The sequence below is a fragment of the Monodelphis domestica genome, chromosome 3 (assembly GCF_027887165.1).
Source record: "Monodelphis domestica isolate mMonDom1 chromosome 3, mMonDom1.pri, whole genome shotgun sequence".
Taxonomy (NCBI): Eukaryota; Metazoa; Chordata; class Mammalia; order Didelphimorphia; family Didelphidae; genus Monodelphis; species Monodelphis domestica.
This window is the reverse complement of record NC_077229.1, coordinates 60,905,269-60,966,216: the sequence shown is the minus strand read 5'-3', so window position 1 is coordinate 60,966,216 and position 60,948 is coordinate 60,905,269. Positions and strand designations below refer to the sequence as shown.

The following is a 60,948-nucleotide window of genomic DNA, read 5'->3' as shown; positions in this document are numbered from 1 at the left end:
GCTGAAGTAGAGTGAAATGGCATTGTTGTATTTTTCCCATCTCTGCATTTATTGTAAAAGTAATGGATGACATATCTGAAGTGATTTTTCACTTTTTAGTCCTCAGCTCCACATAAAAATGGGTGGGACATATTGGAGACAGTTCTATTACACTGTTACAATCTCACACCAAGAGGGAGGGAGGTGTCCAAGTGGCTTAGTTATCCTATGATGTGTTATAATCTCATCCAGGAGGTGGGAAAGATTTTTTTCTGTGTAGCTTCAAAATGGATTTCTTATATTTGTAATTTTTCATCACCAGTACATAGGTTTTTCTGGGTTTCTCTCCTCCAAATTTTGGAATGATGGTAATAGTAGACTTTGTTAAAAATATCTTTCCCAAGTTTGAAAGATTGGCTAAATCTGTAGAACTTGTGACAAATATTCATGATTTCAAATGTTTTTATATGCCACACAGCAACTCTGTGAATGCTAATGATAGTTGGTTTGTTTGCTATTGTCATTAATGGGCTCTTATAAGTTTGGGGATTTTGATACTTCTTAGAATCTGTATTAGTTGTACTATTTTTTTGTTTGCTTTTTAAATTTTTAAATTAATTTATTTAGTCAATTTAGAACATTATTCCTTGGTTACAAGAATCATATTATTTCCCTCCCCCCACCCTTCCCATTGCTGAAGTGCATTTTCACTGGGTATTACAGATGTCCTTGATCAAAACCTATTTCCATGTTGTTGGTGTTTGCATTAGGATGTTCATTTAGAGTCTACATCCCCAGCCCTATCCCCTCAACCCATGTATTCAAGCAGCTGTTTTTTCTTCTGTGTTTCTACTCCCATAGTTTTTCCTCTGAATGTGGATAGTGTTTTTTCTAGTAGATCCCTCCAACTTGTTCAGGATCACTGCATTGCCACTAATAGAGAAGTCCATTACATTTGATTGTACCACAGTGTATCAGAACCTGTATACAATGTTCTCCTGGTTCTGCTCCTTTGCTCTGCATCAATTCCTGGAGGTCATTCTATTCACATGTAATTCCTCCAGTTTATTATTCCTTTGAGTACAATAGTATGCCATCACTAACATATACCACAATTTGTTCAGCCATACCCCAATTGGAGGGCATCCCCTCATTTCCCAATTTTTTGCCACCACAAAGAGTGCAGCTCTGAAAATTCTTGTACAAGTCTTTTTCCTTATTATCTCTTTGGGGTACAAACCTAGCAGTGCTATGGCTGCATCTTTTAGGGCAAACAGTCTTTTACTGCCTTTTGACCATAGTTCCAGATTGCTCTCCAGAATGGTTGGATCAATTTACAACTCCACCAGCAATGCATTAATGTTCCAACTTTGCCACATCCCCTCCAGCATTAATTACTTTCCTTTGCTGTCATGTTAGTCAATCTGCTAGGTTTGAGGTGGCACCTCAGAATTGTTTTGATTTTCATCTCCCCCATTATAAGAGATTTAGAACACTTTTTCATGTGCTTATTAATAGTTTTGATTTCTTTAACTGAAAATTTCCTATTCTGTCCCTTGCCCATTTATCAATTGGAGAATGGCTTGATTTTTTGTATAATTGATTTAGTTCCTTATTAATTTGAGTGGTTAGACCTTTGTCAGAGGTTTTTGTTATGAAGATTGTTTCCCAATTTGTTGATTCCCTTCTAATTTTGATTGCATTGGTTTTATTTCTACAAAAACTTTTAAATTTAATGTAATCAAAATTATTTATTTTGCATTTTGTAATTTTTTCTAACTCTTGCTTGGTGTAACCAGGAAAATGTGGTTTGCCAAGACTGTGAATTGCCAAAACTGTAAAGGCTTTGGCCAAACTGTAAAGATAATTTTCAGTGTCTTGATTTAAAATCTAAAATTAAGTGGTCATCATGGGAAAATTCCCAAATATGAAAATACCCAAGTCAGCTGGGTTTTATGGAGATTTTAATTAATATAAATGAAGGAATTAAGGGAAGGAGAGAGAGAAAGATAAAATAGTAGAAAGGACCTAGGCCATATTTGGCCTAGGCCTGAGCCTAAGGGAGAGTGAGTCAGTCTTTATCACTCACCACAAGATTGTCTCAAGCAAGCTCCAGTCCTCCACTCAACTCCTGAACTCCTGAACTGAGTTCAAAGTTCCAATTCAGCTTCCAAACTGAACTAAAAACAAACTAAACTAAATTCTCCTTTTAAAGAAATTTTCTCTTATGTCACCTCCCCTAAATTTTCACATCTACTAATCACAGTAGATGCTTTTTCCCAGGACTGCCCATTCTTAGTTCTTACCACTCTTTAGTTCTCTGGGTAGATTATATCTTCTGAGTACTTCACACCTCTTTTGTTAAGCTTGTCTTTTGTAAGTTGCTTGACCTTTTAGTGATTAATTTAACCTTTTATAGATACTTAGCACCTTTTTGTATTAGATCTAAAAATAGACCACCTAGCTTAAGGTTTTGGCTTCACTATAAGTATGAGTTGAGGACTTTTAATTGTCCAATCAGGAGTTTGCAACTTTATCTTCCCCTAAGGTACTTGTCTGAGTAGGGTGGAGTAATTTTAAAAGTTCTCAATACATTCCTGACCAAGTACCTCCATTGTTAAAAATGGGGAATAGCTTAATCAAATCTTCTGAAGTAGAGTCTGAGCAGTTTTAAGATTCACATTGGTCTTAAAATCTTTCCTTTCCCAAAGATCTGACAAGTATATTCTTCTGTGTTCACCTAATTTACTTATAGTTTCTTTCTTTATACAAATTATTTGCCATAATAAGAAAAGAAGGAGTTCTACCAAATTCCTTTTATTACACAAATATGGTACTGATTCCAAAGCCAGGCAGGTCAAAAACAGAGAAAGAAAACTATAGACTAATCTCTTTAATGAACATAGATGCAAAAATCTTAAATAGAATACTAGCAAAAAGACTCCAGCAAGTGATCATGAGGGTTATTCATTATTATCAGGTGGGATTTATACCAGGAATGCAAGGATGGTTCAATATTAGGAAAACCATCCACATAATTGACCATATCAAAAAGCAAACCAACAAAAATCACATGATTATTTCAATAGATGCAGAAAAAGCCTTTGACAAAATACAACACTCATTCATATTAAAAACATCAGAAAGTATAGGAATAGAAGAGCCTTTCCTAAAAATAATAAACAGTATATATCTAAAACCATCAATCAACATTATCTGCAATGGGGATAAACTAGATGCATTCTCAATAAGATCAGGAGTGAAACAAGGATGCCCATTATCACCTCTACTATTTAACATTGTACTAGAAACACTAGCAGTAGCTATTAGAGAAGAGAAAGAAATTGAAGGTATTAAAATTGGCAATGAGGAGACCAAGCTATCACTCTTTGGGGATGATATGATGGTCTACTTAAGGAATCCTAGACAATCAACTAAAAAGCTAGTGGAAATAATCAACAACTTTAGCAAAGCTGCAACACACAAAATAAACCCACATAAGTCGTTAGCATTTCTAGTTATCTCCAACACATCTCAGCAGCAAGAATTAGAAAGAGAAATTCCATTTAAAATAGGTCACATCACCCTAGACAATATAAAATACTTAGGAATCTATCTGCCAAGACAAACACAGGAATTATATGAACACAACTACAAAACACTTTCCACACAATTCAAACTATATCTAAACAATTGGAAAAACATTAACTGCTCATGGGTAGGATAAACTAACATAATAGAAATGACCATCCTACCCAAACTTATTTACTTATTTAGTGCCATACCCACCGAACTACCAAAAAACTTTTTTTTTCTGAATTAGAAAAAAAAACATAACAAAGTTCATTTGGAAGAACAAAAGATCAAGGATAATCAGCGAAATCATGAAAAATAATTTTGAAGGAAGGGGTCCTTGTAGTACCAGATCTCAAACTTTACTATATAAAGCAGTGGTCATCAAAACAATATGGTACTGGCTAAGAGACAGAAAGGAGGATCAGTTGAATAGATTTTGGGTAAGTGACCTCAGCAAGACAGTCTGAGAAACCAAAAGATCCCAGCTTTTGGGACCAAAATCCACTATTTGATAAAAACTGCTGGGAAAATTGGAAGACAGTATGGGAGAGATTAGGTTTGGATCAACATCTCACACCCTACATCAAGATAAACTCAGAATGGGTGAATGACCTGAATATAAAGAAGGAAACTATAAGTAAATTAGGTGAACACAGAATAATATACATGTCAGATCTTTTGGGGAAAGGAAAGATTTTAAGACCAAGCAAGAGTTAGAAAAAAAATCACAAAATGTAAAATAAATAATTTTGATTACATTAAATTAAAAAGATTTTGTACAAACAAAAACAATGCAAGCAAAATTAGAAGGGAAACAATTGGGAAAAATGTTCATAACAAAAACCTCTGACAAAGGTTTTAATTTGAGTAATTAACTCAAATTTATAAAGAGCTAAATCAATTGTATAAAAAGGCAATTTAAAGGGGATGCAATAGCACAATTAGAACATTTTTCAAACACTACTGTCCTACATACAAATCTCTCTCTGTGCAAGAACTGAGATATTCAGCCACTTATCTCTATGAAATGAATTCAGAATAGCAAAGAGAAAAAGATGACCAGATCAAGGATCTTAGAGGAGGCTAAGGAGATGCAAAAAGAAAGAGATAGAGGAAGTTAAAAATTTGGCAAATGTGAGAACATTCTCCCAAATAAGACTTCAATACCAGCAATTGGGTCAAGGGACTGCAAGGAAATGCTTTTTGTGCAACCTAGTCAAAATCTGTCCTCTGAAGTCAAAATATGAGCAAAGAAATAACAGGAGATCAAATTACAATGACAATTTTAATCAAAACAGAAATAACTATAATAACTATAGGGGAAACAATTATACCAGCAATTACAAACCAAAAATGCTGTGACCATTGTGAGCTCAGAAATCAAAATACCCCAGAGTTAAAAACAATGTAGAAATTAATCAATGATGTAACTAAGCCTAGTTATTCAGATGTGGTTGCCAGAGGGAATGCACAGCATAGTTTATGAAGCCAGAAAAGGGCTGCACCTAGTTTAAAAACCGCACAGGGTATAATTCAAGAGCTACGGCACATAAAGTACTGAAGGAGTTCTTAGTGGAGGAAATAGAATCTGGGGAGGCAGAAGTAAAAAACAGAAACTTAAAACAGTGGGGCAGAGAAAAGGAAGAGAGTTACAAAAAGACATATCAGACATGAAAGATAAAATCTTTGAAACACACAGGGGCACACAAGAGAGTAATGGGATGACCAAGGAACAAAGAGATACTTAGAGAATTTTCTGACGTGCAAATATGGGTTGGGAGTAAGCAACATAAGGTTGCCTCACAAGTCCTCAGACCACATCCAGCACCACAATAGAGAAATTAGCAAAACCAAACCTTTTACTGATTCTGCAAACCCCAAAGAGAAGGGAATAGGCAAAGAGCAAGAGACAACCCAAGAAAGGTCCAGTGTTATAGATCCTAGCAGGCAAGAATGCATACCTCTGCATTCTGAAGAGTTAGGGCAAGTCTCTGTACAAGGAAAAACAAAAGATTGTGAACAAAAGTTCAACTTGGATCCAAATGCAAAAAACTTTTAGCCAAAATCAATGGTTAGGGTACATCTCTTAAGAAACAACAGAGGATTAATCAATGGTCTCAAACCCCAACAAGAGATCACTGAGGAAAAGAACTGGGAATTGGGGAGAAATGTTAAAACTTCAAATAAAAAATGCATGCTTTCCTATGAACTAGCTCTTTCCTTAAATTCTAGGGACATGAGTGAGGGAGGAAAGAAACAAAATCAAACAACTTTTCCTTGTCTAGATAACTTTAACACTGAGCTTCCACAAAAACAAGAAGCAGCTTTGTCACAACTCAACATTAGAAAACCATGAAGAACCAACACAGGACAATTGGCACATACATAAATCAACGATGGGTACAGACATGATTGGAAAAGATGATACACCTGTACTCGTATTACCTGATGCAACACCACTCTATACAAAGGTAAATCAAGTCATGACACCTACACAAAGCAGTGCAGGAGAATCAACATCTAAAAGAAGGGGAGCCTCCTTTACAAACTGAAGTCATGGATCTGGAGCAAGAAATCCTTGGGGAAGACTTAGTATAAGGTTTAGAAAACATTGGATTAAGATTAGAACAAAATGCAACTCTGTCAAATCCTGCATTATAAAACTACAAACAAAAAGATACATTTGCTAAAGTACAAAATGATGAGGCACTTAATACCTTGATGCTCCTATTTTTATCTCTCTTTTTCTAACTTAGAACTCTTCATAAGCCAAAAGGCAGCACCTATCTCTCACCCAACATACCATGCCTGGTACAAATTCTTTAGTACCAACTCCAGAGACTAAAACAGACTGGCCCAGTGTAGGAGTAAACAAAAAGATTTTAAAACTCAATCTCTAAAGAAGCCCAACCAAATAAGAGAAATTAGACAGTGAACAATACTGGAAAGTGACCAAACTCAGGTTCTACAGATTAACAGACTCAAAGAACTTTGCTGATCCAGCTAGTCTACTCTCAAGAGTTCTTTCTTCCTTCACAATCCTTCTCTTCAAATCAAGTCACCAAAGTTCTGAGAGACTCCAAACATGGCAGAGAAACCTATGCCAGTGACTACAACCCCAGAGTCTATGTTAACAAACCCTGACTGCCAAGATTAAGACATATCTTTAGACATCCAATAAGTCAACTATTTTTCAAACATTACAAGTGTGACCAGAAAGGGATAAGATTTACCTCTTTATTCCTCAAGCACTAAAGTCAAACAACACCAAAGATGCCATTGGAGCAAAAGTCAAACAATTTCACCTTACACAAACATGAAGATAGCAAAGTTTAACCTTTGTTTCTGTAAACAATATGATCTCTTCATTGCACTGTACCATTGATCTGAGAACCAGGGGAGGTCAACTAGAGATTATAGACTTGAACTGGGATAGAGGAACTAGTCTGGAGGGAAACCCTGTTGTCAGCAAAGAAATCATAGCACTTTAGTACCATCTAACCTCCACAGAGAAAAAAGATTTTCAATGTATGGTTAGGAAAAAGGAAAAGGCCAATTCCAGGCAAAAGATCAGAAAGAGACATTATTCTCAGTCCTTGACAATGCAACCTGATGTGCCTAGAAAGTTCCTTTCTAACTAGGAGCTTCCAGGCTCCAATCCAACATCCCTGCAGATACCTCTAACAGTCAAAGGGGCACTCTGCACAATTCATTCAAGGAAATAAAAAGAGAAACTGCAAAATGTCACTGATGTCCCTTACCCTCTACCCAGGGCAAGTTCTCCGCAGGGGGAAGAAGGATGGGATGGCACCACATTAAGATAGAGGCCCAGCAACCTACACACACACAAGACTGAGAGATTTCCCAAAAAAATCCAACTTGTAGCTGCTAACTGAGGTAGCCCAAGACTCCAGAGAAGGAGAAGTTCCATCCTAGAGAATAGCACTAGAAAGATCTCAAGCAAGAGTATAGATGATATCCAAAAAGTAGGAGTGCCAAAAACAAAAAAGCAGCTTAGAGCTTTCCTTGCAGTTTGTGGGTTTTCAAAAAATTGGATCCTTGGGTACACTCACAAATGCCAAATGCCTGACTGATCTAACAAAAAATGAAGTGAAAGAACCTTTAAAGCTTACAAAGGAACACCTAAATGCTCTGGCACAACTGAAGCAAGCCATTCTAACAGCCCCAGCCCTTGGAATCCCAGATTACAGCAAAGAATTCCACTTGTATGTTCCAGAAGCCAAGGGGATAGCTTCTGGAGTCAGTCTTAGCTCAGACTCAGTATTGACTCCAAGATGGAAGGTAAGGGTTTAAAAAAAAAAACCTCAAGGATCTATGAAAAAGAACACTATCCATATACAGAGGAAAAAGTGTGGGAGTCGAAAGACCAAAGAAAAACAACTGCTTGATTACATGGTCGAGGGGGATATGATTGGGGATATAGACTCTAAATGATCATCCTAGTGCAAATATCAACAACATGGAAATAGGTTCTGTTCAAAGACACATGTAATACCCAGTGGAATTGTGCATCGACTACAGGAAGGGTGGGTAGAGGGGAGGGAAGGAATATGAGTCTTGTAACCAAAGAATAATGTTCTAAATTGATGAAATAAAATTAAATAAAAAAATAAAATTCTGGAATTATTAGTTAGCTTTGCCACATATCAGTGTGGCATGATTTTATGTGCCCCTGAGGTATTTTCAGATGTATAGTGTTGCCTTGTGTTTCCCTTTCCATTGCCTTGGTATTCACCCCTACTGCTGTTCCCTTAGTTGCCTTAGTCCTTATCCATATCAGTATTTTCAGTCACATCTTCTTTAGTCACCTTCTCAGTCACCACATCCTTCCACTTTCCCATGTTCTCTTATTTCTTGATCATGCATTCTTGGCAAATTTCTGTCAGAATGGGTATTTGATTGAATAATGCCTCTAGTCTATTGTCAAGCATCAGTGTGTTGACTGCTTTCTTATACATAATAATGTTGCTCCAATCTTAGTATAATTCAATGCCTGTGTCACTGCATTTTGTTTATTTATAATATTTAGTTTATATTCTTCATTAATTTCTCTTACCCTACATTCATTAGTATTTTCTATTAAATTTATATTGCAATGTTCTTTCTCTGTACAATTATTTACACTAATTATATCCTCCTTTAATTACATTAATTTATTTATATCACCATGTATTTTATTTTCATTACTCCCAATTTCATTTATCCTCAACTCACTTTCATTTACACCATACTCATTTATTGATTCATTTTCATATGTCCCTAGGGGAAACCTTCATAAAGAGATAGTACTCTTACTCTGGTCACCCATTACTACTTGACTGTATTTAGGTATAGCTCCAGAATTTACCCAAGACTGCACAGTACTGAGATCTGGTACTTGTTGCCCTTGGCAATAGGCATTCTGGCATTGATTTGCATATCTATTTTGATTATTATTATTGTTCTATCTATTGTTATTATAATTATTATTGTTACTCCAGTTATTGTATTGCCTATTAAACCCATTATTTCTATTTAGTTGTCTTCTAACTTGATTTCTGAATCTGCAGTCCTGGTATAGATGACCAATCTGATCACAAAGGAAACAGCGCCTAGGACCTCATCTCCTCTCATTAGGCTTATAGTTATTATTATACCTTGGCTGCACAGATCTCAAAGCAGCCACAGCCTTTATTTCTTTAATTTCACTGTCTTTAGCTTTCATTTCAGCTTCCTTTAATTTCCTTTTCAAGTCCTTAATAATGGATTACCTATCATAAAATTTATCCGCTGGGTCATTTGTCAAATAAGTAGCTTTTCTCCTTAATTCTTTGAGATCTAATTCTTCCCAATTGGGGTAATTTGATTTAAAAAATTGTCTGACCTTTGGGACTGCATTCTTTACAAAGACCTGTTTGATGTGTGCAATAGTGTTTTCTTCCAGTGCATCCATCCCTAATAGAGTTTCAGCTGCCTCAGTTATCCTTTCCAGGAAAACCACAGAAGCTTCAGAGATCTTCTGCTTTATAGCCTCAAACTTTGACCATGCATTGGACCTTTAGTATATCTCTCCATAACCTCTAGGATTGCATCTCTTGCTTCAATCATCATATCATAAACCCCATCATCTGCTGTATCCAGCTTTAAGTCTGTTCTTGTTTCCTCTATAAACTTGTTCCTCTCTCTCTTTGTCAGGACCTCTTTCATTAAAAGGGCAAAATCATTAAAATCTGGATCATATAAATGAATTGCCCTATGCATTTCTTTAATCACTTTATTTGGATCATCATTAAAATTTGGGCTCCTCCTTTTGATAGATTCAAGGTCCTCCAGGGAAATTTTCTTGTGCATCTTAATCTTATTTACCTCATTTTGCTTAACCGCTGGCATATCTCTTAGTGGACATAAATTTACTATTCCTGATGCTTCTTCCTGTTCTAGTCTATTTAGTTTTTTCCCTTTATTGTTTAATTTGTTGTTGCCATTTACATAGCCTTGGTTCATATTAATGTTGTTTATAAATTGCTCCAGTGTATCCAATTGATGTTTCATATGTATAACCATGAGTTTTAAGTCAGAATCCCTTCTAAACCAAGCTACCAGATCTATAAGGCAAGTTACACAAAGGTACACAGAGGCACGAGATTTGTATACAATACAGCCACAGATAACAGTAAGGGGTACATATGCCATAACATCACACAGCTTTAGATCCATCAGTGGCTTCATACAATCCATTTCAAAAATAGAGTGACAGTAGCTAGGGAAGGATGCAAACACAAAATAGGGACTATATATAACATATTGGAATAACATCATTAGTATATTACTTGTGAATTTTTAAACTACTCCACCCTACTCAGATCATACTTTAGAAGATCTAATTTAGCTATCTCCTGATTAGTGAAAATGGAGATACTTGGTTTAACAGAACCAAGTCTTGGGAACTCTACATTTCTCCACCCCACTTAGTTTAACAAGGTCAGGAATGTCTGCACCATACTCAAGGATTAAGTATTTGAGAAAATGGCCTTCAACAGACATGTGCAGAAACAGCGGACAGACCCCTGGGTAAGAGGCTTTCGGGAACTGGAAGTTAAGATCCTAACTAGTCCCCCTTCTTCCTCCACTTCCAAAGATTTTCCTGCCTTGGCTCCTTAGCAGGCCATGGAACTTCCTAAATCCCCACCCCTGAAGCCTTGGTAATTATGAAGTGGTGGGGGACAGTTGGAAAAGGGGGCTGGAGTGGGGAGGGGTCAGAGGTAGAGGAGCCTGGCTCCTGCTGAGGAAGAGGGGAGGCCGAGAGGCCAAGAATACTACTGAGTTCTAATTCTCCCCTTTACTAGTCCCTGTGGGACAGACCACCTCCTGCTTGTTCCTCCTTGAGCCCTATTCCTGGATTCCCCCTATGCCGGGAGCCTCTCCCCTACCCCTCGTCCTGATACTCTGGAGCTGGGAGGGACTAGCTGAGTCTGGAAAGGACGTGGAGCCTATGTGAAGCCCTGCGGGTAGCACGAGGTTGCAAATTTCCTGCCAGGTACAGTGTATCCACAGGGCTGCTCTGTTGTCTGACAGTAGTCGACTTTGTGCTCTGGCTTCCTCTTTGGCATCTTCTTTCATGCTAAAGTGTGAGGCCTGGAGAGGGTGTCCTGGGGAGTGGGGGGGGGAAGTACCCAATGCAGTTTTACCGTGCCTTGTGAGGACCTAGGAGTCCTGCCTCCCAGCCTCTGGGCCTCAGACTCCCAAGCTCCTGCTCCCCTGACCCCTACCCCCCTCCCCTTCCCTTGGGCAGTCTCAGCTTCAGTCACCCCAAGCATGCTCTATTCAGGCTAAAGAGGCAATAATGACAAGAGAAGGAGAGTGGAAAGGAGTTCAGGAGGGCTTCCTGGAGTAGGTGATATTGTTGTTTGGACTGTAGGGAAGCCTGGGAGTGCTGTGGTGGTTCGAGCTGGGGAGGGAGAGCCTGCCAGTCACCCATGGGAGACAGCCAGAGAAGGTGTTCCTGGCCAGGAGCTGGAGGTGATGTTCATGGACTCCCAGGAGCCTGGTGTGATCCTAGGCTGAGGGTGTGGCAGGAATGAGGGGATGGGGTCATTAGGGCTGGGAGTGCCAAAGAGCATCATGGGGGATTTAATGGCGGGGAAGCTGGGCCAGAGGAAATTCACCTCAGGGGCTGAATGGAGGTTGGAGGGAAGGGTGAAGAGAGCCCAGAAGGCCAGCAGAGCCCCAGGAAGGCCCTGTAGTCAGGGATGCATGGCTGGGGAGGAGGAGGAGGGCCATCTGGCAAAGGGAGCCCCACCTGGGCCACTGGGGAGCACAGGGGAGGCTGCCAGGTGTAAACCTTAAAATTTCTTAGACTTATGAATGTTGGAAATTTCCCCATTGGGAAATTTCATACTTGAAAAAATTTCCTACTGATAGTAAGAACTCTACTGGAATATGAAACTCCTTGGCATGGGAGGATCCTTCTCCTCCCTACTTAAGACTACTTTAGGACAGAAACCTTTTGCTAAACAATGGAAAGGGCTTTGACCTATGCTTAAGCATAGAACAGGAAGTTCTTTGAGTCATGATTGATTTTAGAACTGATACAATAGAGATACTTGGAATGACAGAACCAGGTCTTGGAAACTACAATCTCCACCCTACTCAGAGTAACAGGATTTAGGAAGGGCTGCAGCAAAGATCAAGATTTAATTATTTGAGAATATGACCTTCAACAGACATGTGCAAAGGGGACAGACCTCTGGGCGGTCCTGGGTTAAGCTAGAGCCACCATTGGCACAGGGGAGACATCGACAGTGATTGGTAGATGTGAGAACTGAGGGGAGGGAACTTAGATTGTTGGCTTAAAGAGAGTGGGGTCTGAGGACTGAAAGGTGGATGCTCTGAAGGAGGTCTGAGAGGAGAGAGGTCCTGGAGGGAGAGCTCCTGGAGAGGTCTTGAAGGAGGCTGTGGAAGGAGAACTCAGGAGGAGTCAGGAGGAGAATTCTCTGGAAACATTTCTTGAAAGGAGGCTCTCTTGAAGGTGGAGCCTGAGGTTGGCATGAGAAGCCTTACCTAGAGAGATCTTGGGTGAGTGATAAAACCAACTGACTGATTTATCTCTTAGGACTGAGGTCTAGGCCTTATTGGCTTGAGACCCTTCATTCTTATTCCTTTCTTCCTTTCTCTCTTTTTCTATTGATTAATCAGTGTATTATAAAGCAAATTTCTCTATAAAACCCATTTGGCTTGGGCATGTTCATAAATTGGGAATATATTCCCTGGCGACCATCTTATATTTATATGAAACCAAGACACAGTAGAAAATATATTTCAGCGGTCATAATTGTAATATATTTCCCTTGCTCACAAACATTTTAATTATCACACAGGCCTGCAGTGAGGAGGGCCTAGGATCCAATATGGCCTCAGACCCTTCCTGTGCTATTGGCAGTTTCCCCTTTTGTCTTTGAACCCTGAGCCTGTCCTGGCTCCTTGGAAGGGCTTCATGGCTGGAGGATCTCCCCTTGGAGGCTATCTGGCCCCCCCCTGAAGCACATGGAAGGACCCCCATGGCCCTCCCCTAGCCCAAGGGGGCCTCCAGCCGGCTCATGAGGACTTCTGGGGTGGGAGACCTCCCAGATTGTCCCCCTACAGCCCCTTCCCCTGAAAGCATGGCTTTGGCTTTGGTCCAGTTTCTTCTCAGATTAGACCCACATTTGCATCTTGGCCACATCCAGTCCCTGTTCCTGGTTATCCCCATCCTCCTCCTCCCCTTCCCTCTCCCTTTTTTCTTCCTCCCTCAACCTCCACTGACCCCTCTTCATCTCCCTAATTCTCCTGAAATGATTCAATCCCCCCAACCTCATTATGGGCCTAACTTTTCCTCAGGCCCACCACCCCCTCTCAATGGGGGCCCTTGCTCTCCCCCAGGAGCTATCTACTGTCCCCACCTCCTGCTATACCTAGGCAGTCTGGGTGAAGGGTTGTGGGAGGGGGGCTCTTTCCTGCTTAGCCTGGTTGGTGGTGGTCTAGGGAGAATCCCAATCCTGGGGTGGGATCTAGAGGTTGGGGAGTTGTCTAGGGGGAGAGAGAAGCCATTCCAGGGGCCCAGGGATTCCTGACCCAGGTTTCCTGATCCCCATGTCCTGTTTAGAGATTCCCCTGTGATGCTCTGAGATCCAGCCCATTGTTAGGATGCCTGTGCTCTGCTTTCCTGCCCATGGATCCCCTAAGAAGTCAAAGTCATTTTTTGGCCCCTTGGCCCTTGGGATGGTCCCCATCAGGGTCCAAAACTTTTGACTCCCTGACTCCAGTTCCATTTAGGGATTCCCAGCCTCAGCTATGGTAGAGGGTCCCAGGTCCTCTCCCCAGCTCCTAGGGAGACTGCAGTATCCCTTTATCTTGTTTCCCCAGGCTCAGCCACCCCAGGGAATATTTAAGTCTCTCCAGGGTCCCTGCTCTCCTTGCCAGGAGCTCTGTTGGACCATGTGTCTTCCCAACCTCTCCCTTGGCTCCCCTTCCTCAAGCTTCCCTGCTCCCCCTTCTAGCAGAGCCTTCATGACCCTTCCCTTTGAGGGGGGTTTGGGTTCCCAGCCTCAGCCCTGGGGCTCTGCCTTGGTTCATCCCATGTGGGATCCCAAAGCCCTGCTGCCTCATGGGGATCTGGGAGGATGGGAGAAGGCAGGGGGCAGAAGAGGAGGAACAGAGGAAGGGGGCCCTTTTCTCTTCCCAAGCTGCCCCCCACCTCCCTCCACTGGTAGCAGGCTCTCCCCTGAGGGCAGGCCTTGCCTTTGGTGACTTGTAGATTCCTGTGGGGCAGCCTCGGGCCTGAGAAGGGAAAACCTCTGTCCCTATGGGTCCCTTCTCCCTCTCCACCTCAGGGTGCAGAGGCCAAGGGTCTGGCCCCAGGAGGGATGAGGATCCTGAGCTGGGAGGGAGATCAGGGCAGCTTTCTTCTCAGGTCCAACCAAGAACAATTGGCCCAGAGAGTGAGACCAAAGGCAGATGGGAAGATGGGCTTTTCTATACTGGGGAAAAGAGGGGAGGGACTGCCCTGGAAGGGTGGTTCCAGGCCTAGTTCCTGCTGCTCAGAAGGGCAGAAAAGTCAGACATTCCTTGGGCCAAGGGTGGCCTGTTGGGAAGAGCTTTGGCTGGAGCTCCATTCAGACATTTAGGGGGCCAGAAAGTGTGTGTGGGGGGGGCAGGAACCTGAGTGGAGAGATATAAAAAGGAATTCTTTATTCCTTTTTTAATTTAACAGGGGATCTGGAGGTCCTCCTAACATAGAGGGATTAACCAGCTCACAGTTAAAGGAAGCAGAAACCATAGAGACAGAAAGTGAGATAGAAAAGGGAGGGTGGGATAAGTTGGCCAGTTTGTCAGTTACTGACAGTTAGGGCTGGCAGTTGAGTCATTTGCTACCATTGGTTGGGTTGGTGGCTGGCCGTTACTATTGTGTTAAAAGGAATAATAAAGTGGAGGAATTCCACGGAGACTGGAACAACCTCCAGGAAGTGATGCAGAGTGAGAGGAGCAGAACCAGGAAAACATTGTACACAGAGACTGATACACTGTGGTACAACCGAACATAATGGACTTCTCCATTAGTGTCAATGCAATGTCCCTGAACAACCTGCAGGGATCTAGGAAAAAAAACACTATCCTCAATCAGAGGACAAACTGTGGGAGTAAAAACACCGAGGAAAGGCAACTGCTTGACTACAAGGGTTGAGGGAATATGATTGAGAGACTCTAAATGAACACCCTAATGCAAATACCAACAACATGGAAATGGGTTCAGATTAAGGACACATGTGATACCCAGTGGAATAGCGCATTGGCTATGGGAGGGGTGGCAGGGGAAAAGAAAATGATCTTTTTTCCGATGAATAATGTTTGAAAATGACCAAATAAGATAATGTTTAAAAGGAAAAAAAAAATAAATGCAGAGGTGAATATAATAAGCATTTCATTCCAGAAGGCCCTTTTCTGCATTTCTCCTCCTCCAGCTGCCTCCCTGCAACCTATGTTCAATGCCCAAAGCCTGGCACAGCTGTGCCAGCAAGGCACTCCCTCAGGACTAGTGCCCTTGCCTGTCCAGGGATTACAACCAGCTCTGGAGGCTCAGCATTGTAGGTGGGGGAGGGGTACTGGGATGTTCCATCTTCCTTCTCCTTAAACCTGAGTGTCCAAGAATTCAGGCTTTTTGGGAGGCATACCTTTTAAGTTGAGTCCAGCAGGAGGTTACCTAGCTCTGTCCTGTTGGTAGATTTGGTTTTCAGTCTCCTTGAAGTATTGTGTTTTTTATTGGTGAGGGTTTTGCAGAGGTCTGGACTTTTTCTGCCTTTAAGCCATCATCTTGACTCCACCCCCCTGCTCTTAGAATTCTAAGAGACTCAATGACAGTTCCCCTTAAAATTCAAATTTTTCCTGGCTCTAATTCTTTTGGCTCAGCCAACTGAAATAAAAACCCTCCTCCAAATGGAGGTGGATTGTTGAGGCCTAGATGGATGGGGGATGAGAAAAAACCCACCTAGAGACCTCCCCAGGGGCAATCAAGCACAACTCCTTGGGCTATAGAAAAAAACAAGTGTTGAGGGTAGGGAAATGGTAAATAAAATCCTAAATCTACATAAATTATAACTCCTCCCACCAATCTATGCTTCTTTTTGTGGGGTTTGCTCTTCTGGTCTTCTAAAGCCTTCCTATTCACTTCCTGATCTTATCTAGACCCCAAAAAGCTATCTGACTATCTATAATCTACAGATTGTCTTTAAAAGGCTGAGGATTCAAGACTCACAGATGTACTGAGTCCTTACCAAAAATCTGGGGTTGGCTTCCTAGGTAAACTCAGAGTCCTAGATGACAAAACCCTTGGGTTTACCTTTACCAAGTGGATTTCTGACAGATGGATCTCAGGCAGATGGTCTCTGTACTTCAGGGAAAGGCAGGTCTCCTCTGAGGCATATCTCCCACCCAGGTGTATCCTAATCTCTCCACAAGATCAGGATTTTCAATGGATGCCAGAGAAAAGGATCCTCCTTACCAGCTCAGTAGAAAGCTAGCTACTGAGTGGCCTTTAAACTAGGTAAAAATTCCTAAGACCCTTTTCTCTTGTCAGAATCTTCTCCCAGGGTTTGTGTCTTAATTCTTCTCCTTTCCTTTCTAAAGCCAATGCATACTTTCCCCTTATATTCCAACATGTGAAAGCTGGGATACTCGTGCACTGATGGTGAACTTGTCAATTAATTGATCTTTTGGGGAGGGGGCATTTGCAACTCTGCTCAAAAGGTTTTCAAACTGTGCATACCCTTTGATCTATCCCAGAGGGCTCCCCAAGAGGGGGAAAGAACCCATTTAAAGATATTTATATAGCAGATCTTTTTGTGGTAACAGAGATTTGGAAAAGTCAGAACATTCATTAATTGGAGAATGTCCCAACAAGCTGTGGTGTGTGATTTAGGAAAACCCTGTTGGGCTATAAGGAATAACAGGCAGGATAATTTCAGAGAAACCTGGGAAGACTTCCATGAACAAAAGTATGAATATTTTCTGTCACTGTCATCAGATTTCTTGGCATAAAAAAGGCTATTTCCTCAGATTTGCTGTCTCTGCTCTTGATTTTGAACAGGGTTCATCTTTATTGGCAGTCTGGCCTACTCCCAACAAATCTATTTAGCTAGCAGTTCTGTATTGTTGTGATGAATTTTTGCCACATATGTAGCAGACCTTAATGCAAGATAGGCTCAAGATTTGATATGTAAGTTATAGATACAGAAATAGTATAATAAATGTATTGGCATAAGTTATGTTACACAGCCTGAGTGCCATCAGTCCAGAGTGTCAATCTGATAGATGCATGGTGATTTTCTATGTAAGAAAATTATGATAATACATTCAATTGAATAGATCTCATTGCAATGTCAGTAATTTTATTTAATATTTGAAATCTATAGTTTCATGGGTTATTTTTAAATTTTTACTTATACAAAATTTTGGGGAAACCTTATATATGAAATGATGCTAATTACAAATGATTTCTATACAGCAAAGACATTATTTCCTTTCTAAAATCACTACTCTTTAGATCCAGATGCCATGAAATGATGAATTAAGGGATTTGCAAAAAGGGTTAGAATTTTTAAAAACAAGTATTTAATTGAACATATTGTTATAAAGCAAATAATAGTTCCTTTCCACTTCTAATCTTGATTATATTAATTTTATTTATACAAAATGTTTTGAATTTAATATAATAAAAACTATGTATTGTATACCTCATAATGTCATCTATTTCTTATTTGGTCATAAATTCTTCACTCATCAATAAATTGATCTGAAAGTTAAATTATTCTATGCTCCCTTAATTTTCTTATGGGATCATACTTTGTCTAAAACATATTCCCATTTGGCCCTAATCTTAGGAGGGCTTAAGACATAGTAGAGTGAGTTGTCTGATTTTGAGCAAGGGGAAAGCTCAGTGTGAATGTCTGTGGTTTCTGTGATGAATGGTATATGAGGGAAAATTATGAGACTGATCCTAAATTAATTTTATTTAATCAAAGGTAGTAGGGGAAAAGATGGGAAAATAGGAATGAGAAATACTTTCCTCACTGCTCCATTTAACTTGCACTATTAGGACCCCCTAGCCATGGGAAGTCCAGGCAGCAATAAAATTGAAGAGCTTAGATATCTGCTCTTGCCTCAGTTTATCAAACATTTTCTCTGCCCACTAACTCACAAATCTCATCTTAGGAGCCAACAGTGGCTTTCTATTCTGCCTGGACCTCCTGGGGGGGTGGGGTGGAGGCAGTCCAGAGGGCAGTCCAGGAGACTTCACCCTGCTCCCATTGTGATCTTTTGACTAGAGCTGCCTTTTCCTTGCTGCCATTTTATCCTCAATGGTTCCCATCACACAATCCTCTCCTCAGAGTCAAGTTCAGGCTCAAACCAGATTCCCCAGAAATGGGAAAGGGCAAATTTCCTTCACACAAGAGCAGACTGGGGGAGGCAGAGTCAAGATGGCCGCATAGAAGGAGCAGAAGTTCAGATCTCTGAATACCCTTCCTTAATAATCACAAACTGAATGCTCCTAGGGGACGGAAAATCAAACCTAACAACAAGACAGAGCCAAGGAACTCTCCTGCTGGACTCAACTCAAAAGGTATACCCCCCCCCCCCAAGCCAGAATCTGAGAAGGGAGGGAAAGGGTGGGGGGGTAGTTTTAGAAAGACTACAGGGAAAATAATGGGGGGGAACAAGAAGGGAGGGGGGTAGAAAGGGAAGTAAAATAAGGGTGGGAACTAGGGGGACTGATTAAAAACAAACATTGGTATAGAAGGAAATAGTGAAAGAAAAGGCAGGACCAGGAGTAGAAATCAAAATGCTGGGAAATACACAGCTAGTAATCATAACTCTGAATGTGAATGGAATGAACTCACCCATAAAATGCAAGAGAATAGCAGAGTGGATTAGAATCCAAAACCATACCATATGCTGTCTGCAAGAAACACATATGAGGAAGGTAGATATACATAGGGTGAAAGTAAGAGGATTGAGCCAAATCTATTGGGCATCAACTGATAAAAAGAAGGCAGGAGTCGCAATCATGATATCTGAAAAAGCCAAAGTAAAAATAAGTCTAGTTAAAAGTGATAGGAAAGGTAATTACATCCTGATTAAAGGGACTATAGACAATGAGGAAATATCACTAATCAACATGTAGGCACCAAATGGCATAGCATCAAAATTCCTAAAGGAGAAACTAGTGGAACTCAAGGATTAAATAGATAGAAAAACTATACTAGTGGGAGACATGAACCTTCCTCTATCTGAACTAGATAAATCAAACCAAAAAATAAATAAGAAAGAGGTAAGAGAAGTAAATGAAATCTTAGCAAAATTAGAGTTAGAAGACATGTGGAGAAAAATAAATAGGGACAAAAAGGAATACACCTTCTTTTCAGCAGCACATGGCACATTCACAAAAACTGACCATGTATTAGGGCATAAAAATATTGCAAACAAGTTCAAAAGAGCAGAAATAATAAATGCAACCTTCTCAGATCACAATGCAAAGGAAATAATAATTAGTAAAGGTACATGGAGAGGTAAATCAAAAATTAATTGAAAATTAAACAATACGATTCTCCAAAACCAATTAGTTAAAGAACAAATCATAGAAACAATAACTTCATTGAAGAAAATGACAATGATGAGACATCCTTCCAAAACCTATGGGATGTAGCTAAAGCAGTACTAAGGGGGAAATTCATATCCTTGAGTTCATATATTAACAAATTAAAAAGGGCAGAGGTCAATGAATTGGGCATGCAAATTAAAAAACTAGAAAGTGAACAAATTAAAAATCCTCAGATGAAGACTAAATTAGAGATCCTAAAAATCAAAGGAGAAATTAATAAAATTGAAAGTCAAAGAACTATTGATTTAATAAATAAGACTAGAAGCTGGTACTTTGAAAAAACAAATAAAATAGACAAAGTACTAGTCAGTCTAATTAAAAAAAGGAAAGAAAAAAAACCAAATCAACAATATACAAGATGGAAAAAGGAGACGTCACCTCTAATGAAGAGGAAATTAAGGCAATCATTAAAAACTATTATACCCAATTATATGGCAACAAATATGGCAATCTAGGTGATATGGATGAATACTTACAAAAATATAAATTGCCTAGACTAAAAGAGGAAGAAATAAATTACCTTAACAATCTCATATCAGAAAAAGAAATTGAACAAGCCATCAAAGAACTCCCCAAGAAAAAATCCCCAGATCCAGATGGATTCACAAATGAATCCTATCAAACTTTCAAAGAACAACTAATCCCAATATTATACAAACTATTTGAAAGAATAAGCAAAGAAGGAGTTCTACCAAACTCCTTTTATGACACAAGCATGGTACTGATTCCAAAGCCAGGCAGGTCAAAAACAGAGAAAGAAAACTCTAGACTAATCTCCTTAATGAATATAGATGCAAAAATCTTAAATAGGATACTAGCAAAAAGACTCCAGCAAGTCATCACAAGGGTTATTCACTATGACCAGGTAGAATTCATACCAGGAATGCAAGGATGATTCAATATTAGAAAAACCATCCACATAATTGACCATATTAATAAGCAAACCGACAAAAATCACATGATTATCTCAATAGATGCAGAAAAAGCCTTTGATAAAATACAACACCCATTCCTACTGAAAACACTAGAAAGTATAGGAATAGAAGGGCCTTTCCTAAAAATAATAAACAGTATATATCTAAAACCATCAGTCAACATTATCTGCAATGGGGATAAACTAGATGCATTCTCAATAAGATCAGGAGTGAAACAAGGATGCCCATTATCACCTCTACTATTTAACATTGTACTAGAAACACTAGCAGTAGCAATTAGAGAAGAGAAAGAAATTGAAGGTATTAAAATTGGCAATGAGGAGACCAAGCTATCACTCTTTGCAGATGATATGACGGTCTACTTAAAGAATCCTAGAGAATCAACTAAAAAGCTAGTGGAAATAATCAACCCCTTTAGCAAAGTTGCAGGATACAAAATAAACCCACATAAATCATCAGCATTTCTATATATATCCAACACATCACAGCAGCAGGAATTAGAAAGAGAAATTCCATTTAAAATCACCCTAGACGATATAAAATACTTAGGAATCTATCTGCCAAGACAAACACAGGAACTATATGAACACAACCACAAAACATTGCACACAATTAAAAGTATATCTAAACAATTGGAAAAACAATGATTCCTCATGTGTAGGATGAGCTAACATAATAAAAATGACAATCCTACCCAAATTAATTTACTTATTTAGTGCCATACCCATTGAACTACCAAAAATTTTTTTTTACTGAATTAGAAAAAACCATAAAGTTTATTTGGAAGAAGAAAAGATCAAGGATATCCAGGGCAATCATGAAAAAAAATACAAAGGAAGGAGGACTTGCAGTCCCAGATCTCAAACTATACTATAAAGCAGTGGTTATCAAAACAATTTCGTACTGGCTAAGAGACAGAAAGGAGGATCAGTGGAAAAGACTTGGGGTAAATGACCTCAGCAAGACAGTCTATGATAAGTCCAAAGATCCCAGTTTGTGGAACCATAACCCACTATTTGATAAAAACTGCTGGGAAAATTAGAAGACAGTATGGGAGATATTAGGTTTGGAGCAACATCTCACACCCTACATCAAAATAAACTCAGAATGGGTGAATGACCTGAATATAAAGAAGGAAACTATTATAAACAAATTAGGTGAATACAGAACAGTATACTTGTCAGATCTTTGGGAAAGGAAAGACTTTAAAACCAAGCAAGACCTAGAAAAAAAAATCACAAAATGTAAAATCAATAATTTTGATTACATCAAATTAAAAAGGTTTTATACAAACAAAACGAATGTATCCAAAATTAGAAGGGAAGCAACAAATTGGGAAACAATCTTCATTAGAAAAACCTCTGACAAAGGTCTAATTATTCATATTTATAAAGAGCTAAACCAGCTGTACAAAAAATCAAGCCATTCTCCAATTGAAAAATGGGCAAGGGACATGAATAGGCAATTTTCAGTTAAAGAAATCAAAACTATTAATAAGTACATGAAAAAGTGTTCTAAATCTCTTATAATCAGAGATGCAAATCAAAACAACTCTGAGGTATCACTTCACACCTAGCAGATTGGCTAACATGACAGCAATGGAAAATAATGAATGCTGGAGGGGATGTGGCAAAGTCAGGACATTAATGCATTGCTGATGGAGTTGTGAATTTACCCAACCATTCTGGAGGGCAATCTGGAACTATGGCCAAAGGGCACTAAAAAACTGTTTGCCCTTTGATGCAGCCATACCACTGCTGGGTTTGTACCCCAAAGGGATAATAATTGGGAAATGAGGGGATGGCCTCCAATTGGGGAATGGCTGAACAAATTGTGGTATATGTTGGTGATGGAATACTATTGTGCTCAAAGGAATAATAAAGTGGAGGAATTACATGTGAATTGGAATGACCTCCAGGAACTGATGCAGAGCAAAAGGAGCAGAACCAGGAGAACATTGTACACAGGTTCTGATATACTGTGTTACAATCAAATATAATGGACTTCTCTATTAGTGGCAATGAGGTGATCCTGAACAACCTGGAGCAATCTATGAGAAAAACTACTATCCACATCCAGAGGAAACACTGTGGGAGTAAAAACATCAAAGAAAACCAACTGCTTGAATACATGGGTCGAAGGGATATGGTTGAGGACGTAGACTCAAAATGAACATCCTAGAGTAAACAACAATATGGAAATAGGTTCTGATCAAGGACACATGTAATATCCAATGAAATTGCACGTTGGCTGCGGGAAGGGAGAGAAATAATGTGATTATTGTAACCACGGAATAATGTTCTAAATTGACTAAATAAAGTAATTCAAATAAATTAAAATAAAAAAGAGCAAGACTGGAACTGCATGTGAAAATCTTCACACATAGTTTGTATTCTTAAGATTCCTCCCCAGTGTGGATTCTCTGATGTGCAGCAAGATGAGCGCTCTGACTGAATGTCTTTCCACACTGCTTGCATTCATAAGGTTTTTCCCCAGTGTGGATTCTCTGATGTACAGCAACATAGGACTTATCTGTGAAAGTCTTTCCACATTGCTTGCATTCATAAGGTTTCTCTCCAGTGTGGATTCTCTGATGTACAGCAAGATGGGAGCTCTGATTGAATGCTTTTCCACATTGCTTGCATTCATAAGGTTTCTCCCCAGTGTGGATTCTCTGATGTGCAGCAAGGGTGGAGCTCCGACTGAATGTCTTTCCACATTGCTTGCATTCATAAGGTTTTTCCCCAGTGTGGATTCTCTTATGTGCAGCAAGATGGGAGATCCGCCTGAATGCCTTTCCACATTGCTTGCATTCATAAGGTTTCTCCCCAGTGTGGACTCTCTGATGTACAGCAAGAGAGGAGTAACCTCTGAATGTCTTTCCACATTGCTTGCATTCATAAGGTTTCTCCCCAGTGTGGATTCTCTGATGTCCAGCAAGATCTGAGCTCTGCCGGAATGTCTTTCCACATTGCTTGCATTCATAAGGTTTCTCCCCAGTGTGGATTCTCTGATGTACAACAAGACTGGAGTTCATTGTGAATGTCTTTCCACATTGTTTGCATTCATAAGGTTTCTCCCCAGTGTGGATTCTCTTATGTACACCTAGATAGGAGCTTTCTATGAATGTCTTTCCACATTGATTGCATTCATAAGGTCTCTCACCAGTGTGGATTCTCTGATGTACAGCAAGACGGGAACTCAAGCGGAATGTCTTTCCACATTGCTTACATTTATATGGTTTCTCCCCGGTGTGAATTCTCTGATGTAGAACAAGATTGGAATTATCTGTGAAAGTCTTTCCACATTGATTACATTCATAAGGTCTCTCACCAGTGTGGATTCTCTGATGTGTAGCAAGATTGGATCTCATTGTGAATGTCTTTCCACATTGTTTGCATTCATAAGGTCTCTCACCAGTGTGGACTCTCTGATGTATAGGAAGATAAGAGCTTGAATGGAATGTCTTTCCACATTGCGTGCATTCATAAGGTTTTTCCCCAGTGTGCATTCTCTGATATCCAGCAAGACTGGTGCTGTGCATGAATGTCTTTCTGCACTGATTACTTTCACTAGATTTTTCTTCAGTGTGCATTCTTTGATGTTCAACATGAGATGAATATTGAGGTGCAACACTGAGTTCTCTGAAATCAAAGTTATCGGTACCATCACTCATGAATTTTTGATGGTCTGTTTCTTCCACAGAAGGGCTCATCACTGTTGGATTCATCTTCATTTCAGGTCTGATCTCTCTTTCTAAAAGAAACAAACAGTAGGGTGCATGGAGACTAAATATTCCTATTATTTCATCTAACTTCTCTGTAAGCCTTATGTAATTACCTTCATCATTGCTTTCTACCTTATTTTTTGTTCCAGTATGTGAGAGCAGATAAAGAAATTTAGCACTCTTTTTTGCATTTATCCAAGGCATAAAAGATTTTGTTCTGTTCTCTCATCCTTAAGAGCAACCAACACTCTTACTTAAATGCCTCTTTTCAGTAAAATAAAATCCTTCTATTAAATAAAATAAAAAAAAACATGGCATTTCCCATGTTTAAAAATGTCTCCTACGGTAAGCTGAGTCCATGATCCTTTTATAAGGAAATGAGCAAGAAAACTCATACAATTCTATCCCTATTTCCCACCTTATATAGATACTCACATTTTCATATTGTTCTTAAAAACCCAATACAGGTGGTGGTGCATTCTCATTGTACCTCAGAAATTTGCTAGGACTTCTAACTCTGGGCAAGTAACAGGAGCTCTGTGGGTATCAGGTTCCTCAACTATAACATGGACATAGTAATATCAAGTGACTCCCAGGGTTCCTATGAGGATCTAACAAGACAATATTTGTAAAGTATATGACACATAATAGGGGCCATATGCAAATGGTGATGATTATTTTTATCATTAGAATATTGTTTATTTCCTCCTTTAGTTGCTTTTCTCCTCAAACTGTCATTCTCTTCACTCTTCTAGTTTCCCATTTCCCTGTTGAATTAAATGCATTTCCATTGTATAAATGGAGATTTTGATCCTTTGGACTTCATTCCCCAGAAGTCCTTCGTATTTACCAGAATTCCCTGTGATCTCTCCTGCGTGTTCATGTTTGCATCATCACTGATTCATATTTAAGGGCCTGTAACTACTCCATCTTCCTCTCTTTGACCTGAGACCAGTCTGAGTTGAGGCAGTTCTTTTGCATCACTTCCTGTGCCTTCCTTCCACCTTTACATGTGCCAATGGTGGCTTAAACTTGGCTTTGGACTACCCAGGGGGAAGTCATTTGTTTCTGATTTGTCACTCCTAGCACACATGGGTCATAGACCTTCCTCCTCCACACTTAATCCTTAAGTGGGGGTGTATGCATTCCTGGTGACTAAAAATCTAAAGAACAATTAGGGTGGAGTTAATCCCATTTTCACAATTTCCACTGATGATCATTGGGAGATTGGTCTCCCCAACTGATCATTTAACATAATCATCTTGTAAAATCTTCTAACTACAGATGCATACAACATTGCACCTTCTAAAAGGACACTAGAATAGTTAAGAGATAAGAGGGAAATAGAAGAGAGAAAAAGCAAAACCAATGTTTTGCTAAGTGCATTGACAAAAACCAATTTATGTATAAATGGAGATTTTGAACTTTTCGACTTCATTCCCCAGAAGTCCTTAGCATTTCCCAAATTTCCTTTTACTCTCCTGTGCCTCCATGTTTGTATCATCATTTATTGATATTTAAGTGGCTATATAACTCCTCTCTTTTCCTTTCTTTGACCTGCCACCAGGCTGAGTTCAGATAGTTCTTTTGACCTTGTGCTCCTAGGCACCATGCAGTTTCTCATCAAACCCACTGGGATTGGTGGGTCTCCTCGAAGTTGTGCTTGGCACTGTATGATGACTCTTTTGTTCCCTTCTCCTGGAATCAATCACAGTCATTAATCACAGTCCCATAACATTTATCAAGAAATGGCAGGGTTCAATAGGCTAAAGCTTTTGGGTTTGCAGTAATATTATAGCAAATATATATTTTAACATATTACTATATAATAAAAAATTAATATTGATTGTATATATTTTAAGTACAAGAAATGAGAAAAGGGGAAAAATCAAACATTCTAATCAAATAAAATAAAATGTTAGGAATTCAAATGTGTTACCCAAAACAGTATCCACTTGTCTGTGGACTATTATCTCCAATGCATGTGACAGGATACAGTCAATCAGTTTCAAAAGAAGATGCTCTCTTTACATGTCAGCAATGAATCCAAGAGTCCTTCTCTCCAATATTTATAGCTGTTGGAGTAGTTAACAATATTTAAAACAGCCTGTTCCAGAAAAGCCAAGTTGCTCTAGTGTGCTGGAAGTTCTATATAAATACCCTATCTCCCGAGTTCAGGTCATGAAATGAAAAGTCTATTGGTCCTAGTTGTATTGCAGCTCCGGATTCATGGAGTTCACGTAATTTGTACTGCAATTCCTGTATATAGGAAGCAATAGAAGTATCTCCCCACAATAGTGATGTACATGCAGGAGAAAAAGGCTTAGCCTGTAGAGTTGGATGTCCAAAAAAATATCTCAAATGATGAGATGCATAGATTTCCCCTGGTCCTGCTTCTAAGATAAAATAGGGCCAGAGGGAGAATTTCAGGCCATTTTAAATGTGTCTCAGTGCATAATTTGCCAATCATAGTTTTATGTTATCTGTTCATTCTTTCAACTTGGCCTGAGCTCTGGGGATGATTATGGTACATGGAATTTGGGAGTTATCCCCAAACAATAATATACCTGAGATAAAACAGAATCGGTAAAATGACCTTCCCTGTCTGAATCAATATGTGCTGGCAGGCCAAAGTGAGGAATAATTTATTTTAATAATTTCTTGGCAACAAAAGTCTCTGTGGCTTGAGCAGTAGGAAATGCTTCAGGCCATCTGGTCAGTTGATCCACTATGAATAGATAAAATTTATAATGTCCAGCCTTTGGAATTATTATAAAATCTATTTGCAGGTGCTCAAAAGGTATGTACACCAGAAGACAAAATCAAAAGCATTACCACAAAAGGCGTGTTGGTTATATGCTTGACAGGTAGAGCAAGCTGTACATACTTTAGAGACTATAGTAGTTACACAAGGGGCTATCCATACTCTTTTAACGGAGTCCATGATGCCATGGGTATGAAAGTGATGATTTTTATGAATAGATTGGCAAATTTGGTGATAAAAACTTCTAAGGAAAAGGGGTTTTCCTTCAGATGACACCCATACTCCATTGAAGTGTTTTGCTTTAAATTTTTGCTTCCATTTCTCCACTTCCTTTTCATTATAGGAAAGTGATCAATTTACGTCTTCAGGGGATATTAATGTTAGAATTAATTTAGGCCCTTCTATGGCTGCTAGCTTTGCTGCGTTATCTGCCTGGTCATTTCCCCTAGAGACAGGGTCAGAGCCACCTATATGGGCAGAGCAATGAACTACAGCTAGTGCTTTAGGCAGCTGTAGAAGAGAAAGAACTTCAGTAATAATTTTTGCATTAGCTAGATTTTCCAGCTGAGGTTAAAAATTTTCTCTGAAGCTATAACATATCCACTGAATGCCAAATGCCTATCTAGAATCTGTATAAATTGTTGCCTGTTTATCTTTGGCAAGTATACAGCCATGTTTCAGGGCTATAAATTCTGCACCTTGAGCACTTATTTTTGAGGGCAGTGAAGCTGACCACTCAGTGGCAAATTCTGGGACTATAGCAGCTCCAGTGTAGTGTCTGCCATCCCTCAAAAAGAAGAACCAGCTGTAAATAAGACTAGATCTGGGTTGTCTAAGGGAGTGTGTAAGAGATTATCCCGAGGCTTTTCTGCCATGGACACTAGTGTTTCAAAACGGTGTAAGGGTTCACCAAAAATTGGTAAATCTGGAATCAAGGTGGCAGGGTTAAGAGTTGTACAGTGTTTGAGAGTGATATTTTCATTGTCTAACAAGGTTATTTCATACCTTGTAATTCTCTGATAAGAAAATGGCTGTTCTAAGCCTTAGCAACAATGCTTCTACTTCATGTAGGCACATGAATGATAATGGGCATGCCAATAGTAGATCAACAGTTTTTGTTACTAATAAAGCTATGGCAGCTAAGCCTCTAAGGCAGTGGTTCTCAACTTTCTAATGCCGTGACCCCGCAATACAGATCCTCATGTTGCAGTGACCCCAAACCAAAAAATTATTTTGGTGGCTACTTCAAAACTGTAATTTTGCTACAGTTATGATTCGGGATGTAAATACCTGATATGCATTATGTATTCTCATTGCTACAAATTGAGAGTTTGAGAATCATTGCTCTAAGGCATGGTAGTGCTCCTGAAGCTATTGGGTCCAGGTGGGCCAAATAATAAGCAACTGGGTGCTGAGAAGGTCCCAAAGTTTGAGTTAAAACACCTGAACCTACCCCTTTCTGCTCATGTACATACAAAGAAAAAGGCTTGTTGTAGTCTGGGATGCCTAGAGCAGGGGCAGACAGAATAGCCTGTTTTAGATTTGACAGAGCTAACTGACAGGTGTTCTGGCTCTAATTTAAGTGGCTTAGGGATGGAATCTCTTGTTAGTACTATTAGGGGGCTAGTAATTTCCCCATAGTTAAGGAATCCATTGTCTACAAAAACCTGTTGCTCCTAAAATTGCTCTTAACTGTTTCTTAGAGATAGGAGCTCTCAATTTTTGAATATTTTCAATGAGTTTAGGAGAAATAGATCCAGCACCAGCAGTTAAAATGAACCGCAAATATTCTACTTTGGGAAGACACCGCTCAAATGTGAGGTTTAAAATTAATAATCAAAAACTAAGTATTACATTTCATAAAATTTTATTAATAATAACTAAAGCAAAAGAACTGCCTTAACTCAGCCTGGTCACAGGTGAAAGAGAGGAAGAGGGAGGAGTCACAGCTACTTAAATACCAATAACTGATGACACAAATGTGGAGGCACAGGAGAGATTAAAGGGAATTTTGGTAAATACTAAGGACTTCTGGGGGATGACGTCCGAAGTTTCAAAATCTCCATTTATACGACATTCCCCAACACTCCTTTCTCCCTGAATCATCTTAGAGTGAGATTCAGGATCTGTTACCTCTTTCTAAACTACCTCCGTGTCTAGATTCTAGATTGTGAGCTCCAGGACAGTTCAGATTGGTGTTTCCCTTCCTTTGCAGGTTCAGGGCTTTTCACTATTCCTAGAACATACTTATTATGTAATACATATTTACTGAGTGCGTCTAGGGCTTATGTCAGGCCCAAACATTACCAGGATCCTTGCATTCTGGTCTCTTTCCTAGAAGGCAAATGCATGCTCTGGCCTAAGCCATGTTTCTGTCTCTTTCACGCTTATTTCACAGCAGTCAACAGTAACTCTAATGGAACTAGAGCAGACTCAATCCTGAAGAATCCAGAGGTTTAACTACAGGCTCTCATCTCTAAAGTGAGGTGCTGTGGTCATCTCTAAAGCGAGGTGACTGTCCAAGAACAGGACAATCACTGAGCCCCAGAGATCAGGACATTGCCTGAGCTGATGATTTAGGGGAAACGTAGCCTTGGATTGGTTCCAAGTAAGGCAGCAGTCTTCATTCCTGCTCATGGGCTGCAGGTCAATGGAGAGAAGGAAAATCAGGAAACCAGATGCCTGGCTCTACTCTACATAGAGGCTCCCTGACCTCAGCTGGGTCCTCACCATGGCAAGGTCATCCTGTGACATCTCCCTCTTGGATTACCTTTGCCACCAATCACAGCAGCCTTTCCAAATATTTCTCTGATCTCTAGCTCTCCCTAATGGATAATTCCCACCCCCTGCTTCACCTTCTGGGCTATAAAAAAATATCATTATTTAAATTGCAAAGTTTAAATTCCTTTTGAGAAGAATTTTAGGTAAAGAAGATGCTACCTCTCTGAACCCAGAACTGAACTGTTGGAGAAGCCACCATGAAGAAGCCTCCAGACCACAAGTTGCACAAAATTGAACTCTGGGTGTGGTTGATTGAACATTTATTTGTATGTATACTTTTATGCCAAAGGGGACTGCCCCCTAACGGCTTTTTGTCAATGTGTTCAGCAATTATTGGTTTTATTCTTTTTTCTCTTATCCTCACACTATTGTAATCTTTTAAGTTTATTATGTTTTTATGATCCTTTTGGGGAAAAATTAATTTTTCCAAAAATGATAACACAAGGGTATGTAAAAAATAGACTCGAATACAGGACTACAATCCCCACGAGCCTTTGCTCCACTTCCCCAGAATGCCTTGTAATCTCACCTGGGCCGAGATCGAGAAGGTATTTAAGCTGATTCAAAGGCTTTTGAGAGGTCTCTCTCTTGGCTCTTGGACTTCCGTTTTGGGGCAGGCGTGGCTTTTTTTCATAATGTAGGTGAGGTTGTATCTAGGCCTCTCTATGGCCTGGACACGTGTCTCTTATCCTGTATTTTCTGTAATCCTTAATCTTCAATAAACCTCAAAAAAAATATAATACTCCTTGCAGAGAGAAACTAATTTCTACCTGCCTCAGATGCCTCAGTCTCCCCATCTTCCCTAAATTTTAATCTTTACAGAGCTGAGAACTTGGCCTCATATTTCACTGAACAAAAGCTGGACCTCTGCAGACCTCTTTTATCTCACTGCCTCCTTTTCCTCTCCCACCTAAGGATCAGAGGAAAAGGTCATTCTTCTCTTACCTAAAGAAAACCTCCTTTCATGAATGAAGAAGCCCATCCTATCCCTCATCTAAGTTCATCTAATCCACCATGCAGGACCCCCATTGTTCTTTCATCTTCAGCCTTTTCCATACTGATGAGCTAATAACTGTCTTCCACCGAGCACCAATAAACCATTTCTCCCCAATGCTCCAAACACTCTCACTTGATCTCTTCCTCCCCATGAGATACCATCCAACATCTGTCTTCCAGTTCAGGGTCAAACTACTTAGAGATGGCCATTCCAAGTGAGTTGTGCCACTGCCTTTTCCTTGTTTTCTCTGCTATACTTTCCCCTAGAATCTTTAGTCAGTCTCTCCTGAAGCCCCAGGCCACCTTCCCCCATTAGACCCCTCTAGTGCTCCTCTTCAGAGCCATCTCTCTCGTTTGCCCTGGAGCTGGGATCTAGAGGGCTTCGACAGAACTCTTGGCATGCTTCTATCTGCTCTAGCAGAGAGTGAGCTTCAGAAGGGCAGGGCATGTCCACTGGAGACTTTTATGTCCCATATAACTTAGCCCAGGCACAGAGCAATCACTCATACATGTTTCTGGTGGAAAAGGAAATTTTTGGTTCTCTTTGTCTATTCTGAGTTTACACTAGTGAAAAGGGAGTCCTTTATTCTCTTTGCTTAGTTGGAGTTAAAACTTTGGTTAACACTAACTTAAATACCTCACTAGATTGTGAACACTCTCCTTTGCCTACTTTTTGATTGAATCAACACAAACTTGAAGTAGGTGGAGGAGCTGAAAACCACTTAGTGAATACATAGCTTACTTAGTGCTAGGTGAGAAGCCAACAAGATACTTGGAGAGCTCCACCCTTTCTTCTAACTCAAACAGCCAGAAACTTTTGAATTTTTTTAAGAGTTCACACACTCACAAACTGTGAACCCTTTCAGTGAGTATGCACCTCTCCAGAAGGTGTAAACAGGTTCCCACAAACACTGCCCCCTGGGCACTGCTAGACTATTTGGAAGCTGTGATTAGCCCCTGTGAAGAGGTGAGGAGATAAGGAGTCACTATAAAGGGAAGCCCTATATTCAGTCTGAGGAGGAGGCCTTGGAGAAGACAGTCTGCCTTCTGGAGATAGTCTTATGACTGGGGAGAGTCTCCAAGGGAGCTTTGCTGGAGACTGTAACTTGGATCATGGGCTTAGAGCTCTGCTTAAACTTAGATTCTGACTCCTGGAGACTTTGTTGGGTGAGAGAAAAGGATTGACTCATTTCCTAGTTTCTTAAGAGACTAGCATCCATCTTGGAGTAGGCCTCATAGTTACTCACTACTGGCCCTCCTGGCTGAGGACTAGTATAGGTATTTCCTCTAACCTCTCTCACATTTCTCTACTTTATTGTTTCCCCTCTATTTTCATAAATAACTTTCTGACTTGAGATATAATAATTTCAGTGACTATATTATTTCATATAATTTAAGTCCAACCACTAAATTGAACCTTTACATTAGATTCTAAAGATCTCAGAGGGGACAGGCTCAGCCCTTCTGGCACCTACTTCCAGGCCCTTCAGTCCCAAACACTGACTTTACTTAGAGGGTCACAATCTGATTCCCTGAAGGGAGCTGACAGGAAATGGGAGTCCCAACAGCCACATCTTGCAGATGGGGAAACCGAGGCCTGAGAGTTCAGTGACTTTCCTGGGGAGCCCCTACTAAAACCTCTGAAAAAGAATTCCAAGTCAGGTCCTACTGCCACCAAATCTAGCCTTGGCTTCACCAGAACACACAGAAGCCTCTGGTCACCTTAGCTCTCCCACACCTCTTTTCCCTTCCCTCACCTGGGCAGCAGTTCCTCAGGCTTTCTTGATCCAGCATCCATGGGGTTTTCCTCTGCTCCAAATAAGACATCACATCTTTTGGGGGAGCTGGAAGCCCTGGGCAAGGCAGAATCAGTCGGGGGGAAGAATGGAAAGAAGCCCATCACTGAGTTCTCATTAGGGAAAGGTTGGGGAGTCCAATGACTCTACTCAGACATTCTGTCCATGGGGTTCTCACAGGAGTCTGCCCTCACCACTCAGTATCTATAATACAGGAGCCCAGGGTAGGATTTGCCAGTTACTCTGCTGAGGGGACTTCAAATGAGCAACACCATCCTTCCCCTATGCTGTTTTGGTTCATTCAGGCAGAACCTCCTAAACTCTGAAACGGGATTGAAGGGTCAGTCTGAAGACCTAGACACCTCAAGGGAATGGCTTTTCTCCCATCACTCTGCCTACTCCTCCCTCCCTGATCTCTGAGCCTCGTGAATTCTGCTCCCAGGGAGTCTCTGCCTCCTCTCCTGAGGAACTCGAAAATCCTCCGTGGGCCCAATGCTGTCTCTCAAACAGTTCATTCATCTTGACAATCACAGAGGAGGACAAGCAGGGCCTGTGGGAGGCTTAAGGGGCCTCCTATAGGACAGTCTCCCCAGCATTTAGGGTAGGGAGAAGAGAGGGATGATCAGGGACCAATCTTGAGCCAGAATGTTAGGTTCTGGGGCATTTTCTCCAGAGCAAGCTGGACTCAGTCCATAGTTTTCCGTTTTCTGGAAATGAGAGGCAGATAGAAGGGGAGGGGGCTTAGAGGCAGGAAGTCCTCAGTATACATTTCACCAGAAACAGCTCCTACAAGGAAGCCTCAGAAGAAGCCACTTAATCGAATTTTATTTCTTCTTCTGTAAAATGGAGACAATTGTATCACTGAATTAGGAAAATGAAGGTGAGGAAGAAGTGCTATAATATTAAAGAGAAAAGCCTCGACAGAGCCCCAGGCCAAGAGCAGGTCATTATAAACACCTCGTTCCTTCACTCCCTTCCTCACTGGCTCTGCTGGAGGTTTAGGACAATAGGATCAAATACTAAGGACAAACCATCTCTACTGGGGAAACTGAAGAGCTTTGAGATATGAATTTATGCTGGTTAAAGAGAAAAAAATCCCCAATAGTAGATCCCCACCCCAGAGAGGAAGAGGATAGGAAGAAATCCCTCCTGAACAGTTGTCAAGGATGGATTTAGGAGACACAATTCCAGGTCAGGGAGAGGTGAGACAGAATCAGCTGAGATTACTTTTCATATCTGAGATTCACCAACACATATTTGACTGACTTCCCTGGAGCACCACAGGGAATTCCCAAGGTCCCATGATACAATACAAAGTCCTTTTACAGGAGAAGCAGGTAGCAGGAGGGCCCTGCCTCTGGGACTCAGAATGCCAGCCCTCGTCCCTTCATCAGGATTGAAAACTGCTCCTAAAATTGCCTGCTGCTGAGGGGAATATTCCCTTGGATGGCAGACTAGGGCAACAGGGAGAGGGCTCCTTACCCACAGAGAGCAGGTTCTGGGCATTCTCCAGCATCACCTCCTTGTACAGCTCCTTCTGGGGAGGTGATAAGAGGCGCCACTCCTCTCTGGTGAAGTCCACAGCCACATCCTTGAATGTCACCGCCTCCTAGAGTACCACAAATCAGAGGACAGAGGGCTGAAAGTCACATCAGAATGAAGAGCCCACCTCTGGTCAGTTACAGGAGGAAACTGGCACACAGAGAAGGGAGGGGCCCAAAGGTCCTGCCCTTTGTCAGTGTCAGAGTCAGCACTTGAAGCTTGTCTTTAAGAGCCCAGTGAAAGTTTGAGCAAAACAGGTCTATAATGCTGTGGAAGGACTCCAAGGAGTTTCTATTGTGTGAAGGGATTTATCTAGGGGACTTCCATTGCAGCTTTGATCCCAAGGGCCCCAGAGGTGGGATGTAGGTGTCACAGAGTCACGTGTCTGTTGCCCTGTTGCTGTGTCTCAGTGCAGCCAGCATCATCAGTCTGAGAGTCATCAACATGCCAGAGCCTGAGCCAAGGAAGGAGGAGCTGGAGAATGTAAAAGGCAGGCGAGGGAAGGAGAGGGGGCTTTTATACCTCCCCCCAGAACCTACTGGCACTCTGGGCTGGAGGTTTCTCCTTGAGCTTTCCTGATCTCTTCACCTCTGGCACTCCCAGCCTGAGCAAGCTGAATCGAGAGATCTAGAAAGGCTGAGACCTCTCTCTCTTTCTGCTTCTCTCAAACTTTCTCTCTTTACTATTAATAAATCCTCATCAATCTGGTAATAAGCCCTGAGATTAATTTTCACTTATAACACTATGGAAGGCATGGGAGAGGACAGAATTTGTTCCAGAGAGGGTGGGAACTCAGGATGCAGCCCAGCTTGACCTATGCTGGGAGAAGGCTGAGCTGATCTCATATCATTTACTTATTGATGCTATTTACTAGTAACTGCTTTTGTCTGTTAACTGCCTGAGTCATGGTTCTCTGCCTTGGGCCTTGGCTCAACATTTGGTCAGCCTATAAGAGAAGAAGTGCAAAACCCAGCTCTTGGGCACTTCATCACTCTTCTAGCCTGATTTCAAGGCATTTGCTGACCTTGGAAGATTCAGGTGAGCCCCAGGGAGTCAGGTCTAGGCTTTCTACACCCCTGACCCATCTCAGAGATGTCTGGGTTACCGCCCAAAGTTGGGGACGTGACCTTGCACTGGACTCACACAAGAATCACTTCTTAGTCTGAGGAGAGAAGGAGGGCTGGGGCATTGTTGGTCCTTTATTTACTGATTATTCCAATCAGTCACAGTGTCCCTGATCATCCCAGTTCTATAACCAATGGTGACCCTCCATCCTATTATAGACATCACTTACCCTGTCTGTTCTTTGTTCTGTGCTTCCCCAAACCTATCAAAGGGATCTATCCTTCTGCTTAGGGTTTGGAGCATTAACAGAAAAAGCCCCTGACCCCTTTTGTTGACAGGAACCATTACCCTGCTTATCTTCCTTCAAGAGCTGCCTCAGTTTACCCTTTGGTTACATTTCACTCCCAAAACCTGCAAATGTAAGCTTCACAATGTTGGACAGAGCAGTAGATGTTCACTAATGAAGAGTCTGCAGTATTTTTAGGAAGAGACCCTAAAGGGAAGAGATCATTTGCTTCTTGAATACACTAAGCAGCAGAAATGCAGGAGTAAAAAACTGAAGACAACAGTAAGAGCAGGAGAACATCAGAGAGCAGAAAGAGGTTTCTTTTAAAAACTATAGACAAGGAGAAAGGGAGGAAGGAGGAAACCCAGGAGGGCTAAAAGTGAAGGCAAAGATAGATAGGATCATGGGGAAAATCTTGTGGTGTCCCATCAGCATACTTCTTGTGTTGGACTGCAGGACCACAGGGGAGTAGAGGAGGTATGTACAGAGAAGATGGGGACACACCAAAGGCTTCTCAAGGACCGGAAATTTTCATTTCCATTCCCTCTATATTTAGCACCTGTTCTGTACTTCTGGTGATTCCTCAAGAGGAAAAAAGACAGTTCTTGCCCTCCAGGAGCTCACAGTCCAGTGGGGGAGAAAGACAACTTGCAGACACATGGACAGAAAGCAAGCTCTGTCTAGGAGAAAGAGGGAAGAATGGGAAGAATGGAATGAATGAAGGCACTCTGACTAAGAGGGATGAGGGAAGATTTCTAGTAGAAACTTTTGATTCTTTAGTTGGGACTTACAAGAACTTTAAAGGGGTCAGTGATCAGAAATATAGAGGGAAAATATCCTAGAAATGAAGTAAAGCCATTGAAAATGCCTGGAACTAGTCACAGACAGATACACATGGTGAATAAAGTGCCAGATCTGAAGTCAGGAAGACCAGAGTTCAAATGTGACCTCAGTTACTTCCCAGTTGTGTGATCCTGGGTAAGTCATTTAACTTTGACTGCCCAGCCCCCATCACTCATCTATCTTAAAACTGAGTTTGAGATGGAACATAAGGATTATAAAAAAACCAAAAAGTCCTCTCTGGCTGATGGGGCTCCCAACTGGGGCTGGAATGCACTTACCTGGGCTGGGAGTCTATCCCTCTCAAAGGCCATCCCTGGGACTCCAGGCTCCCTGTAGAGGCAACAAAGTAGCTCTAGTGAGTCCATCTGGTGAAGCTATTTCATCTTTTCCTGGCCTTGTCTCTGTAAGGGTTAAATTAGGAATTCTGACAAAATAAGAGAGCAGCTTTTAATAATTTAAGCTTTAATGAGACTACAATAGAATTGTAATTTAATATTATCCCTTTAAGCCAGAGGAAGGAAAACTTCAAGCAGCTTTTAACAATTAACAATTTAGTTTCATTAAAACAGAGATAGTAAAAGAATATGGTAAAATGAATATGGTAAAGGAGAGATGTATAGGAAAGAGGCAGAGAAAGAAAATTTCCTAATGTATATACTAGTGATCCTATAACTACCTATATTTACTACCTAAAAATGCCTATATCTATCTGTAACTACCTATCAGTACTGCTAATAACATACACACTACAAACATCCAAACCAATCCACCCAATCAAAACCAAATCAATCAGTGTTTAATGAAACCCCAATTAGGTCTGTCAAGGAAGAGGAGTCCCCTTCCAAAAAGTTGAAGAAAGAAAAAAAACCTAACAGCCTAAATCAAAACCCTCAAACCCCCAAAAGCATTTGGCTAAAGTGAAAAAACCCTCTCTGTAACCTGAGGTCCATCTTTAAAGTCCAGCAATTAACTACCAGCCACCAACCCAACACAAAGCAGAAAACGTCCCAACTGCCAGATCTATCAGCAACTGACAGACTGACCAACTTATGCTGGCCCCCTTTTTCTACCTGATTTCCTGGCTCTATGGTTTCTACTCCTGTAACTGTGAGCTGGTTAATTCCTACACGTATCTATGTTAAGGGGACCTCCAGTTCCCCTGTTAAATTGAAAAAGGAATAAAGAATTCCTTTTGACATCTCGCCTCTTAGGGTCCTGCCCCACCCCCACACTTTCTGGCCCCCTGAATGGAACTCCAGCCAAAGCTCTTCCCAATAGGCCTCCCTTGGCCTAGGGAATGCCTGACTTCTCTGCCCTTCTCAGCCCCAAGAGCTGGCCTGGGGCATCCCTCCCCTCTTTCGCCCAGCCCAGTGTAGAAAAGCCCATTTTCCTTTCTGCCTTTGGTCTCACTCTCTGGGCCAATTGCTCTTGGTTGGACCTGAGAAGAATGCTGCCCTGATCTCCCTCCCAGCTCAGGGTCTGACTCAACCACATCCCTCCTGGGGCCAGGCCCTGGGCCTCTGCTCCCTGAGATGGAGAGGGAGAAGTGACCCAGAGGGACAGAGGTTTTCCCTTCTTTTCCCAAGTCTGAGGTTGACCCACAGGGATCTACAAGGAATGAGGGGCCACAAGAGTCACCAAGGGCAAGGCCTACCCTCAGGGGAGAGCCTGCTACCAGCAGAGGGAGGTGGGGGGGCAGCTTGGGAAGGGAAAAGTGTCTGAAGGGGCAGATAAGCCCCCTCCCTCTGTTCCTCTTCTTTTACCCCCTGTCTTCTCCCATCCTCCCAGAACCCAAAGAGGCTGCAGGGCCTTAGGATCCCACATGGGATGGACCCAGGAGGAGTCCCCAGGGCTTAGGGTAGAAGCCCAAACCATCCTGGCAGAGAAGGGGCCTGAGGGCTCTGCCAGAAGGGGGAGCAGGGAAGCATGGGGAGAGGAGCCAAGGGAAGGGTTGGGAATGCACACAATCCAACAGAGCTCCTGGCAAGTAGAGCAGGGACCCTGGAGAGACTGAAGCATTCCCAAGGTGGCTGCTGAGCCTAAGGAAATCGAATGAAGGAGTGCTGGGGTATCCCTAGGAGCTGGGGAGGCTGGGAATACCTAAAGGGAACTGGAGCCAGGAATCCCTGATAGGGACCAGCCCAAGAGACAGGGGGCCAAAGAAGGGGGCCAGGAAAGGGCTTTTGCTGGGGGGGGGGGGGAGTCCCCAGGACAGGAAGATAGAACTCAGGAATCCTAACAGAGGGCCGAGTCTAAGGAATCTCTAAGAAGGAGCTGGAGGTCAGGACACATGGGTCAGGAATCCCTGGGCCCTGGAATGGCCTATCTCTACCCCTAGACAACCTCTAGACTCCACCACAGGTTTGGGATTCTACCTGGGCCACCACTCACCAGGCTGGGCAGGAGAGAGCCCATCTCTGCCAACCCTTCCCCCAAACTGTTTAGAAACAGCCTAAGGGAGGTGGGGGCAGCAGAGAGCTCCTGGGGGAGGGCAGGGCCCCCATTAAGGGTATGGGGGGCAGGCTGAGGGAATGCAAGGCCCATAACCAGGGGCCATCTGGGGGTTCTAGGAGGATTTGAATCATCTTAGGAGATTCTGACAGGTGAAGGGGAAGTCAGTGAGGGTGGGGGGAGGGGAGGAGAAAGAAGGGGAAGAGGAGGATCAGGGGAAGGAGGAGAGGGAGGGGAAGGAAGAGGATGGGGAAAACCAGGAACTGGGCCAAGAGGTCAAGGTGGGTCAAATCTGACAAGAAACTGACCCAAAGCTAAAGCCCTGCTCTCAGGGTGAGGGAGCTGGAGGAGGACCACCTGTGAGCTCTCCCATCCTAGAAGTCCTCAAGTGCCTGCTGGAGGCCCCCTTGGGCTGAAGGAGGGTCATGGGGGGCCCCTCCCAGTGCTCCAGGGGAGCCTAGACAGCCTCCGGTGGGAGATCCTTCAGTCAAGAAGCACTTCCAGTGAGCCAGGACAGGTTCAGGGTTCAAAGTCAAAAGGAGGAACTGCCAATAGCACAAGAAGGATCTGAGGCCAAACTGGAATCCAGGCCCTCCTCACTTCAGGCCTGGCACTTGTGGAGAAGAGAGAAATTACAAGAAAATGCAGCAAGACAAGAAGCTAGAGACTGATCATTTGTCAAAGGAAGATTCCACTTGGAATGTCACTGGGAAACAGTTGGAGGCAAGAGCTAACTGCTTGACTTTTTCTAGTCTTTGGCTGATGGTGGTGACTGAAGAAAGAAGCTGGGACTTGGGATAATCAAGTTGGAGGTGGCCTGGCTGATTTGAAGGCAGAAGAAGAAGGACAATAGTCCATACATCACTCTCTGACTGGCTCTGAATTGCCATTTCGCTCAATATCCTCCAACCTAACACTTATTGTAGATAATAGGGAAGCCTCCAACCCTCTTACCTTATCCTCTATCTTTCCTGTTTTCCCTCAATAAACCCTTACTTGAGATAAAGAAGAGAAAGGAATATTTCCTCTGAAATATCCTAACTCACCCTGGGTGACTTAGAAGGAGGCTGAAGAAGAAGGGGGAAGGGGAATCTGAAGAGAAGAAGAGGGGAGGGAGATTGGAAGAGGGTTTGAGAAAGGAAGATTTAGAGGGAGGAGAGTAGGCAAAAGAAGATAACTACCTAATCCATTAGTTATCAGTCTCCATCAAAATATACCCACAAATATCTATTAAACACTCTTCTCTGTGTTCCCCAGCAGCCAGTTGTCAGAGGGCAGTTCTCCCTGTGGGGAAGGCCCTCCTCCTCCCCTCAGCCCAGTATCCCTGACTGCAGGGCCTTCCTAGTGCTCTGCTGGCCTCCTGGGCTCTCTTCTCCCTTCCTGCCAGCCTGCATTCTGATTCAGCCCCTGAGGTGATTTTTCTCTGGCCCAGCCTCCCCTCCATCAAATCTCCTAAAATGCTCTTCAGCACTGCTAGCCCTAATGACCCCATTCCCCTCTTCACTGCCACATCCTCTGCCCAGGAACACACCATTCTCCTCAGGGTCCATGAACAGCACTTCCAGCTCCAGGCCTGGAGCACCTTCTCTGGCTATCCTGGATGGGCGGCTGACAGGCTCTTCCTCCCCAGCTCGGACCACTGTCCTCCCCAGCTTCCCTACAGTCCAAACGATAATCTCGCCTCCTCTGGGACGCCCTCTTGAACTCCTCTTCAGTCTCATCTCCCTCTCGGGTCGTTATTGCCTTGTTTAGCCTGAACAGAGCATGCTTGGGGTGACTGAAGCAGAGGCTGCCCAAGGGAAGACGGAAGGTGGGGTGGGGAGGAGTTTGGGGGTCTGGGGCCCAGAGGCTGGGAGGCAGGACTCCTGGGTCCTTACAGGGTGTGGTGAAACTGCATCTGGTACTGGGACCCCCCCAGACACCCCTTCCAGGCCTGACGTTTTAGCAGGAAAGAAGATCCCGAAAAGGAAGTTGGAGGCCACAGCCGACCCCTGACAGAAACAAGAGCAGCACCACGGATATCTTATACCCTGCAGGAAATTCGCACCCTGGTGCTACCCTTCTAGCTCCATTGGGGCACCAAGTCCTTTCTGGTCCCAGCCAGCCCCGCCCAGCTTCAGAGTCCCAGGACCGGAGAGGGTGGTGGGAGGGGAGGGGTTCCCGGCATTGCGGAGATACAGGAATTGGGTTCAAGGAGGCACAGGCAGGTGGCGATCAGCCCCAAAGGGTCTCGTAAAAGGGAGAAATCGAACTCAGTACAGGTCTCTGCTTCCCGCCCACCCCCCTTCCTCAGCAGGAGCCAAGCTCCTCTATCTCTGGCCCCTCCCCACTCCGGCCCCACTTTCCAGTTGTCCCCCGCCACCACTTCATAATTACCGAGGCTTTAGGAGCGGGGCGGAGAAAGTTCCCTGGCCTGCTAAGGAGCCAAGGCGGGACAAAATTTGGAAGTGGAGGAGGAAGTGGGACTGTGTACAATCTTAACTTCCGGTTTTCCGGAGGGCTCTTCGCCGCGGGTTTTGGGGCTAGATTACCTCGCCCCGCCCCTTCCGGTTGGCTCGCCCCTTCCGGTTGGTCCTCCCCTCTTCACTCCGGCCGAGCCTCCCTTTCCAGCCTCCAGTGTGAACCCCGCCTCCCTCCCCCTCATTCTTCCACACCTACAGTGGGCCCGCCCCGCCCTCTCCCCTCCCCTGTGGGTCAGAGGGAATGTGGTGCCGGTGCCCGCCCAGCTCAGTTTAAGGCGCTCCTGTCTCCTGGCTTTCGGGAAGAAAGAAAAGGGTCCCCGGGCATCAGGCTTCCCGAGTTCCAAGCTCTTTCTTATCCTAAGACAGTACAGGGACACCAGGAATATTCTCTTCTCCCACCACGTTTGTAGAAAAGAAATGTGGGCGTGGCCAGGCTCCCCACAGCCTGCAGAGCCTGGATGAGACAGATCTCCAGGGCATCTGCAGAAGGATACCAGAAAAGAGGCAGGAGAGCCCCGCCCTCTTGTGCCACGCCCCTCTACGCGCTGGTGTTTCTGGCCACGCCCATTCCGTTGTGCTGTCTGCATCCCCTTCCTCTTGATGCACTCTCTCTATGTCTAGGGCAAGTCCCTTAACCCTCATTGCCTATCCCTTACCACTCTTTTGCCTGAAACCAATATACAGTATTGATTCTAAGTCAGGAAGTGGGTGTTTAAAGAAACAAAACAAAACAACTCGCAAGTAGAGGAATAAATGGGCCATTCCTTAAAATAATATGTAGTATCTATTTAAAACCATCGATTAATATCACCTGCAATGGGGACAACTTAGGAGTCTATTAATATTAATATTGTACTAGAAATTTAGCTTCAGCAATAAAAGTAGAGTAGGAAACTGAGGAAGTTAAGGAAGATAATGATAGTAAATTCACTCTTTGGGGAAGATATAATGGTATACTTAAGAGAATCCTAGAGAATTAACTACAACACTCATTGAAAAGAATTAATAACTTTAGCAAAGTTGTAGGACACAAAATAACCTAATATAGATCATCAACATTTCTATATATTTCCAACAAAATAAAGCAGCAAGACTTAGGGAAGTTCTATTTAAAATCACTTCAGACAATATAGAATACCTGGGAATTGACTTGCCACAACAAACAGGCATGATATGAAAACAACAACAAAACACTTTTCACACAAATAAAGTTAGAGCTAAACAACTGGGGAAAACATTAATTAATACAATAAAAATGACAGATCTTCCTCATTTTATTTCTTCTGGGTCACAGCAATCAGACTACAAAAAATTATTTTATAGAACTAAAAAGAAGGATAACAAAATTCATCTGGAAGAATAAGAGATCAAGAACATCCAGGGAATTAGTGGGGGAAAAAAGTGAAGGATGATTTCTTAGCAGTACCAGATCTTAAACTGTACTATCAAGCAGTAATCATCAAAAGATCTGGTCTAGGATAAGAAGTATAAGGATGGATCAATGAAATAGACTATGGGTAAATGACCTCAGCACTCTAGTGATTGACATACCCACAGTTCCCAGCTTGTGGGATAAGAACTTACTATTTGACAAAATCTGTTGAGAAAAATTGAAAACTGAATGGCAGAAACTAGTTCTAGACCAATAACTCTTATCCTACACCAAGAAAAGGTCAGAACTGGTATAGGATTTAAATATAAAGGATGCTATTATGAGTAAATTAGAAGAATTTTGACTAATTTACCTGTCAGATCTAGGGAAAAGTGAAGGATGGATGATCAAGCAAGAGATAGAGAATATTACAAGATGTAAAATGAATAAATTTAATATTATTAAACATAAAAATTTTTGTACAAACTGTAATAGTGGGATTTGGTAGGGAAATGAACAAGAAGGAAACATAAAAATCAGGTTTATTTTTTGGGAGAGGGTAGAAGGAAAATGGGTAAGGAGAATTATTATAATTAATCTTAAACCCTAATTTCTATAAACCTATCTTAACCTATCTTATCTAAGCTAAAACAATAAGTTTCCCCAACACCAAATCTCACAAGTGGAGTCCAATCAAATGGGCCAGGATCTTCAGATGAAAACTGTCCAAAACAGGTCCAGTGGAGAAGTGGGTCTTCAGTCCTCTGTTCTAGCTGCCAGCAGCCAGTTCAAAAGATTCCTCTCTTCAGCTGGTATCACCAAAAGCCAGAAACCTGTTTTCAAACCTCCAATACAAGGTCCTTCAGGAGAGAAGTGCCAAGACTGTTGGGGCCTTAGAATCTTTACCCTGATCTTGACCCTTAGGCTCCCATGCTCTGTCACATGCTCCTGTCAATCACCCTAAAGTTCGCTCACATTCCACAGTTCTTTTGCAAAGATCCTCTTCCTATTACATTAATCCAATGTAAGCAAGATAGAAGGGAAACAGGTGGGAAAAAAGAACTTTATGAAAAATTTCTCTGATAAAGGTCTAGTTTCTCAAATATATAGAAAACTCAGACAAATTAATAAGAATACAAGCCAGCCCGCACTTGAAATGGTAAAAAAAAGGTGAATGAGCAATTCTCAGATAAAAAAATCAAAGCCATTATTAATCATATGGAAAAAGTGTTCTAAATTGCTCTGGATTAAAGAAATGCAAATAAAAACAACATTGAGGTACCACCTCACACCTACCAGATTGGCCAACATGACAGTAAAAGAACGTGATAAATGCTGGAGGGGATATGGCAAAATTGAAACACTAATGCATTGTTGGTGGAGTTGTGAAATGATCCAAGGATTCTGGAGGGCAATTTGGAACTTTTCCCGAAAAGCTATAAAAAAATGCAATCTTTGATACAGTAATACCTCTGGTAGATCTGTAACCAAAAGAGACTATTTAAAATGAAAAGGAAACTACTTGTACAAAGATATTTCTAGCTGCTCTTTTTGTGTTGGCAAAGACTTGGAGACTAAAGGGATGTCCCTCAGTTGAGGAATGGTTGAACACATTGTGATTCATGATGGTGGATACTATTGTGCTATGAGGAATGATGTACAGGATGATTTCAGAAAATGCAAATGTGATGCAGAGTGAAATTAGTGAACTGATGCAGTGAAATAAGTGAAATAAGCAGAACCAGAAGAACATTGGACACAGTAACACAGTTAACAGCAATATAGTGGGAAAATCCACTGTAATCAACTTCACTGCTCTCATCAGTGCAATGATCTGGCACAATTCTGAGGAACTCATGACAAAGAATGTTACCCACCTCCAGAGAAAGAACTGTTGTAATCAGAATTCAGATCAAAGCACCCATTTTTCACTTTACTTAAGTGTCTGGGGCTTTTGGTTTTATATTCTCACAAAATGAACAATATAAAAATGTGTTTTGCATCATAACACCTGCATAACCCAGATCAAGTTGCTTGCCAGTTTGGAGAGGGAAGAGGAAAAAGAGGGAGGGGGATAATTTGGAACACATAATTTAGGAAAACTTATGTGGAAACTTAGTACATGGAATTGGTAAAAATAAAATATCTTTTTAAAAAATCATGATAACCTCAAAGGATCTTGGCAGAAATCCTCTCCATTTACTTGGAAGAATCTGGGAGAAAAGATCAGTGAAAGCAGTGAAAGGGACCTAGTGAGATATCCTTGATATCAGAGATGATGGCATTGACAGTCTTTGGTTGGTCTCTCACACAGTCCATAAGGAAGGATATTTCTCCCAGTGGAACACACCCCATGTTACAGGAAGAAGTGACAAAGCCACCATCTCCTCCCTAGCTAGCTGACAGGTAGTTCAAGGCCAGCTGGTGGTCCATATCCCTGGCTCCCAAAGTACAGCATCTTTAGTCCATTTCTCACATCCTTCAGCAGTCCCCTTATTTGGTCCTTTAGTTGTTCTGGAACCACATTTGTGGAACTTTCAGCTTCCTGTTGTGATAAGGAAAGAATGTTTTGCAACATACTGAGTAATGCATAGTGTGATTGACAGAGTGATTGACAGGAGCATGTGACTTAGAGTCACATGGGAGCCTAAGGCTGTAGATCTGGGGAAAGGTTTTAAGTTCCAACTATCTGGGTACTTCTCTCCTGGAAGGACCTGAGGTTGGAGGCTTGGAAAAACAGGTTTCTGCTTCTCCTGATAACAACTGAAGATAGGAATATTTTTAAATGGCTGCTGGCAGCTTGAGTAAAGAAGATTGAGGACACACTTCACCACTGGACCTATTTGGATAGTTATCAACTGAAGATACTGGCCCATTTGATTGGACTCCATTTGTGAGACTTGGTTATTGGGGAAACTTACTGCTTTGCTTAGAATAAGATAGTTTTAGATAGATTTATAGAAATTGGTATTTAAGATAAATTGTAATAATTCTCCTAACCCCTGTTCCTTCCTTCCCTCCCCAACCCATAAATCTGAATTTTTTATGGTTCCCTTTTTGGTGACCAAAATTCTCACCAAAATTCTATTATAACACTGTGGGCTTCTTCCTCTGCCACAACCTAGGGACGAAATCCAACAAGGACTCTCAGGCCTCTTAGTATATGTTCCATTGCATACTGGTCACAGTACATGCCTGGGGGTCTGACGCTGTAGGGACATCTCTGTAGGAGAGCAGGTCTACACACACATGCTCTGGGGTCATGTCAGATTAGTCAGGAGAAGTCTTTGTGGGGGCACATAGTCCTGGGGCACTGATGGTGCACCTGTCCACCATGTCTTCTCTGGTGCTGCTAGTCTGCTCTACTTTATCCAGGTTACCACTGTGGTGTGGTAGTCTACTGATTCAGTCCGGTTTGACCACGGGAGACACCCTGTAGGAGCAGCACCTGGAATATCCCCCAGAATCCCCTGTCCTTGGGCTGAGGTGGTTGGGTGATGAGCAGTGGCTAGATAAAAACTAAAAGTGGTTTTACCCCACTGGTGGTAAAGCTTCAGTGAGGTTATGTGTGTAGGAGTCAGCTGCGGTAGTGAATCATCCACCTCCAATTTTGGGTGGGTTAGAGCATGCCCAGCATTGGGGGAAGTTATATGCAGAGGCAGCTGCTTTAGCCCTTTCCATGTGGTGATGGCTATGTGATTGGGAGCCCCTAGAGCAAGTCACCAGAGAGGGGCCAGTCTAGCCTTTCCAGGACACTGTTGTAAGATACATCAAAAGACAAACAAATTGCAAGAGACTGATGCAGTTTGGGGATTCACAAGCCCTATGAAAGCCCCTGGCCTATGATCTGGGGGTGGGAGGAACTACAATTTTGGAAAGCCAGCAGGAGAAGCTGAGGGCTCTGTCTCTGTCTCTCTCTTTATCATCTTGTGAACTCAATGTTTCTGGATTGCCTTTCTCTCCCTGAGCTCTCTTATTTGACCTCTGACCTCGGACAAGTAGCTGCAATGGAGGAAGAAAAGTACACACCAATCACCATAATGAACATTAATGCAAAAATGTTCAACCAAATACTAGCCAGGAGATTACAGCACTCTATCATAGAGATCATTCACCATGATCAAGTGGGTTTCCTACCAGGAACACAGGGATGACTCAATATTAGGAAATACTATCAGTACAACTGACCATATCATTAACAAAAGCAACAGAAACTATCTGATTATCTCAATATAGGCAGAAAAATCTTGGGACAAAATACAGTACCCATTACCACTAAAAGCCCTAGAGAACCCTAGAATTAAAAGAGTTTTCCTTCAAAGAGCCTCTATCTCAAACCATCACCAAGCTTTATCTCTAATGGAGATAAACTAGAAGCCTTCCCAATAAGACCAGGGGTGAAGCAAGGATGCTCATTATCACCATTACTATTCAACAGTGTACTAGAAATGCTAGCTATGCCACTAAGAAAAGAAAAAGAAATGGAAGGAATTAGGTTAGACAATGAGGAAACAAAGCCATTGCTCTTTGCAGATGAGATGGGATACTCAGAGAATCAAGCAAAAAACTAATTGAAACAATGAACACCTGCAGCCTCCAGAAAAGCCAAGGAAAGGGAAATAAACCTTGCACTCATCATGTGACAGTCTAAGGAAAGCAACCTAAGGTTTGACACTCAGGCTCCTCCATAGTCAAGTTCCAGCTCTAAGTGCCTCTCACAGGAAGTGACTTGAAATAAAGACAGTTCTTTATGTCACTTCCTGTCCCTTCCTTCCACCTTTACAGTATCAATGGTGGCTTAAACTTGGCCTTGGACAGCCCAGGGGGTCAGTCAATTGTTTCTGATTTGTCACTTGCTAGCACACTCAGGTCATAGACCTTCCAACCCCCCCCCCCCCCACTACACAAACACACTTAATCCTCAAGTCATGGTGTATACATTTCTGGTTGCTAAAATTCTAAAGACTAAGCAGGGTGAAGTAAATCTAAAATTCACAGTTCCAACTGCCCAAGTTGACAGTTGGACCTTTAAAATCAGATTGTTAGGTTCTTTGTCCTATTTAGCTCTCCAAACTGTAAAAATAAATTGGCAAGTTATAAAAATAAAATATTTATTGAAATATATAAGGATAAAAAAGGGATTCTAAATCCACCCAAATAAACTCCCTGGTTCCACAAGGAACAGCTTCTTCTGTTTCACAAACTACACTAATCCTCCCTGATCTGATTAACTGAAATGTATACTATCTAAATAAAAACTACCACTATTATCCTTATAATTCTTAACTCTACCAAAGCCAACAGGAAGGAAAAAAACACAACTTGACATGGACCTCTATCTAACTTATATCCTGTTTACATCAGCACATCAGACAGGAAATGAGTGGGGTTCTAGAAATCATAGTTTTTGCTGGGGAATCATAGTTTTTAAAGTAAAAAAATTCCAATTTCATAATCTCCCATGAGATCCTTTGGAAGATTAGTCTCCCCAGTGGATCTTGTAAACATAACAAACTTGTAAAATATAATAATTTGTGGATATAAGGGAAAGAGACCAAAACCAATTATAGCTAGGTGCATTGGCAGAAAGCCATTTGGGGGAAGTTCCCTTAGGCATAAGAGCATACATAAAAATAAATGTGTTACAACCCCCCCCCTCACCCCCAGTTCAATTTCACTACAACACAAAGTTCATTTTGTATCTTTTGGTGCAGTGTAGGTTTCTGCAGGTATTTCCAAGGCACTTTCTCCAAGCAGTTCACTTTCTGGATTCTGGGAGGTAGCAAGTTTTTTATCCTCAAATTGCTCTCAAACAAAAAAAAAAACTTTTATAAAACTAGAATTTTATGACAATTATATAACCCCCCTGAGAAGGGTGCTGACAAACACACGGATCAACTCAGGCAGCCACTGAAGCTCATGGCTTTCAATCTTGGCTGAAATGCTCCCTCTTAGGGGCCATTTAGGAGTACCATACCCGTAGCCCATCACGGGGTAATCAAACCCTTTGGGTTTGCTCCCTCCTTTGGCATGAAACTATAACAGCTCTATAGACATGTCTTTTATATGTCCTATCCGTTGTATTTTGGAGGTGAGGACTATAATAGTGAAAAACACGATTTTTATAAATGCAGAGGTGGGTAATGCTTTAGGTGTACCATGCCCCTTAGAAAAACTTTCCACTTTCTGGATGAGATGTTTATACATCTCATGCACTACATTCTTATAAATGGGTAGGAGGGCAATATAATAGGCACTTCATTCCAGAAGGTCCTTCTCTGTATTTCTCCTCTAGCTGCCTCCCTGCCAACTGTGTTCAATACCCTACCAGCAAGGTACTCCCTCAAGACTAGTGCCCTTGCCTGCTGAGAGATTCCAGCCAGCTATGGAGGCTCAGCATTGTAGGTGGGGGAGGGGTACTGTGACCTTCCTTATTCCTTCCCCTTAAACCCGAGTGTTCAAGAATTCAGGCTTTTTGGGGGGCATGTCTTTTAAGTTGAGTCCAGCAGGAGGGTTCCCTAGCTCTGTCCTGTTGGAAGATTTGGTTCAGTCCCCTTGAAGCATTGTATTTTTGATTGGTGTGTGTAAAGATAATTTTAGGGTTATGACTTAAAATCTAATTCAATTTGGTCGCCAAGGAAATCTCATATAAAATACCCGTCAGTTGGAAATTTAAGGTGATTTTAATTAATATAGAGGAAAGGAATTTAAGAAGAAGGGAAGAGGATATAGGATTTCTCCCTCCTAGCCTGTGCCAGAGCGGGGGGGGGGGGGGGGGGAGTTTAAAATCTTCGCCTCTAGGTCTCTGAAAAAGATGAGAGGCTTCTAAGAGGATAAAGTTGGAAAGTAAAGGAGGGAAACTTCAGCCAGAAACTCACCACCGAACCGGACAATAGCTTGTAGCCACACTAAGATGCTGAAAGGCCCAGCATGCTGCCACCAGCCAACTCTTCCGCCACCAAATGGGTCCCGGAGAGAGCAAGAGACCCAAATATATAGACCTTTCATCCTTGTGTCTCCTCCTCTAAATTTTCATGTCTACCAGTCACATCAAAGGCTTTTCTCCAGGACTGCTCATACTTTTAGTTCTCATCTTCTTTTAATTAGATTATATCTTTAGAGTTACTTTCTTTGTTAAGTTCACCTTGTCAGTTACCTGACCTTTTTGTGATTAATTTAACCTTTATAGTTACATAACATCTTTTTGTATTAAGATCTAAAAACAGACTTAGTTTAAAGTTCTACCTTCATTATAAGGTAAGAACTAAGTACTTTCATTGTTCAATCAGGGGATTACAACTTTATCTACCCCATAAGGTAAGATCTTAAGTACGGAGGAGTAATTTAAAAGTTCACAATCCCCCATGATTTTGTTAGACTAAGTATCTTCATTGTTAAAATCAGGAGATAGCTAAATCCAATCTTCACAAGTGGAAGGGTTTTGCAGAGGTCTGGACTTTTGCTGCCTCTAAGCCATCATCTTGACTCCACCCTCTTGCTCTTAGAATTCTAAGAGATTCAAGATGACAGTTCTCCTTAAAATTCAAATTTTTCCTGGCTCTAATCCTTCTGGTTCAGCCAACTGAAACAAAATCCTCCTCCAAATGGAGGTGGATTGTTGGGAAGGTTTAGAATGGATGGGAGATGAGAAAAAAAACCCACCTAGGGACCTCCCCAGGGCCAGTCAAGCTCAACTCCTTGGGCTATAGAAAAAAACAAGTGTTGAGGGTAGGTAAATGGTAAATAAAATCCTAAATCTACATAATTAAAACTCTCCCCACCAATCTATGCTTCTTTTTGTGGGGCTTGCTCTTCTGGTCTTCTAAAGCCTTCCTATTCACTTCCTGATCTTATCTAGAAATCAAAAAGCTATCTGACTATCTATATACTACAGATTGTCTTTAAAAGTGTGAATTTCAAAACGACTCCACCCTATTCAGACCCTATTCTTTAGAATTCAGACCCACCCTATTCTTTAGAAGATCGGATTTATATATTTCCTTATCAATAACAATAGAGGTACTTGGAATAACTGAATCAGGTCTTGGAAACTACAATCTCCACCCTACTCAGGGTAACAAGATTAGGAAGGGCTGCAGCAAACTCAAGATTTAATTATTTGAGAATATGGCCTTCAACAGACATGTGCAAAAAAAGGACAGACCTCTGGGCAGTCCTAGGTCAAGCGAGAGCCACCATTGGCACATGTAAGATGCAGGAAGTGAGGTAAAGAACAACTTCTGGAGTTCTCGGGACTTCCTGTGAGGAGGAGGTTGAGAGTTAGTTGGAGACTGGTGCTTAGAGGTGGAGGAGCCCTGTGGACTGCTTTCCTTCAGATTGGTCACGTGAGTGATAAGGACTAATCCCTTTCCTTGCCTTGGCTATCCAAAGCCTTAAGCCCACGTTGGCTCAGCCTGAGCCAGAGTGGGTCTGGGTTAAACTTCCTTCCTTCTCTCCCTTATCCTTCTCTCTCTCTCTCTCTCTCTCTCTCTCTCTCTCTCTCTCTCTCTCTCTCTCTCTCTCTCTCTCTCTCTCTCTCTCTCTCTCTTCCTCTAATACTTTCTTTCTCCTGTTTGTAAGTAAAACACCATTAAAATTTGGCAGCGGACTTGAGTGTTTTCATTTAGGAATTACATAAGTGAATTCCTTGGCAAACTTAAGTTAATATATATCAGTCTTTTAAAGTGATTTCAATATCACAGTTTGGCTGACCACGAAAGTCTAAAGAATCCCCTCAATAAACTTCCTGAATTTTCTTGCCTTTCACTCTACTTTCGCCTCAATAAGTCAGTCCTTTTTAACACCTAACTCGGCTTAAAGACACAGCTGCTAGAACAGGTGAGTATAAAAAAGTTCTTCTCTCTTCTCTTTTCTCCTTAAGTTAAATTGAAATCAGCATTTTTTCCCTTTTAATCTTAATGAGCAGCTGGGTGGCTCAGTGGATTGAGAGCCAGGCCTAGAGACAGAAGGTCTTAGGTTCAAATCTGACCTCAGATACTTCCCAGCTGTGTAATTCTGATAGCTAGCTAGATAGCTAAACATAGTTAGCTGACCCTTGTTGATTAGCAGTGAGGAAACTCTGGAAAATGGAGCCCTTGCTTCAACCTCTCACAACAAAAACAGCTAGACCACCAGAGTACAAAGCCCATTTTTCTGCTTTCGGGCTTCTCTCCTTAAATTAGATAGAACACAGCTGTTTTAAATCTTAGCAACCCTAAGGTCCTGGCTGGGAGAGCTGTTTCTAAATCTCCTTTCCATTAGGGAACAACTGCCTAGATTAGGAGTGGAAAAAACGTGTGGAAAGTTTTGGCTTTGTCCTGCTCCCCACATGTTTTATGAAGATCATTAGAAAATTATATATATATATATGAATACTACATTCTTTGATGTTTATATGGCAGGTGAAGAATTAGGGATATTGAGGAATACAGCATACCTCCAATTTTTTATATTAATAGGTAATATCATTTTTGTACTCCTCAGCACTGTGTTTAGAGATGCTAACATAAAATAATTAATTGAAGCTGAAATTCAGAAAAAAAAAACTAAAAAAATTGAGGACATAAAAAAGATGCAAGAGAACGTACAAGCCCAGTTTGAAAACTTAAAATGTTTCTTACAGGATCAATTGGCAAACATCCACCCTACCAGAAGATCTGTTTCAGAACCTTTGAATGAGGAAATTTCCTTCCCTGAAAGAGAGATGGAAAACACCTTCCCTATAGCTCAGTTAACAGACTGCTTCTCTCGTGTAGTGCAATTTTGACTGAATTTAATCCTCAAAACCCTTTCCCTGCAATCCTAGTTTCTCATGTTCCCTCTCCTACAGAAAACCAAATTCCAGCCCAAAGGAGATCTCGTCCTCCTGTGATATGGAAATCACATTAAAAGACCTATATATATTAATTTAAAGTCGCCAAGGAATTCAGCTATGTAATTCCTAAATGAAAACTCAAGTCAGCAGTCAACCTTTTATGGAGTTTTTAATTACTAACAGGAGGAAGAAAGGTATTAGGGGGGGGGAGAGAAAGGGAAGAGAAGGGAATAGGGCTTAAATACCCCCTCTGCTTAGGCTGGGCCAAAGGCCCAAGGTCTTAGATAGCCGAGGCAAAGAAAAGAGATCAGTCCCTATCACTCACGTGACCAAAATGGAGAAACAGTCTCAAGGACTCCACTCCAAGCACCAGGCTCCAACCCCCACACTCTCCGTCTACACAGAAAGTCCAAGCCTCCTCAGCTATCCTCTACCTCACTTCCTGTGTCTCACCTGGGCCAATGGTGGCTCTAGCTTAACCCAGGACCACCCAGAGGTCTGTCCCCTTTGAACATGTCTGTTGAAGGTCATATTCAAAATAATTAAATCTTGAGCTTTGCTGCAGCTCTTCCTAAATCCTGTTCCCCTGAGTAGGGTGGAGATTGTAGTTTCCAAGACCTGATTGTATCATTCCAAGTATCTCTATTGTTATTGATCAGGAAATAGCCAAATCCCATCCTCTAAAGAATGGTTTGAACAGGGTTGAGTAGTTTTGAAATTCACAATCCCTCTGAGGACCAAGGAAGGCTAACCTCTCTGATGGGTCTTGTAAACATACTAGCTATGAAATTACAATAGTTAGAGATAAGGGAAAAATAGGAGAGATAGAGAGAGACAGCAAAACCAACGTTTTGCTGGGCACATTGACAAAAGCCAACTAGGGGGCAGTCCCCTTTGGCAGAAGAGTGTACATTCAAAATAAATTCAATCAACCTTCAGTTCAAGCGACCACACCCCAAGGTTCATTCTTGATCTTGATGTAATATAGGTTTTCTGGCATTTTTCTGCAATAGTTCATTCTCTGGATTTAGGAGTTAGCAAGCTTCTACCTTGAAGATGTTTCTCAAAAAAAAAAACTTTTCAAAATCTTGGATTTTTATTAAAATACAATCCCCCCTGAGGTGGGTGTTAAAAAAAAATCCAGTTCAGCTCAGGATGCATTGTTGAGTTATGGGGGTATATGAGTCAGTTATTAAAAGAATTCAAAAACAATAAAAACAAAACAAACATAAGAAATTCACAAAAACACAAAAATTCACACTCCTAGAAAAACTTGTCCTAGTCAAACTGACCCACAGGTACAAAATTCAACTAGAGGCTGGCTTCTTCTAAGAGAATTACCTGAAATAGGACAGAATGGGGATATGGTGACTTTAAGACACAGGATACCATTTACTCACCACAAAATAAATGAATTTACATGAAATATCCCCACATATGAACAAAATCCCTTTCTAGTAACAAAAAAGATGGGAGACATATTTTTTCAGTATTATCTGACTTACAAGGATGTTGAGAATTTGCTACAGGCTTTTTAAACTGAATGTGAGAAAAATAAAATAATTGCTCCTGTCAACAAAACCCAAGTGTGTAATGCAGCAAATTGGCCATCTCAGGATCTCGAATGGGACTATAACAACCCTGAGGATTATCTACAACTATACCGTTGTAGAGAGTCCATCCTTACAGCAATAAGGGAATGTCTAGACAGTACAGATAAGTGGATGGAACTTGAAAAAATTAAGCAACAGGAGGAAGAAACACCCTCCAGATTCATGGATAGAATAATCTAGTTTGGGGACAGATACCTGGATTGGGACCTAATAAAGAGAATAGCTTAAGACAAGTTAGAAGGATCTTTGTCAATAACTCTTGCAAAGCGATTAAGAATTATTTTAGAACACATTGTCCAAGATGGTCAGAGATGGACCTTGAAGAATTGGGAAAAACAGATATATATGTTTTAAAGGGAAACAAAGAAAAGGAGGAAGAAAATAATGATTCTCTAGAGGAAATGAAGAAAGAAATGAGATGTTTAAAAGATAAGATAGCTAAACTAGAAAGCGGGCATGATAATGAACCAATGACACTTGCCCCTCTCCAGAAATCTAATTATCAATCCATTACCTGCCACTTCTGTGGGAAGAAGGGCCACAATATGGTAGAGTGTAGAGCTTTTCTCAAGATTATAGGAAGAAATACACAGTTTAACAGCAACTATAGAAGTGATAATTATAGAAATAAATATAATTATGACAATGCAAACCACAACTTTAGGAATGATGACTATAAGAATAGATATTGGGAAAATGATAACTCAAATCAAATGACTCCACAACAATATATAAAAAATGGTGCTTGTCCAAAAAATAGTCGAGGTGCTAATGCCCCTCAGGGGGGTTCCCTTTAGGGGGGCGCTTTTCATGGGGGTGCCGAAGGAACTTCCCAAACACAATGAAGGTGTCCGGGGCGGGGCACAGGAATCAGAGGATACAACCTTTGATTTTCTGGACCCTGATATCCTACTACCCATTGTCCCTATCCACTACCCCCCCATACTAATGAGCCCCATGTTACTTTAAAGGTAGGTAACACCTCTTATGATTGTCTATTAGAAACTGGAGCTTCCTGGTCTATATTAAAGAGAACACCTGATTTACAATGTTATTCTGTTGGCTCAGAGAATGTAATGGGAGTATCAGGAATACCTCAAAGAGTTAAAAGACTTCCTCCTAGAATCATGTCTGTAGGACCCCTAGAGGTACAAGATTCCTTCGTTTTGATGCCTGACTCCCCTTTAAATTTGCTGGGGAGGGACCTTCTATGCAAACTCAGAGCCACAATAACTTTCTCCCTAGATGGTTTCTTATCATTCGAAGTACCGGAGGAATCTTTAAATTTACTCCCTGTAATTCTCTCAGAGAGTCAGGAGGAAAAAAGAGCATTTCATCTTTGCAATACCTGAAGATATATCGTAGTCTCTTTGGGCCACATCTTCTTCCAATGTAGGCTTACTTAAGTTGGCTGTTCCTGGGTAGATAAAAACTAAATCTAGCCCACCTCCTTCCATTCCTCAGTATCCCCTCTCAAAAGAGGCAATTGAGGGAATTGCCCCAGTAATTAACTCATTAATTGCACAGGGAATAATAATCCCTTGTAAATCTGAATACAACACTCCCATCCTGCCCGTTAAAAAACCAAAAAGAGGGCCTGATGGCAAACACCTCTATAGATTCGTGCAGGATTTGAGGGCTGTGAACAATCACGTTATAGACACTCCATAGTTTCCAATATTAATATTATTATTTCTTCTATTCCTAGAACTGCTACATACTTTACAGTAGTAGACTTGTGCTGAGCCTTCTTTTCCATACCCATACATGAGAACTCGAGGCTTATCTTTGCTTTTACCTGGCAGGGCTGCAATACTCCTGCAGTTGTTTGCCACAAGGTTTCATAGACAGTCCAAGCTTATTTGCACAAATTTTGAGTCAAGATATAGATAATATAAAATTTAAAAACAGCAAATTAATCAAGTACGTAGATGATCTACTCTTGGTTTCAACAGATGCAGAAACATGTCAGAAAGATAGCAAAAACCTTCTTTTGGAATTGCATTAAAGAGAGCCTAAGATCTCGAAGGATAAAGTTCAGTGGTGCCTCCCTAAAGTAGAATATTTGGGGTTCATCCTGACTGCGGGTGCTCGCTTTATTTCTCCCAAATGAATTGAAAATATTCAAAATTTAAGTGCTCCTACCACTAAGAAACAGTTGAGAGCAGTTTGGGGAGCAACAGGGTTTTGTAGACAATGGATTCCTTGCTATGGGTAAATTACTAAACCCTTTATAGCACTAACAAGGGATTCACTCCCTGAAGCCCTCAAATTAGAACCAGAACACCTGCCAGCTCTATCAGATCTAAAAAAGGCTATCCTGTCTGCCCCCACTCTAGGCATCCCGGATTACAACAAACCATTTACTGTGTATGTACATGAATGAAGAGGGGTAGCTTCAGGTGTTTTAACTCAGACTATGGGACCTTCTCAGTGCCCAATTGCTTATTATTCTGCCCAACTGGACCCAGTAGCATCACCAAGTCTTAGAGGAGTAGCTGCTACAGTCTTACTAGTGACAAAAACTGTTGATCTAGTATTGGGATGTCCATTAACAATTATGTGCCCACATGAGGTAGAATAATTGTTGCTAACACATAGAACACAGGCATTTTCTGATCAGCAAATTACAAGGTATGAAATAACCTTGTTAAACAATGAAAACATTACCTTGAAGCACTGTTCAACTCTTAACCCTGCCACCTTGCTTCCAGATTTACCAACTTCAGGAGAACCATTACATAGTTGTGAAACACTAGTGTCCATGGGAGAAAAGCCTCGAGATGATCTCTTGGACACTCCCTTAAACAACTCAGATCTGGTCTTATTTACTGATGGTTCTTCTTTTATGAGAGATGGCATATGCTACACTGGAGCTGCTGTAGTCACAAAATTTGCCACTGAGTGGTCAGCTTCGCTGCCCTCTAATATTAGCGCTCAAGGGGCAGAACTCATAGCTCTCAAATATGCCTGTATAATTGCCAAGGATAAAAAGGCAACAATTTATACGGATTCTAGATATGCTTTTGGCATTTGTCACTCAGTCGGGATGCAATGGCTCCAGAGAGGATTTTTAACCTCAGCTGGAAAATCTATAGCTAATGCAGAAATTATTAATGAAGTTCTTTCTGCTCTCAAACTGCCTGAAGCCCTAACTGTAGTTCATTGCTCTGCCCATACAGGTGGCTCTGACCCTATCTCTAGGGGAAATGACTGAGCAGATGCCGCTGCAAAGCTAGCAGCCATAGAAGGGCGTGGATTAATTTTAACATTAACAACCACTGATGATTTAAATTTATCACTTTCCTATAATGAAAAGGAAGTGGAAAAATGGAAACAAAAATTTAAAGCAAAATAGATTAATGGAGTATGGGTGTCATCTGAAGGGAAACTCCCACTCCCTAGAAGTTTCTATCACCAAATTTGCCAATCTGTTCACAAAAATGGTCACTTTGGTACCCAGGGCATCGTGGATTCTGTTAAGAGAGTATGGATAGCTCCCATTATAACTACCATAGCCTCCAAAGTGTGTTCAGCCTGCTCTACCTGCCAGACATATAACCAACATGCCTTTCGTGGCAAAGCTTTCAGTGGGCATCCTCTGGCTTAGACACTTTTGAGCACCTACAGATAGATTTCATAACAATGCCAAAGGCTTGACATTATAAATTTTGTCTAATTATAGTAGCTCAACTGACCAGATGGCCAGAAGCATTGCCTGTGACCCGAGCCACAGCAGCTTTTGTTGCTAAGGTGTTTTTAAAAATAAAATTATTCCTCGTTTTGGCCAGCCAGTATGTATTGATTCAGATAGAAGAAGTCATTTTACTGATTCTGACTTAAACCAAATATATTCTTGCTTGGGGATAACTCCCAAATTCCATGTTCCATATCATCCCCAGAGATCAGGCCAAGTTGAAAGGATGAATAAAGAAGTTAAAACTATGATTGGCAAATTATGCACTGAGACACATTTAAAATGGCCTGAAATTCTCCCTCTGGTCCTATTTTATCTTAGAAGCAGTCCTAGAGGAAACTTACATATCTCACCATTTGAGATGCTTTTTGGACATCCACTGTATTATACAGCCTTTCTCCCCAGCATATACGTCACTATTAGGGGGAAGATACTACTATTGCTTCCTATACACAGGAATTACAGCATAAACTGCGTGAACTCCTTGAATCGAGAACTGCAGTACAAGCCAGACCACTAGACTTTTCACAACCTAAACCCAGGAGATAAGGTGTATATTAAGAATTTCCAGCATACTGGAGCAACCCAGCCTTCCTGGGAAGGGCCATTCCAAATATTGTTAACCACTCCAACATCTATGAAGGTTGGAGAGAAGGACTCCTGGATTTATTGCTCACATGTGAAGAGAGCATCTTCTGTTGAGACTGATTGACTGTATCCTATCACATGCATTGAAGATAATAATCCATTGACAAGTGGATGCTGTTTTTCAAAAACACATTGAATTCCTGATTTTTTCCTTCTCTTTCCCTTATTTTTTATTATTGCTTTTCTTTTGAATATTTGATTTCCCCCCCTTTTCCTCATTTCTTATACAAAAGGTACATACAATTAAATTTTTTTCTCTCTCTGCAGTAATATAAGTTTAAAATATACATACTTGCTATATTATTAAAACATACCCAAACAGCTTTAGACTGTGGGAACCTGCCATTTATTGATAAAATGTCATGGGACTATGGTTAATGTTTGTGTCTGATTCCAGGAAATGGGATAAAAACAAGGAGCACAGATGAAACCTGAATAGTGCCAAAAGAGCACACAGGAAATACTAATGTGGACTCGAGGTTGAGACACTTGACATACGTTAAGTCATAGGACTTCCTTGTATCTACACTCTTTATTAAGTACTCATACAAGTACAAAAATTTGACTATCATGCTGGCTCTGAATATCCCTGAGAATGAAAAAAGTCAGACCAGGGAATCACTCTTCCCTATCAAAATATAATTCTAGTTCCTTTCCTTCTTATAGTATGGCAACTTTCTGTAATCTTGGCTGCAAATGGGTAAGTGAAATATTACTGCATTCTGTACTACAGACTTGTGGGATAGAAATTACTTTAAATTGGAACTGCACAAGGGCCCATTATGAAGTTATTCTTGTTTACTCAACATTTTATACATAGATTTTGGTATTTTGATTCTGATTTTGAATTTTTTCTTACTTTTCTCCCAAAAGTTTTACTTTCTTCCCTATTTTTCCCTTTATATATTTTTGGGTTTTTTTTGTTTTGTTTTTATTGTTTTTGAATTCTTTTAATAATTGACTCATACACCCCATAACTCAACAATGCATCCTGAGCTGAAGTGGATGGTTTTTATAAACACCCACTTCGGGGGGGGGGGTATTTTAATAAAAATCCAAGATTTTGAAAAGTTTTTTTTTTTTGAGAAACATCTTCAAGGAAGAAGCTTGCTAACTCCTAAATCCAGAGAATGAACTATTGCAGAAAAATGCCAGAAAACCTACATTACATCAAGATCAAGAATGAACCTTGGGGTGTGGTTGATTGAATTTATTTTGAATGTACACTCTTCTGCCAAAGGGGACTGCCCCCTAATTGGTTTTTGTCAATGCACCCAGCAAAACATTGGTTTTGTTGTCTCTCTATCTATCTCTCCTATTTTCCCCTTATTCTATCTATTGTAATTTCATAGCTGGTATGTTTACAAGACCCATCAGAGAGAATAGTCTTCCTCAGGCTTCAGGGGAGGTTTGTGAATTTCAAAACTACTCCACCGTATTCAGACCATTCTTTAGAAGATGGGATTTAGCTATCTATTTCCTGATCGATAACAATAGAGATACTTGGAATAACAGAATCAGGTCTTGGAAACTACAATCTCCACCCTACTCAGGGTAACAAGATTAGGAAGGGCTGCAGCAAACTCAAGATTTATTTATTTGAGAATATGGCCTTCAACAGACATGTGCAAAAAAAAGGACAGACCTCTGGGCAGTCCTAGGTCAAGTTAGAGCCACCATTGGCACATGTGAGATGCAGGAAGTGAGGTAAAGAACAACTTCTGGAGTTCTCGGGACTTCCTGTGAGGAGGAGGTTGAGAGTCAGTTGGAGGCTGGTGCTTGGAGGTGGAGGAGACCCGTGGACTGCTTTCCTTCAGATTGGTCATGTGAGTGATAAGGACTAATCCCTTTCCTTGCCTTAGCTATCCAAGGCCTTAAAGTCCCCTTTGGCTCAGCCTGAGCCAGAGTGGGTCTGGGTTAAACTTCCTTCCTTCTCTCCCTTATCCTTCTCTCTCTCTCTCTCTCTCTCTCTCTCTCTCTCTCTCTCTCTCTCTCTCTCTCTCTCTCTCTCTCTCTCTCTCTCTCTCTCTCTCTCTCTCTCTCTCTCTCTCTCTCTCTCTCTTTCTCTCTCTCTCTCTTCTCTCTCTCTCTCTCTCTCTCTCTCTCTCTCTCTCTCTCTCTCTCTCTCTCTCTCTCTCTCTCTCTTCCTCTAATACTTTCTTTCTCCTGTTTGTAAGTAAAACACCATTAAAATTTGGCAGCGGACTTGAGTGTTTTCATTTAGGAATTACATAAGTGAATTCCTTGGTGACCTTAAATTAATATATATCAGTCTTTTAAAGTGATTTCAATATCACAAAAGGCTGAGGATTCAAGACTCACAGATATACTGAGTCTGTACTGTGAATCTTAAAACTGCTCAGACTCTACTTCAGAAGACTTGATTAAGCTATTCCCCATTTTTAACAATGG

The 60,948-nt window shown here is 41.4% G+C and overlaps 1 protein-coding gene across 5 annotated transcripts; it reads right to left on the bottom strand.

Moving 5' to 3' along the window:
• Window positions 1–17,457: 17,457 nt before the first annotated feature.
• On the bottom strand, window positions 17,458–41,457 carry LOC130458236 (zinc finger protein 345-like). 5 transcript variants are annotated; one of them, XM_056821983.1, is made up of 5 exons: window positions 41,307–41,457; window positions 36,758–36,809; window positions 34,226–34,352; window positions 32,705–32,800; window positions 17,458–24,435 (listed from the first exon to the last, which is right to left on the bottom strand). In XM_056821983.1, the coding sequence occupies exons 2-5, from the start codon at window positions 36,788–36,790 to the stop codon at window positions 23,075–23,077; spliced, it is 1,617 nt and encodes a 538-aa protein (XP_056677961.1). In that variant the 5' UTR covers window positions 36,791–36,809; window positions 41,307–41,457; the 3' UTR covers window positions 17,458–23,074. The 5 variants fall into 5 exon arrangements, with proteins under 5 accessions (XP_056677961.1, XP_056677963.1, XP_056677962.1 ...); XM_056821985.1 differs by having other exon boundaries at window positions 32,705–32,791; XM_056821984.1 differs by having other exon boundaries at window positions 40,462–41,445.
• Window positions 41,458–60,948: the final 19,491 nt, after the last annotated feature.

Bases quoted from the DNA above. Each gene is read 5' to 3' on its own strand.
- LOC130458236 (XM_056821983.1), bottom strand. From the start codon at position 36,790: ATGGCCTTTGAGAGGGATAGACTCCCAGCCCAG. The intron at 34,353-36,757 runs GTAAGTGCATTC...GTGGTACTCTAG, and splicing joins GGGATAGACTCCCAGCCCAG to GAGGCGGTGACATTCAAGGA. The intron at 32,801-34,225 runs GTAAGGAGCCCT...TGCCTTGCCCAG, and splicing joins CCAGAACCTGCTCTCTGTGG to GGCTTCCAGCTCCCCCAAAA.